Here is a 72,089-nt window from a genome sequence, read left to right as displayed (position 1 = left end):
GAAACTCCTTTCATTCCTTTGACTCATTTTCTGTCTTCTCCTGCTCTTTGTCCTTTGTGCTTATTTTGAAGTGGTAAAAAGCTGCTTTGGGATCAAGATGTCAATAATTAATACTTTCAAAAACTTGCCATCCATTCCATCCAAAAATATTATTCATTTGCCCCTAAGAGGCAAAATGCAGTCATTGATTTTTTTCTTGTAATCACCGTTGTGTGACTGCCGTGTGTGCATGAGAAATGAACACAGCTCATTAGGAAACTCATAGCCTTCCAGCAGACCTAGCAGCCGGCCTGCCGCTGCTTTATTAATAGACACTCTGATTAAAAGATGGAAGATGTGTATGCGTTTGTCTTCGGCTTCACTGTTTACTGCGGCACAGATTAGCCTCAGTGAATCTGTGTGCACATAATTCTCTTCACCTTTTGGGAATCTGTTCAGTGTAAATCACATGTGAGCGATTTTATCCAAAGTGACTTTTTCTGCGTGTCCTGTCTGCGCTGATCTACGATCTGTGCCGTGCCACTATCGTTTCCTGTCAGTGCATCTGTCTCTCCAGTGTGTTTTACTGGACCTAATGACTAGCTCAAGGAGGGTTAGATGTGAGTGTGTTTCCACACTTCTCTGAGTGTTACCCCCAGGGCTGCCAAACACATATTCAGTATCAAATCTGCACAAAGACGCGGCCATTTGGATGAGACGACTCCCACGACTCTGTGATTGTAGAGGCATGCTGCAGGTTTGGATCAACTTCAAAGTTTTTAGAGGAGTTTGTAGTGAAATATTACACAGAAGGTTGGGTATTTTGCCACACTGCAGCTCTGATTGTACACTGATGACCTCAGAGTGAGACTCTGTAGAAACGCGTTTTTTTTTCCAGCTCCTGAACATTTTCTGCTTTAACATGAACTGAAAATGTAACATGCAATATTGGCGATTTAAAAAATGTATAATGTGGTTTAAAGTTTTCCTAGAGTTTTTCTGTATCTCAGATGATCAGAAATATGCATACATCCTGCTGAGGGTCTGCATGGATCTTCTTATGATCCCCCTGGTGTCACACAGCACTACTTGTTCTGAAGCAGACGTTGAAGTGATCTTACTTTAAGTGCAGCAGTTAGAAAACCTAAACTTCTTTCTGGTTTAAAAAGTTTAGCTTAGCGTCTGGTTTTGGTCATTTTTATTTTGGACCATGACTTATCTTCTCTAATTTGGCTCCTGCTGTCTTTGATTTAGCTGGATTAGCCTTTTATCCCATTCAATAACGAATTGACTTGTTTGTTTCAGTGAAGGTCCAGAAATCAGATCATCCCCACACCTGGGACCCGTGTATAAACTACTGCCACCCTCAAAACTCCACCCTCTGCAACACAAGTTCCACCCTCAACAAGTCCTGGACCGCATCCAACAACAACACAATCAACAGCCTGGACTACTGCAAGTGTAAGAACTGAATCCTCTAAGGATGTCAGCTGGGTAAAAGCTTTCAAAGTAACACTCTGTTTTGCTTTTCCTATTTTTCCTGCAATAATGTGATTTTCTATATGAGCAGCTGAACGAAAAATGAAACGCATACTTTTTATTTGTTGCAGCTCTTGTATGTGCCAGTTTCTCCACCAGCTCTACCACCACATCAGGCCCCAGCAGCCAGAGCTCAAACACGCTGCCCAGGCCTGCAGTTCCCATGAGTCCTCGCAACTCGCTGCTCAAACGACGGCAGAGGAAGAAAGAGCACAAAAGTTCCTGTGGGTTCCACCTGTCGGACAGATGATCACATTTTACAAACAGTCCATCTAAAACATGTGAATGTGTTTGATTAGTGTCCCTGGCATCGAGTTCGGTTGGTCCTGGCGGTCAGGTGGTCCATGTAGAGACCAGTGAGGTCGTCCTGACAGGTGATCCTCTCAACGGCTTTGGAGTGCAGCTGCAGGGAGGAATATTTGCAACTGAAACTCTCTCTGCGCCTCCACTCATTCGATTCATCGAGCCGGACAGCTCAGCCGAGAGGTGAGCTCACACACCTATCGACACGTTTGAACTCTGATCTGTAGACGTGTGGCTTTGTAGCTGCTGCTTAAAATCTCTGAGAAAGATTCAATACTTGTTTACTTTTCTTTTGCTGAATTGATTTTTTTTGCTGATATTCAAAAAACCTGTTGATTTGTGTGATACTAAAATAAATCCGTCAGATTCTAGCCTTAGTGGAAAGACAAGGCCAGTCCTGGATTAGTCACTTATCCATAGTGATACATTTAGAATAAAAAGCTAAATACATTATTAAAAGAGCTATATGGCTTATTTTTTAGTAAGTTTCACTTCAGAGCAATAGCTGTTTTTTTTGTTTGTTTTTTTGATTGAAGAAAAATAAATAATACGAATAATTAGAAAGTCATTAACCAGGATGATCTGATTCAACTCTTCTTCCTTTTCTTCTTCTGCTGCTTTCGATGGAAAACAACCTAGTTTTCAACAAAAACTATCAGAAAAGTTTACGAATGAAAATACAGAAACCAGACAACTACAATTAATGTAGAAAGGTTGGTAAGAAGTTCAAAATTACTGGAAACTTTAAATAACCAAAGTCTTAATAAACACCGTGTCAAAGTGCTGACTCTCATATGAAGGCTGAGCGTTACAGCTGATCAGAAAATTGGGTCTTCAGAATAGATTTATAATTCCATTTTGTTGCTTAAGTAGAAGTCAAAGTAAAGACTGACTGCAAGCAGGAGCCTGTTTCACTTTAAAGAGCTGTAACAGAATGTAGAGCTGGAGTAACGTATTTTACTGCTGCTCTGCCGCTGCAGTAATGCCTCTCACTGCGGCTGGCTGTGCATATGTATTGATTTTAATGCTGCATTAGCAGCGCTACTCGCTGTGGCTCTGAGATATTGGTGTTTCAGTGGGAGGATGTGTGAGAATGATGCTCAGTGTTAGCAGCTCCACCTGACTGTGTTCAGTGTAGGCGTGTGAGCATGTGCTTAAGTTTCATGGAGCTTTTCCAAATATCGATGTATGTGTAATTTTGTGCATGTTTTGTTGGCACATTGGACCTTCCTGTCGCTCAGTTCTACACAACTCCGTTTAATTTAGGTGGTTAAAACCTAATTATCCATTGTGTCTTTGTTGTGTGGTTGTTTACTGGCCAATATTTCCATCCTATGAATTGCTTCTTTGAGTGCTGGGTGTGTTTCCACACCCTGAGGCCACATTCCCTATTCCATTAGTGCCCACGCTAAAAACACTAATTAGTTTGCTTCCTCTTGCTCATGCCGGAGGAATCGATGAGTGTATTTATTTTAATTCCACATCACAGCTGCCTGCCTCAAAGGACTCTTAAACTGGGGACAAACTTCACACTTTTCACAGTCTTGACAGATTTCAAAAGAGCTTGAAGTTGAAACTAGCAGACTGGTTTCAGTAGGTTTTAGTTTCACAGACTTCAGGGATCACAGACTGCATGATTTATCAAACCAACTAAAGTAGGTGGCAGTAAAAAAATCAGAAAGGGTATGTCTGTGCTCCTCTCCCATAAAATAAAAAAGATGCATATTAGTATTTTTGTATTACCAGACAATAATATAATGTTTGGTCTGGATAGCACAAATAAACATTTAGATACATTTATACGTGTATAAAAATATTTTTTTTCAGACAAGTCATCCTTATGTTTGATATCTGACTTGTTCAGTAGCAAAGCAGATCCTCAGCATGATGCTGCCACTACCATGCTTCACAGTTAAAGTAACTTTTGTTCTTAGGTTTGAAAGTTTCAACTTGACTTTTCCAGACGTTGTTACCTGTAATTCTGCCATTCAAATTGTCCACTGATCAGAAAAACAGTTACCTTCTTAGTTTACAGAACATACAAAACTTAGAGTCTTAAATAGTGAAGGATTTTGTCCTACTGATGTAAAGAAAGTTTGACTGCTAAGGTAAATGGAGCACATGGATTAAGAAGCAACTGATTTATTGCAGTAAGATCAATAAATCAACGATCATGGCGATCTTAATCCTAAAGATCTTAAAGAGGATCTGGAATCACACGGTTTCATCACACAGTGGTTAACCTGCATGGATCATGTTTACGAAGTGTTTTGGTTTCTGTCTCTATAGTGATGCTATGCAGACCAAGGAACAATGAGATGATCGGAGCATTTCAGGCCTCACAGGGCTTTAAGAGGAACATTCTCACTGACTAACTTTAAATATGTTTTATGTGTTCATGTATCCTGACACCACCTTGATAACTGTTGTAGGTGTGGCCTGCTGCAGGTTGGAGACCGTCTTTTGTCAATCAACGGAATCCCCACAGAAGACGGGACACTCGAGGAAGCCAATCAACTTCTCCGAGACGCTGCATTGACCAATAAGGTTGCGCTGGAAATCGAGTTTGATGTAGCAGGTTTGTGGAGCGAACGAGTTATCTCCAACTTCCTGCGACTCTTTTAATTCCAACACATTAGGCAACACATCAGGGTCTTCATTTAGCATCCTGAGGGTCATGTATTTTGGGGGGTTTGAAGACTTAATTACACTTTAATTGTTTTGTTTTATTCTATTTACACACACTGTGAATACTTCTGCTCTGTCTGGGTAATCTGCAGGGCATGAACCCGTCAAAAGGCTTTTAACTCCACTGCAATGCTCTTAGTTCATTTAGAGAATTGTCTCAGCTCGGGTTTCTGTGTGAAGAAAAGTTACATCAGATGGAAAAATATTGAACCAACCAACACGGGTTAAAGTTTAATTAGTTTCTGTTTTGGAATTGATGAAGTTTTGATGGGGAATGTTTATGAAGCAGCTGAGTGTGATGAATTTTTAAGAGTGTGCATCTTTAGATAGTGGATGGATTGTTGCCTTATGCTTAATGTGACTGCTCTTCATCAGTACTGAGAGTACTTCAAGGCTCTCTGTACTTCTGAGATGTGTGCACTGACTCATAAGATCCAGTCTGGCCATCAGCTTCCTGCACAATTCCTCCCAATTCTCATCTCCCATCAGTCCTTCTCCTGGGGTTTCTCCCACTGAGCTGGATTTCTCCGGTTGAATTTCAACTGGGCCAATCGGTGAACAGATGGGGGAGTTAACATTAACATTGGACTGGTACATTAAATACTTTAAATGTTAGCAACTGTGTAAAACTTAAGGATATATTGACACTTGAACCTTTTGGTTCGCTATAACCAAACCAGAGTTTGGTCCCGACCTTTCATGTAGATCTGAATTCACTCATACTGGAATTCAGTCCAACCAACTGGACCGAGATCAGCTTTGTAAGGCGGTCTCAGTTCGCTTCCAAATGAACTCTGGTTCAGTTTACTTCTGATTGAGGCTGTAGACCAGCCTCAATCTGGACCAGCGATAGGTTTATGGACTTCATGAGCCTCCATTGCTGGGCAATATGGTCTAAATGAGACCTTCTGTGTTTAAAATGACATTCTAGTTGCAATAACAGCAGAAATGTGCACAACAGAAATGCACCATGCAGGACTTCTGAAGCTTGTTTCTTCTGGGTTTGTGCATAAATCACTTATTTGTTTGTGAAGAGGGATGTTATTTACCCTCATTTCAGCTTCACTGAAGGATGAAAATTTTAAGTGTTTTAGGAAATTTAAATGAGGAGCTGATCTCAGTTTTTAAAACTAAGCTTTAAAGTACTAACAGAGCTCAGGGTTATGTGTCTGTGTACAGTTTAACTTGTGAATTAATGTTATTCCTTCAAGCATAAGGATTTGAAGTCGATAATTGCCTGCAGAAATGCAGTTCGGTGCAGGAAGGAGCAGATAAACCAAATATAATTACAAATGTTAAGCTGGATAAATGTACTTATCTGTTGCTTTTCTATTATTTCGTCATGTCTGCGGGTTCTGAACACTGTGCATGTTTTTGTTTCAGAGTCGGTGGTGCCTAGCAGTGGCACGTTCCATGTCAAGTTACCAAAGAAAAGAGGAGTGGAGCTGGGGCTCACCATCAGTGGTAGGAAAACACAAATCCTTCCCGATATGATCTGGTTTTTGTTTCGCAGCACCGCTGGCAGAATGTTTGAATCTCACTGGACGTCCCATCCAAACACACGACCCAACATACACAGCATGTTCTTCCTGCTCAGCCCAGAACCAATCAGCTGAAACATGAACAGCTTTTATAAAACAGCATAGAAACCTTTTAACAGCGTCATCCAACAGCAGCAAGTTTCTGTTGTATTGGACTCATACATAAAGGAGTTTACTTTGTTTATTTTCGAAGGGTTTTCTGCTGCACCTCTACATATCCTACTTTTATCAGTGACTGTGAAGTCAGTTTCAGCTGAAGACATGACATCAGTTCCTGCTGCCAACCCTCAGCCTTCCCTGACACTGGAGGCTGTCGAAGCAGATGTTTAATGCATCTCTTGACATGTTAATGGTAACACTCCTTACAGTGAAGTCGCAGTCCTGTCCTCAGTGGGAATGGCCGACACTGAATGTTTATTCTTCCTTTCAGTTGCATTTAATGTCTATTTGAGGCTTTATTACAACACACAGCTTTAGTTCACTCACAGTTCACCAATAATCTTGACACATTTCTTAACGTCACATCACACTTTGAGAAGAAAAGACCATCATCTTCATCAAAAGGATTAACGAAAAGCCAGTCTGGAGTTATTTTTTATCATTATTTTTCTCTGTCATTAAGAATCAGTGGAAAAATCTCTTTCTAAAGGGAAATGCCTTCATGTGATGCACAATTTTCAAAGCTGTTTACTGATGAAAAGGAAAACTTCTTGTTCTTCCCAGCGTGCATTTTCTGTTGATACGATGTCTAAACAAAATCTAAGCAGTTCATAAACATCTAGGCTTAACTAGGCAGATATTTGGTTTAAAAGTAAACGGTTATTTTACGACTAAGACCTTTATTAGAAGCTCAAAAAGCCGAGATGGAGAGTGGCTCCGCCCTGTCGAGGGCTGCTGATGTATTTCTGGTTGGAAATTATGATTCTTGCTGCACGACTGACCTTTTTTCCTATAGCAGCGCCTGGTCTGTGATGATACTGAAGAAGTGTGTTGTGGTCAGGGCCACATCCTGTGTAGCTCAACTGTTTAACACTTTAGAATAAAATGCATCTTTCAGTCCATCAGTAGAAGTAAATCTGAATAGTTTAGTATAATTGTCATTAGTCTATATTTGGTATTGTTACTGAATATTTTCCTCATGTTAATAATTTAACAACTGTTTAGATCAGTTTATGTTACTAAATCAAATGTCCAAGCCTAAACCACTTTGAGACCAGGCAGTTATGCTTTTGCTCTAAATTTAGATTAAACGTATAGATCTAAACAACAGCTATGAATACCAGGGCTCCTGTCTAAATGAGATCTATTACGGCTGAAACAGAACCAGGTCATGGCTCACTGGGCTGTCTCTGCAAATTCAGCCTACAATGTTGTCAGCTGCTTAAGTTAAAAGACTGAGAGGAAAAATGTTCATTCATGGTTAAGAAACAAAAACACCAATGGAGCTGAGTTATTGAGGATAAAACAGTTCTGCTCAAACTCTGCATACGTCCTGACATAGTTCTGTGCATAAATGTTTATAACCTTTAAGTCTTTCCACATATTTCAGTTCCAAACCTTAAGTGCTGCCCTGCATTGAACCTTCTTGACCAGAATCACAGTTTTAATAAATATTTTTATGTCATTTTACAAGAAGCATCATGAACTTAAGCAGCCTCTGATCTCATGATGCTTTTAGACACAGTGCAGACAAATTACCTTGATGCCTGAGATTAAACCATGTTATTGTTTTAAATCATAGTAAAGTCATTTTGACCAGTAGATGGATGTATGTAGAGGATGGTACTGATATCCTGTTTAAATGTTGGCTGCTTCGCTCTGTGTTTTCGTATCAAAAAGGTAATAAATGGTTAATGACTGATGTTATGTAACATTTATTTAAAGCTTTATTCCATTAGCCTCAGACAGAGAGCGGCGTAATGGTGCCATCTTCTGAGCCCGACTCTCCTCAGGTCATTGTCGTTGTAACCAAGATGTTTTTTTTTAAGAATAACAGTAAACTTATTTTCCATAAAATATAATGTATTAATTTCTGCCATTCATGGAATTATAACATGTATTTTATTGTTAGTGGTTATTTTTATGCAGCACTCTGTTGAACTATATAATCACCCAGCTGATTATTTTGGTGACGGCACCGTTTGGCTTTACTGTTCTCTGTTTCTGATCTTTAATGTGATCTGGTCTCCTTTCAAAGCCAGCAAGAAGCCTGGAGAGCCGCTCATCATTTCTGACATCAAGAAAGGCAGCATGGCTCACAGGTATTCCATATAATTTATTCATAGGACTCGCCCTCACAACACATTTTTTATTATGCCAGCCCTGTGATAGAGCGCTGCACAGCTCTGTCACAAGGCTGGCCTGATGTTTTCCTCTTCCTCGCATCACTTTCTGCTTCCTGTCACCTGTCATCCTCGCTCTTATTCAGAACTGGGACTCTGGAGCCTGGCGACAAGCTTTTGGCGATTGACAACATCAGGCTGGAGAATTGTTCCAAGGAAGACGCAGAGCATATTCTCCAGCAGTGTGAGGAGCTGGTCAAACTAAAGATACGCAAAGATGAGGACAACTCAGGTAATTCTGTAATTACAAGGCTTGAGAGTGAGAATTAGACTGAAAACATGTTTAATGGTTCAAACCTTTTTATTTATGTATTCATTCATTTTATTATTATTATTATTATTATTATTATTATTATTATTATTATTATTATTATTATTGCTATTATTGGTTTTAGATTCCTCAAAAGATTTTTTTTACAGAGCTGCAAAACATTGTTTAACCACAAGGTGGTGCTGTCCTCTGCGGTTTAAAAGTTGCAACAGTGAAATGCTTTTTGCCTACCGTACAAGAACAATAACAAATGGAAACATAAATTTAATAAAAAACAGAAAAAATTGTGACATTGTGACAGTAACCAGCTGGAATCACTTGATTTCATGAAGCCGTCAGAGTCACTGTCAGTAAATTGGTCACTTTTAGAAAAGATTTGACTCTCAGGGTCATAATCACAACCTCAGCTAAAAACACACGGTCTAATAAAACCAAAATGCATAAACGTTGTATGATTTAGTGTACTTTGCTGCTCCACTGGAGCTAAGAAATTTAAAATACAGAAATGAAAAAAGGAAAGTAAAATGTTTTTGGTTTGTTTCACAACCTCAAGTCACCGAGCTGAGCTTGAACTCTCCAACATACCAACATACTAAAGAGTCTAATGTATAAATAGAGCTAAATAAAAAAGCTGAAGAGAAACTAATTTTTTCAGTCTCAATAAAGTAAAACCATTTTGTTAATTTTATCTTTCCTTAACTCTGTATTCCTGTTGAAATCTTTCTAAAAGAAATAATAGTTTTTAGCCTGTTTTCTAATATTACACTCTTTTTACTCATAATGCATTTGTAGGTGTAGGTATGTCTAATCATATTTTTATATCAAATCATTGTGTAGTCAAAATCACCATGCAGTGAAACAAACATGGTTTTAACAAAGGGAGGCAGCAGTGTGCATTCTTCTCTCCAAACAACAACTGAGGCGTCATGGAGCTGCTCTCGTGTGTGTGCACACATGCAGGGATAAACTCGCACAACCGATGTGTTCTTTCGATCGGATGAAACGCAGAATTTTCTCTAGTTCCCATGGAAACTGTATCTTCCTCACCAGTGCAGTCTTGAGAAGAGTTTTGACCTACTTCTGTAACGACGTCTGTGTCTCTGTGTGTGTTTGTGTTTCAAAGTGAGCTGGGAACGTGACACTGTATCCACTGATGCACCAGAGCTCTTGTGTTGGTGTGTTTGCATATCAGATGAGCATCACACACCAGACGGTATTGACTTCTCCTTAGACCTGAAACGTTAGAGTGTGTCTGTTTGTTGCAGATGAGCAGGAGACGTCAGGCAGCATCATCTACACTGTGGAGCTGAAGCGCTATGGAGGCCCTCTGGGTATAACCATCTCAGGCACAGAGGAGCCTTTTGACCCCATCACTATATCCGGCCTGACCAAGCGAGGCCTTGCAGAGAGGTACTACATTCACTGCAACACTTTGATCAGAAATCTAGGCTGCTGCTTTGTATTTTAAAACTTTTCCATCCATATTTAGTTTCTACTTACATATATCTATGTGCAAAAGAAAATAGAAAACCGTCCATCCCAATGATAAACCAAAGCTTTCTAAACATGAATTTGTGTTTGATGAGCAGTTTAGAGTCAATCCTTATTCAGAGACACTTTGAGCTTCCATTGCTCTCCGGTCGGCCACTCCCAGCTGATGGTCCGGGAAGCTCAGCTGAGTCATCATATGGGTGTTCTCTACTTCATCTTCCCAGGGTCAGGCGAACCACGCATGGATGACAAAGCACTGAGAACATCAACCTGTGTGTTAAACGACAAAACTGATATACTCTCAGTGTTCAAAGATCCTCAGAAATAAATTTTTGCTCACATGAAGTTGATAACAGATGATGTTTGGAGCTATGACAGGTTTCCAGCGCAGTGTCACATGACACATGGAGATGACAGATGCAAAATATGAGCCAGGTTATCAGCCAGTGTCCATAGCAACAAGCCTGAGCAGATGATGACATAAGCTTTTATTGAGTCCTAAGCATGTATTGGTGAATGTATGCAGGCCACCTGACAACAGTTTCATATTTCATGTTAAGATGGCAGCTCACGTGTAACGCCACTGGAAGACACACTGCTTATTTCACACACACACGCACGCACGCACACACGCACGCATGCACGCACACACACACACTCTCACTGTGACCCATTTCTTAGAGATTGTGATGTAATTGTTCTGCATCCTGGACTGAACTGTTGTGCTAAAAGCTCAATATAATTAAACTTAGTTCAGCCTGACAGAAGAAAATGCAGGAGAGAAACTGAGATCAGTATCTGTGGCGTGTGCAGAGAAATCCTCATTCACTCCTATTGTTTTCTGTTTATGTGCATTTATGTAGTTCAACAAGCACATGCAGATAATCATGACTATCTACTGCCTCCTTAACTACACATTGCATGCCTCTGCCTTTATGGACTCTAATATCAATGTGCTACCTGCTATTTGAGACAACAGCAGTAGATGAATGTTATCTGTCAAAGTAGGTCAAATGATATTTTTTTCATTTCATGTGTTGTTATATATGGATGATGGCAGTAGATAGACTGACCCACACTTTAGATTTCTTTAAATGTTAATTCCTTAAATAAATATTTATCTTTCCTGGTCCTGATAGAAGTTTGGAGTAAGGATGACAACTTGGCAACATGTTCACAGTGAAATTAAAGAATTGTTCATTTTGACCTAATTTTGAGCTGAAGAAGTTCATTCAGACTGTTCAAAAATGTTTTTTCTCCTGAACTTACTGTAAACCTGATCGCTGTGAGAATAAGTGTGTGTGTGTGTGTGTGTGTGTGTGTGTGTGTGTGTGTGTGTGTGTGTCCAGGACGGGCGCTATTCATGTGGGTGACCGGATATTGGCCATCAACAGCGTCAGTCTGAAAGGGAAGCCGCTGAGCGAAGCCATCCATCTGCTTCAGATGGCCGGAGAGACGGTGACCCTCAAAATTAAGAAGCAGCTCGACAGTGAGTATCCAAAGCTTCAAGTCTAAACTGACTGCAGGGTGTCAGCGGTCCTTAAACAGTAGACCACAAAAGTTTCTTCATATTTTTATGGAATTTATGTGAAGAAAATGCAAAGAGTCTTTATACTGTAAGCACTTTCTTATGAAATGAAAATGTATTGACCTGTTCAGTCCAGCTATATAATCTAATCAAACTCAGTGGATCATGTGATGTCAGTTCCCAGGAAGCCAGTTGCATGTCGTTGACTTTGCAACAATCTATCATCCTTACCAAGTCAGTGTGAAGGAAGCACTTCTGAGGCTGTGTGTCGGTCTAACAGCAGACCAACATAATGCATGAGTCACCTGGAGAAAGGACACAAGTAAGGGAGCTGGTAGGGTCAAAATTAAGAGAGGTGGAAGAAAACCGCTCAAAAAAAGAAAGAGAGAGATTCTGGGATGTTAAAGCACACGTAACAACAGCAGACATCTGCAAACCATCTTGACTCCATGTAGCTTTAGAAAACCAGGGTTACAGATGCCAGTCTGTTTTTTCATCAATTTCTCAGCAAGACTTTTCATGTCCAAATAAAACTGAATTGTTTTTATGTTAAAGATTTAGAGGAGAGGAAAGCAGCAGACGCTGAGGACGCGACAGAGAATGAGGTCAGTGACCCAGAGGAGGATGATCTGACAGACAGCCAACAGACCAATAAGCTGTCAGAACTTTACTCCACCACTATCCCGAGTGTGGACTCGGCCATGGAGTCCTGGGACGGTTCTGGACTGGACGCAGGATACGGCAGCCAAGGTAAGCTAGCCAAGATACGCTCATGCAGTTTGTTCTTTACGTAACGAGGAACATTTCCTTTCTATCAAAATGGCTTCTTAAACCTTTTCTCCCACAGGTACATACGCACAACAAGGAGCGGGCATCGCCCTCCACCCACATGAGTGGCGCAGCTCCAAACAGCAACGTAGCACAACGCCCCCTCCTGGAAGAAGGAAGAACTACCCGTTTAGTGATGGAGGCTTCAGTGAGGATGAGTGGGACAAACCACCAGGGTACGACTGAACTCAACCTTCAGGCGTGGTTTGATTACCCTGAAAGATGTTGGAAAGACTTAATGACCACTAAGACAAAGAAGAAGGAAAACTAGGAAAGCAAAGGAGAGTTTCAAAAGAAATATGGTTTAGAAAAACAAAGATTTGACTCATGGCTGACAGTAATCGCACAAGAAAACGCTGAAAATGAAACAAGGGGAGTAGATAACAGAACAACTGAAGCTGTTTAAAAGCAGAAACAACGATGAGATTAGAGGAGGAAGAAATGAGGACAGACATGATGGAATAGATTTACATATGCTTAGAAATGATCACATTTTTGATCACTAACTGCACTTGTTTTCTGGCTGTGCCACTATCAGCTCCAGCAGTTAGTGAAGCACATGGTCCTGTATGGCGATTGAATAACAGAGTGAGTGAGAGAATCTGTGTATCTGAAGCATCTGTGTGTTTGTGTGTGTGCGTGCGGAGCGATGAGTCAGGAGGTTAAGCCTTATGAGGGTAGTCGTTTCTACAGGAGTTATATAACTCAACTCAGAGTGGAGAGAAAAAGAATCAAAACTGAATTAATGTCTGGAATTCACTTACATTACATACATTTTTATAATGAGAATAAAAAACCTTGATCAGTTCTGGGCAGGATTTTCCTCATGTTGTTGGGATTCCTAAATCTGCTCTTCTTCCCTCCTACACAGGTAAAATCAATGTTATAATATAAATATCCTTATATTTTGGTTCAGTTGTTTATAAATCTGAAGCCACGTCTCCAAATCAAAGCTTTCAGTAATATTTAGTGAATTGTGAGGAAGCAGTATGTTTCTGTCATGTCTATTTTATAAAAAATAATGTCAGGCACAAACAGCATTACCTTCTGCAGGCTTTTGATGTTTTATCATTATTGCATGTAATGCAGACCGTTTGAAAGTCATCAAACTGATTTTAACCTTATTGTCTGAGATCAAAGATGCAGCACACAGCTGCTGTTTGTTCAAACTTAAGCATCACAGAATAAAGTGGTTTAAGCAATAAATAAGTAAACAAGGTTTCAAACAAAGACAATTCATAACCGTGAATACAACCTATCACCACTGCATCTCTATTCTGACTACGGTTGGTGCTTTATAGACTGGAATGTATTTATTTATGAACATGTTGGACTGATTGATGGAATGAAATGATTCTTGTTTTTTCTTTGTCAGATTTGTTGGCCAACCACCAGATGGTATCCTGCTGGATCCGGATGACAGTTTTTGGTGTCAGGCTCTGGAAGACCTGGAGACTTGTGGTCAGTCTGAACTTCTCAGAGAGATCGAGGTTTGTTGGCATCCTTGGATAGATCTCACAACTTAGTGAACAGCTGCAAAGACTTTATAAAATCCTGAAAAATCCACTAACCTGTAATTTGATTTTAACTCATCAATAAGTAGCTTAGATGCACAAAATTAAGCAGATGAGAAAATTTGTTGAATTTTTAGGAGCTGACAGGACGATAGCTTGTTTTTTTTATATCAAAGATATCAAATGTATTAATAAAATATTAATTTGTGTGCATGAATTGATACATTTGGTTGTGCAGGCTTCCATCATGACAGGTACAGCCATCAGTCTGGGAGTAGAAGGTGCCAACAAACCTCCAGCTGAGCCCATCCTGAGCCACAGGATGAGCCCCCTGCGAAGAAACTCCCTCCTCCTTCAGGCAAACCTGCTTCACCAGAACGCACACCTGCACCAGGGGCTCCATTTACACGAGGACGTCCATCTGCATGATGAGGCCCACATCCACCAAGGTGGGGCAAGACTAAGAGCCCGTCTGTTGTTAGTCTGTAACATGTAAGCAGACGGTTTGCAGACTTTTTTTTCTCTACACCATCTTATTTTATTTCATTCAGACTCCCACTTGCATGACGAGGCCCATTTTAACCACGAGGCCCACCTGCACCATGGAGCCCACATCCACCAGGAGAACCAGTCCCCCCTCCTGCACCACGATCCGAAGCTCAAGGCTTCATTAAGAGTGTCAGAGAGGACGTGGGAGTCTCGTCGGATCAAAGAGGAAATGCAGGGAATTTTGTCCCCAACACCTCTGGAGCTGCACAAAGTGAGATCATGTCTCTAAACTTCAAACCAGTTTCTGCATTTTTAAAAGTAATGCAGCTTGACTCACATGTTTAACTGATAGCAGTCTTAGTCAATAAAGATAATACAAATGGGTATCATAAGTAAAAGAAAAAAGTAATATTCTCTGACATGAGAATGTGACAGTATGTGGCAGTGAAGTCTGAGCTCAGGTAACTGTGAATGTTTCTCTCACAGGCGTTCACATAGAAACTGCAGAAAATCAGACAAATAAAATATGACAGGCTTGTGTTCTCCTTAACAGGTAACGGTGATAAAGGACCCGGAGAGCGATGACTTTGGGTTTAGCGTGTCCGACGGCTTCCTGGAGAAAGGAGTTTATGTCAACATGATCAGGCCCGATGGGCCAGCCGACAGAGCCGGACTGAAGCCCTTCGACAGGATCCTGCAGGTATGAAAAGAGAAAAACAGTTTAATAAAAGTGCTGGACAGTATAGGAAGTGATATATTTACCCATCCATCCCCTGGCAGTTTACAAACACTTAGCGTCCAGTTTGTGGCATCAGTTTAATTATGTGCAATGCAACATGGCGTAATATTTCAGTTTTTAGTTTATAAAAGTATCGAGCTAATTTAGAAGAAGAAATTTAATTTTAGTTAATGTTTGTAGTGGATGACTGACAAGCATAGAGGGATCTAGAATTGAATTAAAGTAGTTTCAAATACCTGAATTACTGAAGATCACTTAGTTTTTAAGCTGTCAAAAGAAGCAACTTCTCAGCAAGTTGCAGGTCACAATTCTTTCACGTTGCTATTAGTTTGGATGCTTTAATTGAAGAAACAAGACTGCAAATTTAAAATGAGACCTTGGCTTACAGGGGAAACCACTGTCTCTGTATTTGCCTCCAGGTCAACCATGTCAGAACGAGAGACTTTGATTGCTGCTTGGCGGTGCCGCTCATCACCGAGGCTGGAGACAGACTGGAGCTGGTCATCAGCAGGAACCCGCTGGCCGGCGACACGCCGGAAGACAACAACAACACGTTAGACCATCCCCTAAGTCTGTAACCAACAATGCAAACAAACACACACGCTCTTTTCAACTGCGCATTAACACTACAAGTCATGAATTGTGAACATATTTACTGTGACTGGCTTGGGAATAAACACAGGCGAGCAATAATTCTGAATATACAGAGACTGAAAACACTGAAGTACAAACAAAAAGCCCTGCATGCACACATTCCATTTACAGAGTTGTACTGCTGTTATACAGTATATTCTTTATACAAAAATATTAAAAGATAAAATAAAAATGTGACTACAATATAAAAAAATCACAACACCAAAATTTCATTAAAACATGTAAATTCCAGAAATTCTGATTCTTTTTATTTTGTTGTTTACAAGTGAATGAAAATCAACTAAATGGGTCAGGTGGTGCTTTTTTCTGTTTTTACAAAAATGCATGGGTCATGTTCTAGATTTTATATAATTTGGAGAAGAAAAACAAAAAGTGATGTTTTAAGGAGCAAATTAAGGCTGAACATAGAAGATAATAGATGTTATCTAACTTTAGCAAATGGCTCATCCAGCTGTGGTCATGTGAGACGTTCATAATGTGTTTAAACACAGTTTAAACACAATAAAAGCTTCTTTTAGCCAATAAAAGCTTCTTTTAGCTCTTTTATGGACTTTTCAATTTTATTCCATTGCATAAAATGAATCACTAAACAAATCAATAAAAATCTGAAATTCTTCAAATTAGAACAATAATGACATTACTACTGCCATTTTTTCATAACTGTTAAAACAACTAAAAGTATTGAATCTGCTCTTTAATAAGTTATTTTAAATGGAAGTTATTTTCTCAGTACTGCAAATAGACAGATGTCAAAGAAAAAACATGTCAGTATCAACATATGAGCTTAAGAACATAATATTGTGGCCCTCTCTCCATTTTCATGCCTAATGCTGAGAAATTGGCCATTTAGTGGCCAAAAACCATCGAAACCCTGTGAAATCCACCTTTTCTTAACCAAACGGTCAGAGATTTTTGAGTTTAAATCAGAAAAAACAACACATTTTCTCTAAACATTTAAAATGCCATCTTAAAATTGCAGTGAAATAAACGTAATTGTGTTTTATGTTAGTCCAGCTGGACTCTGTTGGATATGTCTGAGTCACGACCTCCACAGAGAAACATCAGGAACACTTTTTTAATTAAAAAAACTGCATTAATTTAAAACTTTTATCATTTATAACCTTCTAAATAAATCTTTAGTGATATTACACAAATCAAACTCTTTTAATAAATGCTGAGCTGCGTTTTGCTTGTCTTACCTTGATGTTTTGTCAAGCTGAGATGCGCAAAAATGATTTTGTCAGCTTCCTGCCACAAATAGATTCACAGTGATTTGCAAGAATGTGAGAAATGAAAATGATTTGTACATATTAGAAGATATAGATATGGAGAAACAGGTGCTAACATTTTGTAAAATAAGGATTCTTTTAAAGCTTAAAAATGTTATTTAAACCAGATTCAAAGGCAAAAGAGGAAATAAGAAAACCTCATTCTGGACATTTGTGTTCACTGTTCAGATTAAGTTAATGCTGAAATATGTTTTAAAAACTCCCAGTTTTTATGTTGATATTGGCTATCTGTGAAATGTTCCATGACTAATGTGGTGTTTTGCACAGCTGTGCATGCAGCTGCAACGCTGTGACAGATTATTTAATGCCTGTCAGATTGTAACATCCAAGAAAAAACTGTTTTCAAATGACCATTTTATTAATTATGGGAAAAAACTACCAAACCAACTTGGCTCTTTGTGAAGAAGTAATAAACCTGATTTTTGCCAACATTGGCAGCAACAGCTGTCATTAAAAGTTTGAGACAAATAGCAAAGAGTCTTAAATTCCTACGGATTATTTTTTACTGACTCTTCTTTGCATCATTGTTTTAACTCAACCTTCCCAGCATGAACAGCCTGTTTGAGGCCATCGCTCATCATCTCAGATGGATGGCTGCTTAACCCCAGTGAGCCTCAGTCTAAGGTCACACTGAGAGCCACACATTCCCCTCCAGGACTTCAGAGAACATGAATGATGGTCATTCACGGTTCCAGTAATGACAGGTTCTCCTGCTGCTGAAGAAGCACAGAAGCCCCATCAATCACAGAACAACATCCAGCTGAATTTTTCTGCAATATTGTTAGTTTTACACCAGATGTAATGAGACCTTGGATGTCTGACCTTAACTGATGCACATGAGGCCTGCACAACTTTAGATGTTCATCTGGGTCCTTCACTTTAATTACAGGTCATTTATTGTTTAGTAAAGAAGGAGATATGTTTTTCACATACCTCTAGGTTTGCATGGATAGTTTTTTCCCCTTAATACATTCAATAATTATTTGAAACCTTCTTTTGTAAATTCTCAGGCTGTTTTTGGCCGATACTAAACCATCTAAGTTTCACAAAACCAAAAAAAGAAGCAGTCTGTACAGGGAAGAAGACTTTACTACTGTACAACTCAGCAGTAAGCGACATCAGGGTGTGAGAAAGACATGAAAGATGAATACCAGGACACTTGTGAGTGTGAGAGAACAGAATAGGCTTTGTCCAGCGAAGAACTGGAAATGTTTGACAGGAACAATTACATCCTCTGTTCCTTTTGGCTGTCTGTCTGTCTGTCTCACTCTTTCCTCAGCTGTTATGTAACACAGCACGGCTCCAGCTGCTCCCCTTGAGAAAACCACGTGTGTAAGAAAGGTGGAGTGTGTGTGATGCAGAAGTCATATTTTTTCTGAGAGTAAATGTAAAGGTGTGGTGTGTTTCCAGTTTTATAATTTCTCTTTTTACAGAGTGGACATGACAGAAATAGGTGTTGTTCATCTTACTGCTCAGCTGTGATGTTTTTCACTTTCTGCTCTGAAACTCACATCAGACTCAAAACAGCAGAAACTCAACGCACATAAGAAAAATCTCTGCCAACTCTCCACAATTAAAAGCACACTGTTGAATTTCATACTCTGTATTTTCATGGACAACTGAACAAACATGTCTGAGTGCATTTTATATTGTGAAGTGGCCAAAAAAGATCTTTAAAAGCTGGAAATTACAAAAATAAAAGTAAAATAAGGTGAAATATGAGAATGCAAGTAAAGCCTCCAAAAGGGTTTGGTAGTTCTTTAAATATATATAAATATACATATATAAGTATGTATGTAAGTAGTGTATGTGTGTGTGATCATTCATGCTCCATTTGCGTTTCCGGGTTAGTTTAAAGCCCAATCCAGAACCGTGGGTTTCATGTCAAAAATCAAGTTAACGACTCTTCTTCTGTCATCATGTTTATTTCCACTTTTAGAGTTGATTCTTGAGTATTAAAGTACAAAAATAAAGTTGTTAGTTTATAATAATTAGCTTAAATTTACTGTGTCTTTGGGGGGAATCACAGTTTTAACTGTCCTTGTGACAATAAATACAATCTGTACCTTTCTGTTCCGGGTAGTTGTCATTTCCTTCTGAACCCAGCGGACGAGTTCTTACATCACCTGACATTTATGATGTCATACGCTGCACTAGGGTTTCATCTCAGCTTTCCTGTGCCTTTCTAATGCAGTATTTTATATTTCTATGGCTTTTCTCAGCATGAAATCTAAAATGGATGTAGCCTCCTCCAGTAATGTGCAGATTCAGATTCCTTGACCACTGATGGGAGCCAGGTTGTGGCCACCAGATATTTTCCATGTAATCATTTTATCTGTAGATTTATTGGTTCTTTTATCAGCTCCTCCTTTCATTATGCCAGCTTCCCTGAAGCTGTGTGTCTGTCGCCCACATGACTTTTGGTCAAGCCCGTCTGGTGATATTGAGTGTTTTCCAGAAAGTTTATCACATTAACAGTGTGAGGTTGGGCAAAGTTCAGTAAATCTGAACAAAACGGATAGATATGGGGGGCTAATTATTAAAATTCATGACTGGATGTGTGAAACCTGGGTTATTGCTAATCATTGCTTTGTTTTGCTAACAAATGCTAATATTGGGGGTTTAAAATTTCTTCTGCTTGAGAAGGTATGGAAAATTAAGCACTTACTAATCTGTTTTTGCCATTCGAATAAATTACTTCAGACGCTGGAATCACTCGGCTCTGTAATGGTGTCTTTTGGAAAGCATTTGCTCTTGCTAACTGCTATTCCTGTAGCAAAGCTTCAATTGTCCTTCATTTTGAGGTTGAGGTCATCTAATAGCTGTTCATTGCCAGAATCTAAAAATAATTTTGGTGTCATAACACACAGTCAGCTGTTCTGTGGCTGTTTTTCACCTCAACTAAAAGATCACCATATTGACTGGATGGAAATATATTTTAAGAAACCAGCAAAATATTCATGCATCCAGTCTGCAGCAAACACTGTACAATAAAAACACAAAAATCTGGCAGTTTTAACTGTGTTATGTCATTGTTTACGATCTAAGTTACCATCTATCCCCATGATGACGTTCTGGATAGCTACTCTAAAGTAGCTATCCGTTATTTTTATTATTATTATTATTATTCTTTTTTAAATTGAATTCTAAAAAACTTAAAAATTGCAGTTATTTTCTGCTTGTAATGTTCTGACATGTTTACCTGACAATCCTTAATACGATTCTGGATTGGGCCGTTAATGGTTCTATTGATATTGTGTTATTTTGTTTGTTTTTAATTATGTAAAGTTCTATGTAAAATACTATTTTTCTATAATACTATTACTCTTCAAAAACATGAAAAGAAAAACAAAATGTATAACTTTGTTTTTGGTCATTTTTATTTTTTCATTTTGCTCATTTTCTATGAAACCAAGAGTGTACTGCTATACTTCTTTTTGAGAAGAAAAACAATTAAAAGCAAGAAAAATAAAATGTCTGCTTTTATGCGTGTGTGTGTGTGTATGTGTAGGTGTGTGTGTGTGTGTGTGTGTGTGTGTGTGTGTGTGGTACTGCACATTCTGCCTCAGTTGACTCAGTTATCCCGAGGGCAAACGGTTACATAACCAGTCAGACATACACACAACACATCAAACACATGTAATTATACAAAAAGCCCGTGGTACCGGATGTGCTTCAGAACCGAGGTCACATGGCTGCATATGGATGAATGAATGTACAATCAGGACAAAATGAATATGCAATACTTTTTCTTTAACTTCAAAATAAGCAAACTATGGCACTGCCTGCAAGACTGAAGCTGTTTCCTACCAATCAGAAGACAGAGAAACGTTGATTTGGTTTAAAAACCATATCAACGTTTAGAAAAATCATTCAACCCACAGATGAGCGAACACAGAGCTGGAAGTATTATTCATGATTTTTAAGCTGAAAAATGTTGAACATCTACTTAAAGAGTTTGGATTCAACAGAATAAGAGATTTTGGAGAAATACAAGAAATTCGAGACTGTGGTTCATTTCCCCAATAATAGTTGTCTGAAAGATTTTACAAGACCATAAAGAAGCTGGATAACTTAGAAGGAACTCAGTGGAAAGCTACTGAAAAATGAAGCTTTGCTATCAAAGCTGAAGCAGCTGTTTTATATGCAGTCCTGTCCATTAAACACCAGAACATTATGAGTCCAGTTCAGTATTTTAATGAGATAATATTCCATTTGCTTAACTTTTAAAAGCTGGTCAATCTGGGATAAAACTCTTCTACAGTAGATCTCCATGCTGGGTGGCTTCCTTCAACAATCTGATTCTTTAGTAAAGAAAACTGAGACATTATCCACCCACTGCTATTCTCCATCTTTACATAAATCAGAGCTATTACAAGAAGAGAAGGCTCACTGCTACCAATTAAAACGCTTGATCAAACTGACAAACCAATGCTAACCAGATTTTATATTTTAATATAAAAAAGGACCCTGAAAATAAACAGAGGAGTGGCAATAAAATGGAAACTGGCTTTTTTCTTCAATAAAATAGATTCACACACACACCCACACACACTACAAGCTGCATTGGATTTTCTGCACATTATCACATTACTTCCTGCGTCTTTCTATTTTTGACCGTCATGGAAGAGACTGAAATAACTCAAAACATTACTCTAGAAATAAAAACACGACACAAACATTATTTTGCTTTGTGTGTTTGCCAAAAAACTCTTTTGAAGTAGAATAAAAACAGAGAGAGATTCTCAGGAGACAAATCTATTCCTGGACCTGGCAGCCAATGAAAGCGTTTCACATTCAGTTCCACAACAACAAGGAGTCATTGTTGGTCAGGGAGTCACGGATCCACCAAACAATGAAGACATAACAGTCTATGACTTGGAGGTAAAATAGATTTGTTGGTGAAAAAAACGATTTTTACATTTTTGATAATTGCTTAAACGCCTTCATGGAAATACTCAGCTGACTATCAGAATAAAACTCTCATGCACTGCAAAAACACAAAATCTTAACAAGTGTTTTTTGGTCCAGTTTCTAGTGCAAATATCTTAGCAAGATATTTAAGTCGATAATTTCCTAATAATTATAAAAAGTATTTATTCCATTGGCAGATAACATGGAAAAATGTCTTGTAATTAAAATAATCTGCCAAAGGAACAAGGACTATTAAGGAATTACTGACTAAAAACAAGATCCTATATCTTACTGAAAAGTTATCTGTTAGTTTTGTCTCACTTCAAATATACTAAGATATTTGCACTGCAAACTAGACAGAAACACTTGGTAAGATTCTGTATCTTTGCAGTGTGTTGCTGTTGCTATTGAGGGACAATGACAGTCTGGGAAAATTAGTCATGTGAAGTGTCCGTGCTCTGTTATTCACAGGCATGTCTCATCCTCCCCCGGCTGGGAACCAATGTTTGGGTCAAAATATCCCATCAACCAGAGCTATTCAGAACCGATGTTGTTTCATGTTGGAGCCCAGGATGGCTTGTTTTTTCCGTTCACATTTGCTCCGTTTTAGAATTAACTGGAATATTCTTGGTTTAAACTTGTTGCCCCATCACAGGCTGGGTTTATTAGATTTTAAAGGTTGCCAGACTACAGCCGACAGGAAGCCTGTAATTATGGATAAAGTCAGGATTTATAAGGTGAGAAGGAAATTACTTCCTTAGCCAACTTCTCAAAACAATTCCCATGACATTATTTACTGTAAAAACTTGGATGGAACAAAAAAGGCTTAGCTGTTAAAAAAATTAAAGGCTCAATTCGTTTCCGCAAGAGAAATGGAGCTTACTTCACCATCTTCATTTAATGTGTAGTAAACTTTCTTCAAATATCTTTAAACCTTGAGTAATATCTCAGAAAAAAAAGTTTTAGCTATCAGTATGTTGTCTGAGGCAGAGATAACTTATGAGCTCTGTGCTAGTTTTCCGCCCCGACCCGGTTCAGGTGGCAGGAAGCAGAAGGACTCCGGCCAACAGAACATGACTGTTGGACCCAACGTCATGTCTGTCATGTTTACCACCCCACGCATTTAAAGGCTGCAGGGGCGTTTCAGTGACAGGTGCACAAAGGAGCATCATCGAAGATCCTTCCTCTGGTGAAAGACAGGATATTTCATCTCCACAGCAGTTATAGAATAGAAAAATATTCTTTAACTTTTAGGCCAACTCCATGCCTAAAGCTTGTGTTCACTATGAAGTGCAGGGTTGTTTTTTTGGCTAATAAAGCTTCAGTTTCATCTCCTCCGTCTAGATCACCTGCTTCCACACGTTTACTGTCCCAAAGACGGACCTGCAGTTTCCACATCATTTATATTTTAAGACAACTGGTGGAACATCTTTGGTTTAATGCTTTGTTTCGTTAGCAGCTGTCACTACGCCTGCTCGTTTGTCCGAGATCGCCATGGAAATGGCCCAAAATGTTTAAGTACAGCTTTAAATTTAATACTGTGGAAAACTTTAACCTGGAAGTATCCGTGTGTGGAAGTGGAACAAAGACAGATGACAACTTCACCTTCATTTTCTGAAGACAAATTTTTTATTAAGAAACAAAAAAAAAGTTTTACAGTTTTGTAAAACCTGCTCAAACATTTTTTTAGCTTACAGGTTGGCGATAGAAACAAAAAATAAAACCATTCAAATTCTTAAAAAAAAAAGTTTTTTCTTTACCAAGAATAACAAAAACATTTTCCCGTGTACATTCTCACAGAGGAAGGGCTGGTGTGTGGCGCATTGCGGGAAAGACCAGGGATTTATAAATGAGACCACGATCAGCCGGTCTGTTGACAGGAATGACGTTCAGAGACTGAAATCTGAAAAGGTTTCACTATTTTCAGTCATTGGGCTCCTTCTCAGATGGAAACAGACTCAGTTTATGAGCCGATTAATCCCTGCAGAACCCAAACGTTGCCTCTCAGTGACAGAGTTCATGTTCTGAATTCTGACGATATGTTGGACTCGCGTACAAAATGTAATCTGAAATGATTCTCTTCAGAAAAGCGCAAGAGCTTCCCAGAGATATTTTAAATTTAAAACATTCTTTAATTATTTTTTACAGAATTTGTAGATTAACATTTAAGAAAAAAAGAGCACCCACTTTTGATATGGTATATAGTTTGGATGGATTTACATTTGTTACATGTTGGCAGCCTTTAAAAAGCACCACAAGTTATTCCACCTCAGAAACCTCAGCTGACTGCTAAACACTTTGATGCTGCAGACATCAATGATGTCAAAAATTCAAGAAAAAAACTTTGGTTGTGGCATTTTGGTGAGCTGCCAATTTTTGTTATTATTAATGGATGATAGTGGGATTTGTGGCAGTGTTGCTGTCTCAAAAATAATACAATTACAAATCAGTTACAGTATTTTCAGTGTATTTCAAACATTTGATTCTTTAAAACAGTGGTTTTAATGGTTTTGTTTCCACTTTCTAATTTGACCCTGAAATTTTCAGTTTTGGTTTCATGAAAAGTCAAAAGCAAAAATAAACATTAACACTTTTGACAAAGTATTGCACGTAATGAATGTGAGCCGATTTTGGAGCCATAGTTTGTACAATGTCACTCCAGTTTTAGGTTTTGAATATTTTTGGAATACAAAAGGCAAAAGTGACATATGATCACAAACAAGTCAAGAGAAACTGATGAAATCAAAGAAGGATCGGCAAAAGAAAACATTTAAACAAAGTTTCTTTCTTTATGCTAAAAAATAAATCTTCAGAAAACTTTAAATTCACCTGCAGGTGACTTTCACATTTTAACATTCGGCGGTAAAAACATGTGCATCACTAATGCTTTAGTTCTGTTGCAAACTCATTATTTCTGAGAGAAAAAATAAAATCAGTAAGCTTAGCTCAACGGAAAGTTTACTCGGGTTAACTGACAGCAGGAGGGTAAAAGGCTGATGGGCTGGTACAAACTGTGAACTTACACCGAGAGGCAGAACAAACCTATAAATGACTGCATTAGTTAATAATCTGGTCAATAAATCCCTGACAACAGAAGGACCTTAGCACCTGGAAAAAGCTTTAAAGTTGAAGTCGTTACTGATGACTTTATGTTTTTCCAATTAAGCAGCCAAGAGCTGTCTCTAAAAATATGTAAAAAAGAAAATGCACATTAAAAAAGTTGAATTGTTTCCATATGCATTAGATTTTAAATCTAAAAGAAGTTATTCAGCGGACAAATTGAAGATTTTAAGATAATCTGCAAATGAATAAAGTTTTTTGTTTTTCATTGTTGTGCAATGATCCTTCAGAGGAACCTTGAACCAGATCTGTACAAACGTTAATGAATACACTGAAGCTTTGTATGTGCATTTAAATGGAAGCTGAGCTGTAGAAAGACGTTATATAGGAAAGGCTGTATGAAAATAGATGTCAGCTGTGGATTTGGTTCAGCAAATCCCTCTAATGGTACAAACTACAGTAAAAAGAAGAGGAAAAACGCCAGGCTCTGGCTGCTATGCCACCTCTACTGGGAAGTTTTTGGTCAAATACAGGCAACTCCTGGGTACTGCACAACTTCCCGCCTCAATGGTTTTCACCTCCAAGTACCCTGAAAAATTGAGCATTTTATTTTTGGCCTCATCATTTCAAGTGCAAAAAAACATCTCTCACATCATTTCAGTGTATCTTTACCTTTGATTGTGTATAAAATAGGCAGTTAAGAAGTTACTTTTGATTCTCTATGTGCCAATCTGAGCGAATGTCCTTTAAAGCACAAGACAAGTTTTGTTTGCTACGACTGCAGCTCTTTGTTCCCAACTGATAGTAAAATGTTTTTGAAGCAAATTAAAGCAGACAAGAGCTTTAAAGGGTAAGTCCTGAGCAGATGGTCGCTGGTGAGACACACGGAAACCCCTTTGTCACATTAAACTGAATCCAACAACTACCTCTTACCTAGTCTGTCGTTAACAGCTCACATTATCAGCATTATGGCCCCATGTTGCTATTAAAAAAATCACATGTAGTTTTTATACCACAACTGTTAAAAATCAGCCAGAATTGAGGCCTAGTTTTCGTATCGCAGGGCACCTTTAACATAATTTCAACAAATTGATGCTTAATTCACTAATTTTAAAAAGGAGAAAAACTTGGTAAAATCACATTTTGTGCCTCTACACTCGATCCTTTTGATGTTCTTTATGATTAAACATGTTTAGGAACTCGGATCAAGTTAACTTTTAGTTTGAGCAGTTAAAAAACTTTCTTATTTTCCATGAATAAAATTCCTTTTGGGCGTTTTTAGTTTGTGTCTGTCGGTGTTGATCAGGTTTCCCAAAATGATGCTTTTTGGGTTCCTTCAGTGCCAGTTTCCCTACACAAAGTTCTGCCGACTGGAAAGCCCTGCAGCGTTATTCTCTGTTGTGTCACAGGATTTTGTTGCTCTCCTGCTTTGGAGTGCTAAGAAACACAACTGACTGGGTCACCTGATCTGAACTGGAGATGAATCTTAGCTTTTGTCCTGCCCCAATAAATGTGTCCAGATTTGCCCTGAACCGTACAGAGGAAGAAAAGCTTCCCAGCCCTGAACCGCAGGAGGAGCCGCTGCCAGGTCTCCATTTCAGTCTGAACATCCAAGTGGTCACGAAGCAGCTGGCCCATAACAAGAAACACTTTGGAGAAAAATCATTAAATTGAAATTTGTTTGTGTAACTAAAACAACTGGATAAAGTGGCCCAAGATATACATGATGAAGTAGAAAGGCTGCCACTGTAAATATGTGATCCGTATAACAGCTTAGTATTTTCACCAATTGAAAGAAGTGTTTGTCCTTCTATGTAAAACTACAGCAATTCAATAGTGAATACCCATAATAATAATAATAATAATAATAATAATAATAATAATAATAAAAGAATCTAAACACTGACAGAGGAAAAAACTAACAACAATAATAATAATGTAACTTCCTCTGCAGAAAAAAAAATTCAATCCAAAACTTTAAGCCGAGTGCCTACTGCAGTAACTTACATATTGTAAACTGGTCTAGGACACAGAAAGATAAAGAGATAGATATAGATAGACTGATAGCTACTACTGTACAGTACGCCACAGACGACACACTCAAGGGTTTGAACTCCACACTTCAAATCCGGTTGGATGCTTCTCTGACTTTGTAGGAAGAAATTAACATGAAAATAAGGGAATGTTTCAGTTTCAGCCAAAAACAAGATTTCTGTGTGATCAGAATTTCCCTGTTTTTGTCTTCATTTGCTGTGAAGTGCATTTTTATCAAACTGCACCATAATTTATAGAATATTTTAGCATCAGCAGTGACTTGAATGTGTTTCCTTTCCATAAATCTAAGACATAACTTTGTTCTTTTTTGGGAACAAACTCTGATTATCTGTGGACATCAGTGAAGAAACAAGCGACCAGCTTATGATCAGTGGTCGCTGCTAATGTACCTCACATGGGAACTATAAAGGAAAACAATGCACTTAACAGTTTGGAATTGTAATAATCATTTTCCTCAACTGCAAACAGATTTTGAAGCATTCCTAAAAGATTTCAAATGTGAGGTTCTTGTCTTTTTTTCCTTAAAACCCTCATCAGTCCACCAGAAAGACACAGACAGACAGACAGATAGCTAGCTAGCTTTAGAAGCGTTTCAGAGGACAGGAGAGGAGAAGAGGGCGTTCTCATGGAGAGCCTCCTCCTCACCCCTTTACATCATGGTTTCTACGATGGTGTGGGTGGGGGCCTTCATCATTAGCCCCTTGTTTCCATTGGGGTCCAGTGGGCAGGTGAGCTCGTTGGGGACACGGTGGTCCGCGGGGCGGGAGCTGGCCCCTCCACGCACCGGGGCCGCCACGGCCTTGATCCTCTGCAGGCCAGAAGGGACACAAGACATGAACAGATGTCAAAGAACAGAAAGATAAAGCAAAGAGAGGGAAAGAGGCAAATAGAGCAAGAATGAAAAGATAAAATACGAAACCAGTTGGAAAGAGAAAAGATGTAGAGAGGAAAAAAAAACTATAAGAAAAGAGCTTTAATCTACATTTAGGAAGAATTAGGTGATTTATTTGACTTTCCTGATACCTGTCCTTGTTTTTATGAACTGAGTTTGTGTTCAATCATAAATATAAACAAATCTGTGCAAAACAGATGTATAAATAGAAATAAAATAGCTCAAATTACTAAGAAATAAAAGTTATTTTAGGAGACAGAAAATGATTCTTGAAGCAAATTTAGCTCTGAACAGTTTGATTCTCCCTTGAGAATTTATCCCTGATCCTCCAAACTGAGATCAGTGACCGTTCCCCGAGGCCGACGTTTATTCAGGGAAATCTGAGTAAATCTACAGAGTATCTTCTGCTCGCTGCGCGTTTCACCCACCTCGATGAGGGGCCCGTCAGACCGAATGATCTTGATGACGACCACCATGGGGATGCAGATCATGGAGGTCAAGGCCAGAGTCCAGCCTATTCCAATGGCCCAGTCAGGATACTGGTACAGCTTGTTGTACATCAATGGCTTGTATTTGACCAAAGAGAAGATAAAGCAGCCCTGTGGTGGAAAAGGGACACATTTAAATCCACATTTTTATGGTTTTATATTCAGATATTTGTTCAAAATAACCATCATAAAGTTCTGGGCAGGTTCATTAGAAAGTCCTTACCATGCACAGTAAAGGAGTGACAACAGTCCAGCTCCATTTCATCCAAGGATTTGGTCTGTAGCCAATCATGTCCTCAATTGCATCATAAAAATTATCAGCGCCTGCAAAAACATCAGTGTAAAGATCCTTCTGGTGAGGTTCGCAGCAGTAAAAGACAAAGCAGCTTTATTTTTCTTTTTATGCCTGTAAATTAATATTTCTGATCAGGGAACTGAATAATGAGCTTCAGTATTGTTGGGATTAATTATACTCACCATAAACCCAGGCAACAGCTATACATTCAAAGAATGCCACCCACAGAAGGCACACACCGCTCGCTGCATAGTAGTCAAACAGCTGGAAAACATACATGCCACCCTGCAGAGAGACGTCGTTTTAGTTTCAACATTTTAAAGCAAAATAAAAACACATGATCTGTTCTGGCTCCAACTCCACACAAATAGTTTTGGAGGAAGTCGTTCCAGGAAAGTTTAACATGTAAACAAGAAAGCAGCTTAAATCTGAGCAGATGACGTGTTTGAACAGGAGTGACGGTACACCACCTCCTGCCTGTCGACAATATGAAAAATGATCCCCAATCCTGGGAATCCTAAAGCTGAATCAGGCCACAGCAGCCCGAAAATGAAGTTGTCATGGGAACAACAGAAAGGGAAACTGAGGGAATGAGTCGGTACAGTGAAGGTCTGCGTGAAAAGAGGGAAGGACTGGAGGTATTGTTCTGAAACGGAGCCGACATGAATGAGGAACAGATGAGAGAAGGTGGAGAGGATCTTCAACAATCCCCTTATCTAAAGTCAAAGTATTGGTTTCTGTACCATTACACCTCAAACTGAATCTAGGAAATAGAAAAATAGACACCAGTGGTGACCTGAAACCATGGCAACATCAATAATAAAGGCACTAAAACATTTCAATAAGATCAGATTCATCTCAAGTGGTTCAAACCGGTGATTGATTTTGATTAAAACTTAGTGATTAAACAAAAACATTTAATCAGAACATTGATCTGGTGAAGAGCAAACCGCAACCATTAAACAGATCAAATGTGTCTTATCGTCTCAGATCAGCAGGAAACAAACTGAAAGGTTCTGATTAAAATGCTCGGCGACAAGATGAGTAAAATTAAATATGCTGGAGTGATTTTCAGTTTTGATTAAAAATTCTGATACACAAAAATCTGCATCTAAAATGCATACTTGTACATTTCCTGTCAGTATTTATACAGATTTAGAATGTGTATGCATAACTCATACAGGAAGTTAGTTAGATGGTTGAATATAAAAAAGAAAACTAGAGCATGCAAACAGGAAGAAACAATTATGACAAAACGACTGGGTTTGAAAAAAAGTACAGAAGGACTTAAAGAGTCCAGGGGATAAATGAGAAAACAGGAGATATAAAAAGAGAATGAGGAGGAAGCAAGGGGATTTGGAAAATCTAAATTGGGTCTGTAACTATTAATACCATCAGATGGAAAGGAAGTTCTCATGACTTGACACTAAAAGTCATGAGAACTCCCCCTCCCTCTGCCATCGTCTCTCAGGGGTTCACACTGACTGCAGTCCAAACGCTCTGGTTCCAACTACATGAACCCTGAAAAGAGGTCAGGAGCTGCTGTGTTCATGTCAAACTAAACAACCATTTTAATGCTCAACGTTTGGCTGAGGTGCCTTTTACATTCAGCACCTTTTTCCACCTCCTCATATTGTTTCGTTACCTTGGTCACCATGGTAAGTCCAAACAGGTAGCTGATGCAGCAGATGATGGCGATGAAGACCTCTCTGCAGTAACCCTTCCTTAGGAAGGACGGATACAGATCCACCAGTGATGTGATCTGCCCTTCCACCTCCACAAACTGCAAGACAAAAAACGGATGGAAAGTCAGATTCACCTTCCACTGACCTCCAGGATTTCAAACCAAGCTCACTTTTCTTTCCTGAGTTACGTTACTTTAAGTGCCATCTACTGTTGTAAGCTGGATTTAAAAATGCACACGTTACTTGGTATGCATTGGTTTTGATGCATGTGATTTATCGTTTTATAGAGAAGACACTGTAAAGTAAAATAAATGATGACAATCCACCTTACTGAAAGGTTGATTTTGAAAGATTTAAAAAAAAGGTACTGCTGCCATCTGAACAAATGCACCACTCCCCACCAAAAACAACCAATCAAAGCCAGGAGGAGGAGCCTAGTGCTGTCAATCATGCTTATGTACTCTCTGCTCAATGTGTCTAATCGACATTTCAGAAAATCCGTTATATCTTGTGGTTAACGAGTTTTAGTGTAGCAGAGAGCAAGGAGGAGGGGTTGAGTACAAGAGTGATTGACAGCACTAAGACCCTCCTCCTGTCTCTGACTGAGTGGTGCATTTCTGCAGTTAGTACTGGGAACACTGGGAGAAAACAGAGGTCTTGTAGACTGTGTTACTTTATAGAAAAATCCTGTTTGTTTATCTGCTGACCTGACTGTCGAGGCCAAGCAGCAGCAGCATAATGAAGAAGAGGATTGCCCAGAGTGTAGGAAAAGGCATCATGGTAACAGCCTTGGGGTAGGCAATGAATGCCAGGCCTGGACCTGCAGAAGAGCAGGAAGAGGAGACAGAAGGGGGTGGGGAGGAGCGACATTAGAATCATATGATAATCTCATCTGATCTGCATCCCTGTGGGGGAGAAAAATGCCCCCAAACAACCGACGCAGAGCAGGAAGTGAAGAGTTAATCAATGCCTGACTACAGCACACAGATCAAGTTCACATGTAAAGTATATTTGGATAAAGATTCATTAAAAATAATTATCTAAAGCACATCTTTACTTACCTCTCGCTTGCAGAGCGTTAAGACACACTAACTGTACACACTCAACACATGACAATTTCATTTCACTTACAAGCACATAATTAATAGCACCTTATATTACAATAAAACACACAAGTATAGTTAAAAGCAAATAAAGCACATTTATATACATTTGTGTTTATAACAGTATCTCTGTGGAAGTAAGTCAGTTAGAAGAGAGATGTTGCAGGATGTATGTTACATCATTTAAGAAGGAAGGACCACTGTAAACATTGCTCTGATTGAAGTTGAATAAGCCCCAAATGCTTCAAAAAGGCAAATCAAGCACATGAAGGTGTGTCCGATACATTCTGTTTACCATGCACACGTTCCTCAAGCCGTTTTGAATCCCCAACTGAAATACGGTTGGCCATTTCAACGGGGAATGCAAAAGGACTATTGCAAAACAGCAGCAGATGTAAAACTTGTGGTCAGATAAAAAGCGAATGCTTTTTTTAATGATTTGTTTTTAAGAGGTCGAATTTAAATGATGCTACATTGGGAACTGTAAAACAAAAGTCAAGGAACAAGGAAGCAGCCATAACAGCAAACAGCATTGCAGCTGATAGTATAGTGTATCAATAGGTTCCATTTTTGTAGCAAATTATGACAAGGCATCCAACCAAACACCACGTTGACTCACAAAGGTTAAACCAACTCCCAGCCCCAGAGGGAAAACAAACCTTCAGAAAATTTACCAAATCAAAAGTAACTGAGTTCATGATGATTATACTGTTATCGTGAGTTTACTGTGCACAGCACCAAATATAAAGAAGTCTTTCTTCTCTTTTTATCCCATTGTTAAGTCATTTGAGGCTGTGTGCCAAGCCGTTGCACAGTTAAAGTCACACTACGGAGCAAGAGCATCCCTTCTCTTATTTAGCTTTAAACGTATGTTCAGCCCAAACTGCTGCAGTTTAGGCAAACTTACAGATTTCTTTCTGAAAACTTCTTTGCTTTCCTTTCCAAAGATAAAATTCTGTAAAAATGTTTTAGTCGTCCATTTTATCTTGCTCCTTACAAGAATCCTGTCAAATTCTCAGTTTAACAGCTAGCATCATGTTAGCTTGCAGCGCTTTGCTTCCTCCAGCTTCTCTGACCAACTCCTCACAGACCATCAGCCCACTCGCCAAATATCACAGATATTGGACGATTCTGCAAACCCCACTGTCAGCTGGACTTTACAGAATTGTGCAATGTTTGCATCGACTGGGCTGCCAGCATATACTGTTAACGTAGAAAGCAATGCTAAGCTACATGGACTTGTTATGAAATTTGCTGATCTTGGGGCTTTAGATAAGGTGTTGCTTCACAAAACCTGTTGATAAAGAAAATTACTTTCTCTAAAATAATAAACCTTTACATCAATCAAACAGCATGCCGCCAAGTCTTATTCAAATAACTGGAGTGAAAAGCAATTCAGCAAAAAGAGCAGAACCAGTCTAAACAAGTTCTTAGAAAACACTCTTCCATCTCCATTGGCGTTTAACAACTTTGACGTTGGGTATGTTTACAGGATAAGTCATTAATCATCATGGCTCTGCTCTTGTTTTTAAAAGTAGGGATAAATGAAATCCTTGTGTGATTCTGTCAGAAAGTGAAAGCAAACATCCACAGTAACCTGGGCTCCTTTAATGGTCAGGCTTAGTGTTAGGCCGCATACGGTGAAAAAACATGACAGAAATCCATGGAAATCTCATTGTACTTAAGGTTGCAGAAAAAGAGTCATAGATGTAACCTCTAACAACAAATGCCTCTCAGCTGGATGAAAGCTAAGGCACCATCAGGTTGTTGGCTGTAAATGAGGAACATCTCAGAACCAAAACTCAAATCTTTAAACCGTCACACTGACATAAGATGTGCCGTAAAGTATCGGCAGCAGCTTTTCCTCAACTCTTCCCTAAAAAACGTCTTCCTTAAAGACATAAAGCACAGCTCCCTCTGCCTTGCGCCAGCTTGCCTTACTTAAATGAGCGCGTACAAACCGACCAAATAGGTTCTTATCTCCTAGATCTGCTTTTGTCAAGAAGTGTTTGATTGCGGAAGCTTCCATATTCCGATGCCGTCATTTGTGTTTTAATCAGGGAATCCATGATGTTTCTAAATTGTCACTCAAGTTCGAAAATGAACGTAGAGGCTAATTCTCTTTTGGGTTTCGTTGCTGTTTTTCTTTTGAAATGACTGTTATTTAATTTATTAACCAGGAAGCAGCGCCCACCATCACTGCCGCCTTTACAGAACCCTCGTACCTGACTCTGCCACCTCAGCAATGTCCACCCCTTGCTCTTGTGCCATGAAGCCCAGGACGGAAAATATTGCGAAGCCAGACACAAAACTGGTACCACTGTTGAGGGCTCCCAGCAGCAAACAGTCCCTATGTCACACATATGTCATGAGGAGGATTTGTTAATGAACACACAAGGATCCCTTCACCCCCCACACCCAGTCTCTCCCCTACCACACCACACCCCGCCCGGCCCCTGAAAACTGACGCCTCACCTGTAGCAGTTGTATTTGTACTTGTTGTAGCTCCCCAAGGACGTCATGGCGCCCAGACAGATGGCATAGGAGAAGAAGATCTGAGTGCCGGCATCAATCCACACCTGCCAAGTAGGGAGAGAGCAACAGAGAGGCTGAGGCCTGCTGATGACGTCTGGGTAATGGAAAGCTAAACGTTTAGCGTGGTTTGAAACCTTTGCTAGTGTTCTGTGCTTAGCTTGTATCTGCCAAGATTATCAATTCCCTTTATAGCATAAGAACACAATGGAAAAAAACCTGGAACCATGGTACTGCACAACTGATGTCATTACGACTGCAGTATTCATATCATGAGGAAATACTTCGCCTGCAATAAATTCTGGGTCATTATTTAACTACCACACATCCAGGATCTGTATGACCGTCATCTGTTTGGTAACACTGGCTGTTCAATGCAGCAGAAAAGTTCAAGTTCTAGAAAAGGCAAAGAAGCGGTAAGGTGGTGAAGTCCTAAAGATTTATTTATTTATCACAAACTATTTTGTTATTGCAACATTTAGCACTCGCCCAGGTTATTGTGATTCTGCAATTGTGGAAATTCATGCAAAATCAACAGATCCCTGCATTTTTTTTACATTAATGCATAATAGTGAGTTTACCTTTTTTACCTGCACCAATAACACCTGTATGTATATGTACTTGTATTTATAAGTACATATACATACTTATATAAGTCATACTTATAGTTTTGCAGCACTTTCTGTGTATTCTGGCAGCCAAGCAACGTTTTGTTGCCAAATTCACTGTCGTATCTTTGTGCAATGACAATAAATTAAGTCCAAGTCTATTGTAAACTTTCCACAAAAATGGTCAAAAACATCTGGCCTGCTCACTCCTGGACTTCTAAAAGCAGGACTGCATTATTCTACACCGATCATAGAATCTTTAACATACAGTTAATGATTTGTGCTTTTTTTAGTCTTTTTTTAACTTCTTTGCTTGATTTAGAAAAAAATGTCCTGGTGTCTAAATTTCATTCCAGGAATTTCAATCACCAACGAAGTTCACGTCCAAACAAATCGTTTCACTAGAAGAAGGAAATATTTCTATAGCAGGAGCTGAGTGAAGAGGCTCTGGGAATCAGGCAGCACAGGGGGGAACCTACCTCTGGGTCCTTGAGGCGTTCGAGGTCAGGATACAGGTAGAACTTGATGCCTTCAGAAGCACCAGGCAGAGTTACACCGCGGATCAACAGGACGATGAGCATGACGAACGGGAACGTGGCCGTGATGTAGACCACCTGAGGTAGAACACACACACACACACACACACACACACACACACAACATGAATACTGCATTCATCTCCGAGTTCCAGTTTCAAATTGGTCATTTTTGACTCTTCCCTAAATTGTCTGCTCATATTCCTAATGAAGTCATTACAGGTACTGAAATAAAAACACTTATTGTATTTTTTCTGAAAGAGGCTTTTTACGCTCATTTTAAAAATGTACTTCCTGAATTCCTCCTGAATGAAAAGTTAAAGTTTTATAATGTTTCTTAAATTCAAACATATTCATAATCTGGAGTTTTTGAAACATTTGTTGTTTCGCAGTCTTACACGGTTCCTTCTCTGATTAATAGTTTGCAGTGTAATCTGGGGAAACTACTGAAAGTTTCCAACAGTAACAAAACAAGGTTCCTTAAATTCTTGGTGGCCTGCTGTTGTCTGGGTGAAAGTTGCTGACTTGTTTTCTTGCAGAAGGGACTTTTGGATGTTTGATAAGGAAACACAAAGAATTAAAAACAACCACAGAGCTGTTCTTTATACATGACATTTTTTCACATCCCTCGTTTCATTTGAAAAAGGGTTTTGTAAATGAGTGAACTTAGTAATTTCCCTTTGTTGTAAATAGAGACTTCAGGCCCACAGAGTCATTTTCTGCCTGGGGAAAGTTTTGACCCAACTTTGTTTTATAAGAGTTGTTTTCACAAACTTAAACAACTAGGAACAATATATTGGACCAATTAATCAAGAGTGATTGGTCCAATAAAGCGGAGTCCTTCATTTACTGCCTCTCCTCTTGTCTTGTGAAAACTTGTGTTTATGGCAGCAATATAAAGCAGAGCCTCGTTTTCTCAGAAGCTGCATCATGAATTGCTGTGCATCCATTAACAGCTTCAGTAAATGTGGGAAAAGTTATCGTGGCTTAAGTTACCAAGTCCTGGCTTCGGTTTGCAAAGAGAGTCAGACCCAATTTGTTCCCTAATGTTCCCATGTCAGACCAGGAAGAAAAGGAAATACCAATTTCACACCACGTCTTTGTTTCAGTATCAACAGTTTGACAAACAGAATCTCAGTTAAATTAAATGAATGAATATTATTTATTTCACACTGATTTACCTTTCCGGTGGATTTCACGCCCTTCCAGATACAAAAGAAGCAGATGACCCAGACAAGGAGTAAACACAGGGCCAAGTCCCATTTAACGGGGCCGATCTCCTCGATGCCGCTGCTGATGCCCAGCACATTGTGTCTGCAAAATGATAATCCATACTTAACCGTACGCTAGAGATCACACCAATAATGAGCGATTCACATGAGGAACACAACGGACATGAAAGCTGTGTGTGGGTATAGAAGTGAGCAGGTGTGAGGGATTTTATGTAACTTACTCCCAAAACTCTGTGACGGGGGAGGTAAAGTTGGAGGCGTTGGCGGCAACCCAGATGGTTTTGTTCTTGCGGTAGGTGTCCTCAATGCATTGATCTGTATTCCAGGGCTGATTGCACTTGGCCCAGGGCAACTCTGGCTGGAAACACTGAAAGGTAATTTAAAAAAACAGAAGGTCTGTTAGAGCATGTATTTAGACAGATTAGATTCCTGTGCAACTTTTAGGATAAAAAGGGAATTTAACAGTTTTATATCCCCACCTGGAACAAGTAGTACAGACCCCAGGCGAGGATGACGATGTAATAGATATTCAGGAGGGATACAATCACAATGGAAGCGTAGCCAATACCTGCAAAAGACAAAGGATAAAATTTAAAACAAAACAATAGTGAAGAATCTGTTGGTTACAGACATGATGGAGGCAGCTGGATGGGAAATCATCTCAGAGCTAAGGATGAAACCTAGATCCTGTCAGTTGGGGAAATATTTTGTGCAACAATAAGGTGTTCAATATTGGACTGTAGCCATTTAAACTAAAAAATAAAAACAAATCTCCTCATCCACACAGGAACATTCAAAAAGTAAATCAACTGCCTCTCCAAAAAACATTTAAATTCAGGAGAACGTCTGTAACAATAAACCTGGTTTCCTTCAACTCGTAGGCAAATGCTTAATGGAGGCCAGAACTCCCATTCTGACAATGCACATTCAGTTCTGAATCCATGCTAATCCTTTTTTAATACTGAAAAGTGTTTGTCGAACTCATCTGCACAAGATAATCCTGTACTCTATTCAGAGGACATACTGTGACCAAGCAGAAATGTCCAATCCCATTTTGACCCATGTAGATGCTGACAACAGACTAATAAGTGATTTGGGGGGCAGCTGCTGCGAAGGCCTGACCCTCTTCAGGTCTGATAACATCCGAAGGTGAGAGAAGAGTCACAAACACGAGGGCTGATGTGCCAGATGAGATGTCTTCTCATAAAATCATTTGCAAGTGGAGAAGAAAGGAAAGCTGTCCAGACAGAGCATTATGTTAAATCATGACGAGCAACAACTCCAGTGTCTGAGATTAAATCGCAGCTTCATAATTATCTTCAGAAAACGCTTTAAAAGATAATGTGCTGTCAAAACTCAGATTGCAAACTTGGCAGGTAAACAAGTTTGCCTGGGTTTCATCAAAGCAGTTTTGATAAAAAGTTTTTTAAATGATGATATGAACTTTGAACTGGGGACCAGAACCTGGCCTGGAGGAACCCCACAGGTAGCAATGCAAAAATAGAGCAGCGTGAAAGTTCTCATTTGAAAAACTGGAAATGCAACTGAGAAACTGTTTAAGTCTCAAAAGGCAACATTATCCAAACATCTTAGGAATTAGGGCTGAAGTTATTTTCTTCAGAGGTTTGGTGAAAGGTCAGAGGCCTTTCAAAACACCAATTTCTTTCTCAAATATTGTGTAAGGCATCTTTTAGCCGATTCCAGGTCCAACCAGAAACATTGATGTTTTTAATCTTGAGTGACATAAAATCTTTATTTCCAAGAACAGTCAGATACGTTTCATTGCGTCACTAGTGGCCTTGACACAAGATGGGTGTAAACACATGATCGTGTTTTGTTTTGAAATATTCTCTGATAACTTCAGGAGGAAACGTAATCCTCCTGGAGTCAGAGCAGGTGCAGGAACTCGGATCCCATTGGATTAGAATTTGGAGTAGAGTTCACACAATGACCGCAGTCACAGTAAGTCCTCATAAGGACATTAAAACAAGCTTTGTATGTGCTGAGGCGCAGCCGACAGCGGCCACTCATCCAAATTAATGTCCTTCAACGTCACCGACCATCTGTGAGCAAAATGGTGTGTGTGTGTGTGTGTGTGTGAGAGAGAGAGAGAATAGAGAAGCTTGAATTATGAAACAACATTCTCACCCTCGTCTGCCATTTGTGTGTCTTTATATGTATATGAATGTGAGAAGTACTTTGCCAACAAATCATGTCCTTTTAATCACTTGGCCAATTAGTAGCTGTAACATCCTCGCATCTCTAAACACACACACACACACACACTCAGATCACATGGGACAGTGCTGATCAAACAAACAGATGTGTTCTCCTCCATGATGTCATTTCTTCAGCTCTTGGAGGGATGACCTTGCCTGACCTCACTCAGTTTATCCACATATGCAGTCGACTCATTTTTTTAACTGCTGAAGGTTTTGCTGAGTAAATAATCTGAAATTTGTCACAACAGGTAAAGAAGCTACAGATGTGATCATTATTAGCATGCTTCCTGTCAGTGTTGGGAGTCTGGAGGATGTGGACAGAAGGAGGAACTTACAACGTTATCTGATGATGAGTTATTATTTGAGCAGCTGCTGAGAATCTGATGGCCTCATTTCTCATCAGTTATCTGGTCAAATGGTTTTTTTGTCCCCGTTTTATCTGACTTTTTAGAATGAATGCAATCAAAAAGCAGAGGAGCAGCTGCTTGTTTTGTACAAAATGTTTTAGTTTTTGCAAGAGTTTAATAATTAACGGCAGCGCGGCTCCCATCTAGAGTCTCTCTGTACTTTTGAGTTTTCATAGTCTTCCTTCTTCATCCTGCAGGTTCTGTAGGTTTGTTTAGTTCTAGCTCATTTTCAGACAGTTTTGTTGTTGTTTGATGAGCTGGTTCACCTTGACCCATCAATATTTGTAGACATAGAAAGGCTCTTTGTTAGCAGTGGTCCGTCTCTAAAACACAACTTATTTTCATGTGGATGTGTGTTAAGTTTTTGCTTATTATCCTGTATTGTGGCTGATATGTTAGTCCTGGAGCGTCTGTCTTTGTTTGGTTCTTTCCTCCTCAGACATGCTGCCGCCCCTCGTCCGGTTCTGCTGGTCATATCTTCCATAAAAGGGGACTTCTTATTCTGCCACTGCTCCAGAAATGCATGCAGGGCAGCAGATTGACTTGAGGAGAAAGTTTTCTTATGAGACAACCTGGGTTTTCTAAGTTATTAACTATACCTACTCACGACTGAGAACCCAGAACTGCTTTTAACCAGGTTTGCTTTAAATCATGTGTTTTTATTATAAATGACCCGGACATGACTTATGGCTTAACCTGCGTTTTCTTACCCAAACCTATAAAATGTTAATCTTTTTGTTTCTGTTCTGTCTTAATATTTTTCAGCTCATCAATAACTGATATCAGGATGTTATTTATGCAGGTCGGCTCAGCCTGCTGCTGTCTGGTATGGATGTTGGCTAAAAAACAAAAAACAACATCTACATTGGCTTGAGTTACACATTATAAACAAATTTATACTTCCACAAAATGTCAATTTTTATTATTTTGATTCATTTTTTACCATCCTCTACACGTTTTATGTTCATCTCAAATTTATTCTTGAATTTTAATTGTTTTTTCTGAATCGGATTCATTTCGTGTTGCTCCGTCTGGCTGCCTTTGTGTTGCTCCTTCTCCCGTCTTTATCAATCCATCTGTCGGCGGCTCAGATCCCACCACCACCCTGCTCTTTTCTTCCAAGCTCTCTCTGATGTGTTGCTGTGCTGTTACCATAGAGATGTGTAATTCAGGACACTGTGTACACCGCCTTGTGTCTGAGTGTGTGTGTTTGAGACAACCACACGATAATGTGTTAGAATGTGAAGATAAAATGGCAATTGCATATGTGAGAGTGAAGTAAAATACGTTAATTTTATTTGGCTGGTAGTGAGAGGAGCTGGCCGGGAAAGCAAGGGCCAAGAAGGAAGAAAATACTATTAAACACGGGCACTGAAAATGGAGGAGAGGGGGATAAAGGCAGATCAAATAATATCACAAGACTTCTCAGGGCCATTAGTTGAGCTTTCTGGGAAGATGAAAAAGAAAGACAAGGTGAGATGTGGAGAAGGTTAAAGCACCGAACAGGCCCAGTGTGTAGGTGTACCAGCGCAGCCCTGGTTGTTGCCTGGTGACGGCTGCTGGGCAAAGTCTCAGCGCTCTTATTGGAGGAGAATCTGGTGTGACTCAGCCATTCCTCTGTCAAAAACAGCAGAGGTGTGGAAAAAAACCTGAATCTTAAATAAGAGAGACAGGCCTGGTCTCTCTTATTGGGTGATGGGGGAATTGCTTCAAGAAAAATCTGATAATAAAAGGGCGGGGCAGGTGGAGCAGCGGACAAATGTCCACTGCTCCACCTGCAAACAAAACAAAAGAAATAACTAAAATTAAAAACAAATCAAAGAATCTAAACTGCATTTCTTTAATTAAACATAAAAAGGGAATTGCTTTTCATCCTTTGTGGTGCAGTGATCATTAAATTCATGAGTCACCGCTGCTGAGGAGAAAGACGATGGCTCACATGTGTCTGGTAGATTTTGGATTGAAGATGTTTAACCGGGTAAACATGAGGATCAGTTGCCGCTAAAGTCCAAAACTGTGCATATTTTACGTGTGAATGAAGTTACATAAACAAGCTATTAAATATCCAGCGGTGTTTAAATGTCAGCCTCATAACATAACTGTTCTATAATAAAGTAGATTTTGGTTTTCACTGCACACACCGTCCTGCTTTCCATGGTCATATAAAGTGACTATTGGAGGGATTTTCCACAGGTTTTCCCATAATGCATCCCTTCTCAAGCATGCGATCACATCTTGGTAAATCTTCTGAAATCTTCCTTTGACATTCTCTTCAAATCAATTATGGTGTTGTGATCCTGCTGTTAGCAAATGCTTCAAATTTATTTGATATCTCACTTTTATTGCTTTTCTTATTAGGAACGGTTCTGATTCTTCTTTGTGCTTTTAAATTCTGACTGATGCCGACACAAACCACAGGCTGAAGGTCTGCTCGTCGATATACGAGTCAAACGATGGTGGCCTATGACTACTACATCAGGGGCATGGCAGAGGTCGACTGCCTCCCTCCACAAATCACATGGAAATGGCAACAAAAGCAACTCAATCCCATTTCAAAGTGCTAGAATCAAAGGCACTTCTGTTATTTTCTGATTGAATGATGATGAAGTTTCAGGCACATCAGAAGCACATGGTCATGTGGTACAGCAGGTCTGAATGATTTCTGGAGAGGTCATGTGGAGACATTCAGGAAAGAGTTAATAGGTTTTTATGGCACTGCAGTCTGGCAGATGGATGCTAATGCTAACTTGTGTTTAAAAGCTTCAAAGAAGGGAAGACATGACTGGGAAACTAGGAAGCCTTAAAATGTGCCCAACATGTAAAAGTTTCAATCTGACATCAGTGGGGGAAATTATAAGTAGTTCTCGTTTGTCAAAATAAAAAAAAATGCCTTCTACACAGGAAGGGTTTGAGGCGTTCAAACTTCCTGGTGTACAGGTTTTGTTTTCATTCAAATTTACCATTTTAGCAACTGAATTTTAATAACAAGCTACATACCAGTAAAAATGGGACAAAGCTTCTCCCAGCAGGTGATGCCGCCCTCAGAGGTGAACTGACCCAGGGCAACCTCCAGGAAGAAGACTGGCAGACCTCCGCCAAACAGGAAAATGAAGTAGGGGATGAGAAACGCACCTAGAAATGGGAGACGAAACAAAACCCATACAGATAAAGTAAAAGAAAAGTAGTAAACAAAATGATTTTTCAAACCATTTGATGCTTACCTCCACCATTCTTATAGCAGAGGTAAGGGAAACGCCACACGTTCCCTAAACCTACAAATCCGCCGGCCACAGACAGGACAAAGTCCAACTTGCTGGCCCACTTCTCCCTCTGGGGGTGTTTGCCCTCCGCCTCGTCTTCAGGCCGAGTGCCAGGGCTCTTACCAGGAGACGGCTTCAACGTGTCCTTATGGAAATCCTTCAGACACTGAAGTTTCTCTTTTTGTGCCATTCTGTGGATAGAAAACGCAGAAATGTAGCATAACTTCATATTAAACTCATTTAAAAAGTGGTGGAGAAAACATTATTCAGGAAATGTTGCTTAAATATTTATCAAAGTAACACTGCATAAACACTAGATGCCCAATGTGCCACAAACGGCGATGGACTGCAAAGTCAATCCACCTGATAAATGACCAGCAGAGAAGCTCAAATCTAAGAAGTGAAAATCTTTTTGCAGAAGAAACATGAACTGTTGTACGCTTCACCTATATTAGATGTTCAAGGGAAGAATTTTCCAACTAAAATAATAGTTTAAATAAATAAGACTTTAAAGTAAAAAACTTTGCTGCTGGACTTCGTCTGTTTTGGAAACACACCATGTGAAGCAGGTGCAGACCAGCTTGTAACAGTGTCATTAACTAACCACAAATCCACATTCTATCACTGACACCCTTCTTAATGTAAATTTAATAAGGCTTCATTTGTAACATATACTGACTGTCATTTCTGTTTGTTTAAACATGCCTGGGCCACAAGTGGAACAAGAACCAGAAATGATCTTCTGCTGATTGTACTTCAGTGTAAGGCTAAAAGTTAAACAGTAACCAAAGATATTTTTAGCAATGAACAGAAACCTAAACTTTAATGAACCACTTTACTTCCTCCTTCTCTCCTTCCTCATCTGCTCTGACAAAAATGTAGAAACAGAAGAACAATGTGATCATGATCAGCAACTAGAGCTGTAAATTTCCACCCAATGGCGACAGCGAAGGAGAAAAAGAAAGTCAGGAAAGAGACACATGCTTAGCAGTCAGCACATGCCTCCAACTGTGGAAAATGTCACATCCTTATCTTTATTCATCGGCCCAACTGCTGCTGCACTCTCACCTTTACTATCCGTTTCTCTCATTCATTCTCGAGATCTGACTTAACGATAAGACCACATTTCAGAGAAAACCAACAACTTTGTACTGTTTGTATGTAAAATGCTCATTTGTACATGATGTATGAAACTGGTGAATATTTTTGAACAGATTAAACCCTACAAACAAAGCAAAGCAAACTTATTTTGTCACAGTTGAATGTCGCCCCTCGATCGGCCCACATGCGCACAAGCACGTGCTAAACACTTCCTGCTTTATGAAATACTAAACTCCGTTATGTTTGAGGTAAAATACTGGTAACAAACTGATTTATGCAATTCAAAAAGCCCAACACAACACAAGCTTTTGGACAAAGCACATTCTGCAATATTTAACACATCTCTATGAAAACATCACATTTCCATTAATACTACCTCAAAGCTAGTACTAAAGGGGCATTTCACATCATTTTAAAGGATTCTGAACTGTAACTGACCTGTCGTTTAAAGTTTAACAAATTAAAACTAAACTGGGTGATTATATGATTAACAGCAGTTTACTAATTAATTATTGTTTTATTGATCTATGTTTTACAGTTTACAGGTCACCACATGCCCAGTTAACAACCGTTTGGCCATTTAGCAGCTTATCAGACAGAATCAGACAGATTCAAACCAGGTTTTTATGATCATTCTGTAAAATGACGGTTCAACGTTTCCTGTGCTGAAGATTCAATCAGCTCTTTTTCTACTTAGACTGTTCTTTCTCATGGCGCTCAGTTGAGAGCTCAGGTCATTCACCAGGACCAGGATATTAATTGGCCTCTGCTCTGTGTTTGGGGTTTTCTTAGAGCAAACTGGACCAAGAGTCTGGATTTGAGTAGGACCGTTTCAGAACCCGGCCACAAACACTTTTTTCTCAGCCAGATGACTTGCATAACTCACTCTCCTATTTTAAGGGCATGTACCTTTTCAGCGAACCGGCCACCGATTGCGTCCACTCATCCATCACCAGCTTCCCCTCCCCCACCCTGCTCCTCTCTGAATGCATTCATCTGCCTGTGTTGCTTCTCTTCCCATTTCTCATGTTGTTGTTTTCATGACATGTCACTTTTGTGCATTTTGTTTCATTGTTGCAAACAGACCATTCAGGATTTGAAACTAATTGGGCTTACAGGCTGTTATTTGAGTCACCCAAATCCAGTCTTCAGTGAGACAGATGTGCAAATTTGGAGCAAACTGAAAAAAAAAGTGACATCTTGGAGAAAATGAGCCAAACTAATTTACCAGATGCACACAAAAATGTCAAGGATTCTTCCACTGGATCGCTCTGAAATCAGCTCACTTTGCATCCCCACTTTCTGCAGCTTCAGTCTGCAGTCTGAAGCATCCACAAACTTAGCCTTGTTTCATAAAATATTCATTTTACAGCAGCTGAAAGTGTAACAGGACAAAAGGAGATTACAGAGATAATCTTGTGAATCAGACAGAAGGGGGTAATGGTAAAGGAATGCAAGAATTTATGGGGGAGGGGCATTTCTGCTTCAGCTAGGAAGCACAAAAGGTGACATGTTGAATGGAGAATGAGAAAATGATATCAATTTGACTGAAAAATGAGAGCAGGCTTTTGTCGAATGTAATTTGAATGCATCACGCTGTAAATGATTAAGCAAGTATTAAAACCAGTAACAGGAAGTAATGCCAGAACATCACTGAGTTTTAGTCAGCTCACATCGTGGCAGGTGGGGAAAGGTGGCATGAAAACACGACACATTGTTTAAAGATTGTGGCTGATGCACTTTGCATAAGTCATGCAAAGAAACTTTCAACAGAGGGAAATGATCTGGTCTGCATGCAGGCAAGATTAACTGGATGCAGTAATCTTCACAGTTTTAGAATATGGTTGTGCTGACTAAAATAAACTATGAACAGAAAACTGACATAGTGTGAAATTCTACAACAAAACTTTTTATCTACAATGTTTGAATTTGGTTTCTTAAAACTGAATCACTCTCAACCTGGTTTGCTTTGACTACACCACTGACTCGTTCAAAGAGTGGAGCAGTTCTAACTTTCTGTTCTCTGTTATTCATCATTTAAAAAACGCTTTTCCGGCAACCAACGTATGAATGATGAAATATTTTTGGTCTTTAGCTGCCAAGTCTTGTGGTGAATGTTGAAGTTGATGTGCTAAATGCTTCCCATAGCCTAGCTGAGGCCAATATTGTAAGAACAATATGAGATCATAGATAATAATAATTAGATAGCTTCTCATTTCATTTTCTAATAATGCACTAGAAAGAAGACGACACAGGATGGACATGGTGCATCTCGTTTTTGTTTTTTCCCGTTTGCTGTGATGTTTTCAACAGAGTGTCAAATTCAGCACAACACTTACCAAATTAAAGCATCCTGTGTCTGATTCTGTTTGGGGGAGGGAAATTAAAAGTGGATACTTGGTTCAAATAGGAGCCAAATACAAATATAGAATAATTAAGAGTCAAAATCATAAGCTGTGGAAATTTGCCAAAAAAACATATTCCAAATATTTGGGAATTTAGTTGTGCTGCTGATTTTGTTATGGCAACAAGATTAAAGACTCCTGAAATGAATATGTCATAAGACACTTAGAACTTAATGTAGCGGCATGGTAATAATAAAAAAAATATACATATTCACATAAAACATAAAAAATTCAATTTTGTCCATTTCACTCATAAATGTAAATGCAATTAAGATGGTCTAATCAAAGCCCAGACCAGGAGGTAAATGGTGGTGGTGAGCTATACTACAATAATATTTATTTAAATTCCAAACTATACATTTTTTATGAGAATAAATTACAATCAACTAATTTACCGATTAAGGACAAAAAATGAATTCATGCAAGTGTCAGCCACAAGGGGGAGCTGGTTTGTCGGACTCACCATGTCACCATTGTTTGCCCTCCATCACGCTCAGGTATGACAACATGAAAGTAACTGATATTACTTCTAATAACATTGTGCTGAGTGTTGATTATCATCTTTACTGCCAAGTAAAACAACATATTTCAAAGCCCAACACACGCAGATACAATCATACCAGATTAATGGGGCAGCTCTAATTTGAGAGCGGAGTGGGTCAGTGGTTCATGTCAGTTAATATGTACAGCAGCAGTGAAGAGGGAGCCTGATGTGAAGCGAAGGACGCAGGGGGATAAAAGGTTCAAGAACAGATGATGCAAATTAACTCGGTGGCGTTTCTCTTCATGGGGTCGGTGTGAATTCCCACAGTCGTTCTCAGCTGTCATTTAAAGAGACAAGATCACATTTATAGCTTAAGATTTCACTAACACACCCACTTTCCACAAACCTCAGGTTACACACTTACTGAATCATTTAACAGCAAACAAGTCCTTCGTTAATACAGAAGCTTTCAGCTCCGGTTTGGCAAACAGGAAGACGGAGGCTACAAAACCTCAATATGCTTCATCATGGTCGATTTAGAGCAGACTCATTAGATTCCAATCTTTAAACACATTTTTTTCTTGAAAGAATCAACAATGACTCCAGGATCCCTGTAGTGTCTTGAATCATGAGACATTAAAGAACATTATTTGTATCTCAGATTGGAATAAATTCATGATTCGTGACATTCTTCAGATGAGATTCAGGGTTAAAGCAAGGAGATTAAAAGTTAAATAAAAAAAAGAGAAAATCAGTGTGACGCTCAGAGCGATCTCATCCTGGGTGTCGCATAGCAGTGTGACAAATAATCCAAATTCAATGAATAAATTAAATCCTCCCATTAAGACGCTTGTGAGTCGATTACAACAAACTTGATGCCATTTTATCAACCAAGTTCTGAAACAAGATGCCGTCAAAAGACTGAAGATTAACAAACCAACTTAAACAACCCGAGTCTCATCTTCTGTCCCAAAGTGTCGGTCGTTTTATCACAGTTTCCCATCAGTGTGCTGATTTAGCGGCTTTCTGTCATTCTGGGAAACAGAACTCAAGGGAAAGTCCTTCGCAGTTTTGAAATACCAGAAGCTGATAAACGAATACGGGCGACAAACATCATTTAGCATTAGTTTAACTTTGGAGCAGTCAAAATGTCCAAACTGATCCTAAAATGGAAACCAACTGGATGGGTTCTGACACCAACACGCAGACAGAGCCTGTCAGTGAGGCGCCTCTGTTTCCCCTCCATCACGTTCAAGCATCAGGAAACAAACTGAAAATAAACCAGAGTCCACTTTTTTTTAAGACGTTTCAAACATTGGAGGCAGAAGACTCAAATACTCAGTTTAATATGAGAAATAAACGAGACGCTGTGCGCAGAGAATGGAGTCTGTAGCGTTTAAATTAAAAACTATGTGACAAAAAGAGGAAATTAAAGAAAGCAGGAAGCGAGACAAAAGGTGGAGAGGGAGGCAGCGCTCGGTGCTCAGCGCGGCGGAGGAGCATCTCCGCCTCCTGAGCGCAGTGAGCGCCTCACTTCTCCTTTTCACAACGGAACTAAAACAGCAGGGTTCGGATGTAAAGAGAGTCAAGGTTAGAAAGGGGGAAAAACGCTTTTTATGAAATTGTGAAGAAGGAAATGTTGCGGCTGACAATTAACTTTATTTTCCCCGACATAAAAATATAGGCAAATTTCCAAACAAAAGTGTAAAATCAAAGTTTGCAGCGTTGAATGCAGACATGAGAGGAAATGCAAATCCACCGGTAAAACCTTCCTAAGCGCACGAAGCAATACCAGAGAGAGAGAGAGAGAGACAGAGAGAGAGAGAGAGAGAGAGAGAGCTCTCCACGCTTGACAAAGAAACATCCCCGCATCCACGCAGCTCCCGCACAAACACAACTAAACTGTGAAACAACACAGCACTGAGTTTATCTGCTACTGCTGCAGATAAACTTTTCCTGTTTTTCCATCTTCTTAGTTTGCAAATAAACATTTTTTCATTCATACACAAAAGAGTTGGAAATACGTTTAAATTTAACACCCAACAAAAGAAAAAATCCCTGAAAAACGCAGAAAAGCATCATGGACATCCATCTCAGTTTAATTCTAAATGAGTGTAACATGAATAAAGGTTTTTTTTTTCTTTACCTGCTACGATGATGTGATGTTTTCTGTTATTTTGTCCTTTTAATGTCCTTTGCGCTCGGTCCCTTGTCAGGTTAGTCTTGTCCGTGTCCTCCCGTGTCCGTGAGAGCGACTGAAGTGTGGACGCGTCGGAAGCTTATATTTTAGCCTATTTATAAGCTTCTCTTTCTGACCTTTGTCTCTTAAAACCGGGGGACCAGAGACATCAGCAGCAGTGGAAAATCACCGGCCTGCCTCCTCTGAGCAACAGGAAAGCGGTGATGGTGATGCGTTCACGGACAGCGTCCGCCTCAGACATTTTCCAAAGTGCGCACTTACCAGAATGAGGGAAGCCACAGTGAACTGCGCTGAATTTCAACGTGTAATATTCCCTTTAAAAAATCATGGTTGAATAAACACAATCAAAACTTTTAAATAAAATGAAAGAAAGTTTTTTTGAGAAATGGACAACATGATGTAATTCCTGCGTTGTCCTGGTTTACAATGAAACCTGTTGCGTCTCTTCTCTTCATCATGTAACGTCAAACCGTGGTCTGTTTGTTATGGTTAATCGTATAATAAAACTTTACCAGATGGTATTAAAAAAATCTTTGTTCACAAATTTTGAACCCACATTGCCAATATTGCATTTTACGAGCGGTACCTCAACGCAACATGAACGATGTTTAAAGGAACAGACCCGCATCCCCTAACAACAAATACCAGGTATAAATACAATTTATTTATTTAACATGATTTCACATTAAGCTGTTTCATGAAATGCATAGAATATAAATATCATTTTTGTGTTTGTTAATTGTCAGCATAGAAAAGTAAAAATCCAAAATAAATCACCATTCTGACAGTGTGCTCATTTTTTCAGTGTTCATCACTGAATTCAAGATTTCATCCATCCATCCATTCATTATCTACAAGATATCAGTGTTTCTTCTTTATTTATCTTGTTTTGGCAGCTAATAGAGGCAGTAGGTTGGCCCATTTTCATGCTCCAGAAGTGCAAAGTGTCAAAAAATATATATTATTATACTGGGGCAGGCTACAAAAAAATATGAGAAGACAGATTGGAAAAAAAAAATGGTTTGGGAATCTGAAGCTGCAGCAGAGAGGGGAGACACTGACCCTGCAAGCAATGGGACTGAAGAGTTTGGAGTAAACTGCTGGCTACTTTGAGAAAGAGATCCATTGTCAGATTTAGAAAAATACAAATACAAAGTTTACTTTAGGAGGAAAAAACTCAGATTTTTAACTAATGTGTTGTTACAGTTTCTCAAGAGTTTGGCACAATTCCCCTACCAAGTCAAAGCTGGATGGTAAGGATTGAGGTTTCTGTTTTAAAGATATTTGGAATTACACATTCCTTTCTACAGTTTTGCAGTTCAAATTAATCAACCAGGTGGTTGATTAAGCTACTTTTTTAAGGTGAAGAAATGTTTTTCTTGTGAATCATTTCTCCAAACGGGGAGTTTCACTTTCCAACACCAGTTCCCAGTTTGTACAAATGATAACTGAAAGAACTGGCAGTGTAGGAGTTTTGTCCACATACCAATGGGGGTTTTGAATAACAAATGTGTGTGTACCCATGCCTTGAGTTTTATCATTAAAGGGACAGGAAGTGTGTTGGCAGTTAACCTCTGTCCTTAAATCTCCTCCAACACTGTGCTTATCTGCAGCCCTTGACTGGAACGTCACTGTCACTGTTTTCAACCCCTATCTTACAATTTTGTTTATTCTGGCTGCACAGAATCACTAAGACTAACTTTCTAGACATGTCTGGTGTTTTTGAGAGGTGCTAAAAGAGAAAGTAATGCAAACTGATTTTTAAAAATATATGTTTATTCTGAGGAGCAGAATATGTTTATTCTGCTGAAAGATACAGACTAAAAGTCTTCTATGGAAAATGCTCCAAAATATATCTGATCAGACAAAACATTTTATACAGTAATAAAAAGAACAATGAAAAACTAATATTATGGTGACTTTTTAAGATCATACTGTTGATATGAAAGTTCATGCCACAATAATGCACATTAAATTCTGCTGTGAATTTTTGAGTTTTTACCTGTGTGGGTTTTTGAGAGCAGAGTAACATTATAACAGCCCAAACTTTCCCTCAGTTCTTCATTAGACAGATGTAACGTTTCTAATGAGCAAAACAAGATTCATTTTTCTTCTTATCTGGAATTAAATCACTTTCTTTCCATCTGTTATTATCCATTCTTTTAAAGGGGATTCCTGATGTTTTACACATGACTGAAACACCCATCCCTTTTTTATGAAGTGTTAAGTTATTCAAACATAAACATTACACATAGTATACTTGTTGACTGCCCAAACAGTTTACAAGAGCACAAATTCAAGATATACTAAACTTTATTTATACTTAAAAGAATTGAGATGATTGTGAATTTTTTTATTTTTTTTTATTTTAGTGCCGACTGTTTTGCCCTTATGATGGCATCAGGAGTGTGTTATGCTGGAACAGCAGCTGAAAGGAAGCAGTTAGATAAGCTTCTGTCCTCAGATGCCCCCTAGCACAGAGGGAACGTCTCCGACCCAGGGCTGGTGGTGGGACACAGAAGAAGTCTTCTACCCCATGCATGACGCTGTTGCTGAATTGAAAAGTTCCTGCAGCGGCAGACTGCTGTATCCTGAGTGCACAAAGGAACATTGTCACATGTCCTTCCTCCCAGCAGCTGTCAGACTCTAACCATCACCGCTCCCAACAGATCCAAGTTTTTACATCCCGGCTGTTATTTGCACAATTTTTTTAGTTGTTGTTTTTTTTGTAGTCTGTTCCTTTTCAGAAAGACTTATACTTGTATTTCTTTTACATTTTTAAATTATCCAACTCAGTTATTCTCTCTTTCTCTCTCCTTTTCCTTTCAGGTTTGCCACAGTGAGTCATCTGTCTCCATTTCATCTTATCCTCTGCATCCTCTGCTCTAACTTTGTTTTCTCTTTTGCCACATCCATAAAGGCCTTTATTGGGATTCCTACTGACCTGCTGCCCAGTGGCTCTGGCCTCCACATCCTTCTACTGTCAATGTCTCTCCTGTGAACAAGTCCAAACCATCTCAGTTTGGTCTCTCTGACTTTATCTCCAAAACATCTGACATGAGCTGTTCCTCTGATGTTTTCATTCCTGATCCTTTCCATCCTCAACATCTCATCTCTGTATCCTCCAGCTCTGCCTGCTGTCTCTTCCTCATTGGCTCTGTCTCTACATCATGGCTTCTCTCACCACCATCTTGAACACATTTCCTTTCATTCTTTCTGTTATGCTTTATCATACAACACACCTGACACGATTCTCCATCCATTAACTGGCTTTCATGTTTCTTCAATTCTGTCCCACTCTCTCTGTTGCTCTGGACCATTGACCCTTAGTACTAGAGTCCTGCACCTTCTTTCCTTCTACTCCCTGAAATTCCCCCGTTTTACTTGTGACACTCTCAGTTACACATCTTGCTGCAGCTAATCTTCACACATACTTTGAGCTCTCTAGCTTTCCCTCTCTACGCCTCCAGAGAGGTGTAGAGAGGGATCTGCACCCTGCAGATCACAATGTCGTCTACAAACATCACCATCCACAGAGACTCCACATTAGCCTCATTTGTTAGCCTGCATCACCAAAGCAAACAAGAAAGGACTTAAAGTTGATCCTTGGTGCAGTCCCAGTGACTCCTGTCACTCTCACAGCACACCTCACTGCTGTCTCACAGCTCTCAAACATGTCCTGTACTGCTGTAACTCACTTATCTGCCAGTCCAGCCTTTCTCATGTAAAACCAGAACTCCTTGCTTTCTCTAAGCCTACAAAGATGAGATGCAGCTCCCTCTGGCCTTGACTGTAGTTCTCCGTCAGCATCCTTAAATATTGCTTAGTATGAAATCGCACTGCTGCTAACAAAGCCTAGCATCCACCTTTCTTTCCACACATTTATTTCTTGACTCATTAGTTTCATTCTGTTGTAGTCACCAAAGTTCAACACTTTTGTCCTTCAAACTTCTCCTTCCTCAGGCATCTTTTCTCAGCCTTGTAGAACAACCTAACTCTACTGCCACCTAGACTCTTCCAACCTCTATGGTGGCGTCATCAGGACCAACTGCTATTCCCTCTTCATCCTCTCTGAAGCTATCCTCCCTCCATCCTGACTAATCTTAACTACTTCCTGATCCACAACAGTCACCTCTTCTACTCTACATTCTCATTTTCCTCATTCATCAGCTTTTCAAAGTACTTTCTTCATCTTCTCATCACACACTTGGCATATCTCATTGCATGTCCATCCCCATCCTTAATCAGCCTACCCTGTGGCCCATCCTTCCCATGTCTATGTCTCTGCATCACCAACCTGTACAAATCAGTTTCTCCCTCCTTGCTGTCGTTGTACATCATTTGTTTGACCTTTGCCACTCGTACCTTCGCCGTACGCAGCATGTCCCTGGACTGCTGTGTGTCTCCACAGTCCTGTCAGTGTCTCACTTCTTTTCAGCTAATGTTTTTCTCTTTATTATTATTATGTTATTCTCATTTCACTTCAAAGTCTTCTTATGCATTTTGATACTTTGGATGAGACACCAAATATGCTCATCACATTATCTGCAGCTGTGCAGTCATCTGGGAGCCTCTCCTCAACTCTTCCCTGAAACACCACAACACTTCAGTTTTCATCCTACAGATCAATATGCTGCCTCACTGCACTTACTACTAATCTCCTTCAGATTACAACCTCTACATCAAATGTAATCCACCTGTGTGCTTCTACCTCCACTCTTACAAGTCACTCTGTGTTCACACTTCTTCTGGAAGAAAGTATTTTCAACAGCCATTTCCATCCATTTTGCAAAGTCTGCCACCATCTGTCCCTCTTCCTTCCTATCCTGGATACCAAACCTGCACACCTCGTCTCTGTTCCCTTCACCAACACATCAGCTAAAGTCTGCAGCAGTCACCGATCTCTGAACTCTAGGATTACTGACTGCTAACTCACATCCTCCCTGTGGGGCACAACCACAAACTACACTGATCATCATACCTTCAGTTTATTTTGAGCTGGAGACTCGTCACTTCTACAACAATCTATTTCCTTTTATTTAGCTCCATTTTGTTGTAATGTCAATATCTGAACATGCAACTTTAGGCAGAGCATGTACTTTATTTGTTTTTATTGCCATCTTTTTACCAGACCATGACTTGGCATGTTCTGAGCACACCAAAATGTTTTATCAGTTAAGAGCAAACGTTCGGTGCCCATGTGTTGGCGTAGTTAAGCAGGAGTTTCACCGTTTCACTAGCAAGTCAAAGCTGGATGGTTAAGATAGAGATTTAGGTTTTGGTTTCACTTGCTCTGAAAAATTACAGAAATTTTACCAAAAACTGAAATAAAATGCAAGTATTTCTATAACAAAGTGTCAACAAGTGTTGCTTATTCCATGTTGATGTTTTTGGACCGTTCCCTGTCAAACAGGAATTCACCCAGATTTCATTCGACGTGGAACGATGAACTCAATGACCCCAAACACACACAAACACACACATTTCTACAATGACACATCAGAGAAGTTTAACGAACTCTAAATAATTCATACCTCACAAAATGTTCAGGTAGATCAAAACATTAAGAGTAATTGTTTTCAGTTTTGAAGTCGTATTTTAGGAGCTTCTGGTGAATCTGTGTTGCTTGCATTAGACCACAGACTAACCCAGCTCTGCCCTCTTACTTATGGCTGAGTATTTACCCCAGCAGGCCTCATTTAGACGTATTTTTATGTCTTTGTCACATTTTGTTCCTCTGGCTTCAACTAAATGTTGTGATTATCTACTACAATATTTTGACTTCTTATTTTGTTTGGGTGTCATACTCACAGTATACTTGCTTTTCCTGCAGTCATCTGATTTATTTCCAGCTCTCAGTGGAAAATTAGGATAATCTGGTTCTACATAAATGAAATTGATGTTTTGATGCCACAGTATTAGAGAAGACAAGTTGTTCTCACTTGGAGTTGTTTTCAGGACTGTAAATACTTTAAGTTCTCTTCTTATTTGTGGATTTCAGCCTGACCTTGAACAGCAGACGCTCACCCAGCTCACAGGTTTTCTGACTGACATTCAGAAACCACCAGAACCTCCAGAGTTCTGTTCTCTGCTCACTCCTCTTCTCTCTGCACACAGACTGTAAGCAGGACCGGTCCAAACTACAGCAAACAGTTTAGGTCAACAGAGAGGAGAGGATCTTCAGGGCTGACCTTCCCTCCATCCTGGACTGGTACAGGGCCAGGGTGAGAGCTAACATCTCTGCAGACCCCACACATCCTGGACACACACGGTTTAGGCTTTTCCTTTCAGACCAGCCACCACACAGACAGGTTCTTCGCCCAGACTGTCTCCCCGATAGTGTCCAGATCCACCATGAATATTTGCTTTCTTTCAGCCTCGTCTTCCTCTTCTGTATGTATAGATAATTTTTTAAATTACACACATGTATATATATTTGTATTTAAAATGTTTTTGGGTTTTTTTACTAACTTGTTATATTCACCTGGCCATCAGTTTTCTGTGGTCCCACTGCTCACCCATCCTAAGCAGTATTTTCACAGTAAGAATAGTGTAATTTTATGGTGAAACTTCACAAGATCTTTTTAATCATGGGTCCCTAAATTGCTCCAAATTTCTATTCCAGATGTTTTGAAGCTTGTCTGTGTTGTTTGGTGTACTGGAAGCTGGCTGGTTTGTGGTATTGGCACAGTAACCTCTATTTTTTTGGTGACTTGACCATACAGCCAGTTTTTCTTTAAGTGCCTTGTTTTGTGAATCCTGAAACAGCCACCCAGTTTTTTTCCAGAGACCTGAACATCAGCTGAAGTCATTTGTAGGGTTTTCTTTGGAAGCCAAACAATTTTCTTATTCTTTTATGTATTTTTATTTTTATTTTTTTTGGTTAGTGACAGTCTACCTGACTGTGTCTTGGTTTCAATGCAGTTTCTCCTTTTTAATCTCCTAATTATGGTTTGGACACTGCTTTTTGGCATTCTTGCCTTTTATGTCTTTTTATATGCTTTTCCATTTTAAAAATGTTCAATTACTTTCTACCACAAATTCTTCAATAATCATTTTGCCTTCCAAATGTCTCTGAATCCAGTAATGTCAGTGCAGAACTGAGTAAAACATAAAGAGGTCTTTCAGGAAACCAGAAACTCACTGACATTTTACACACACACACACACACACACACACACACACACACACACACACACACGCACGCACACACACACACACACACACACACACACACACACAGAAATAACAAACAGATCAAAGGTGAGGATGGATGTTTTGTAGTTATTTAAAATCTTTGTTTTTATGTAATCAACAAATATATCTCCATTTTATGTAAAGTTTTGATTTGTGTTACTTTCTGCTGTCACTGTGATTTATAAAGGTAATAAATGACTCAATGAGTAAAGAGAAAGTTTCATTTTATCATTCAAAATTTCTGAAAAATGACCAAAAGGTCCACGACGCTGCCAGGCTTTGTACAAGTTGTTTGTTAGTGAGTCCAAAATGGAAGAGGGAAGTGACAAAGTAGCAATGTGTGGGTATGAATTGACTTATCCATTTTACATTACTGTGTTGTTGGAAGTTGATTATCTATGTTGCTCCAATCCTGATTCTAGGTTTATAGTTTCCATAACTAATGACTTTCTTTTAAAGAAACTCTGTTGCTGTGGGTTTGGAGGATATTCATGTGTTTGTAGTCATGTCATATTTTCAGTGGTTAGCTGAACCTGCTCTGTTTGCATCTGATCTTAACTCCATTTTGTGAGGACATATCAGTCTTAGGAAGTGATAACTGAAGGCATCACTTCCAAACCTGCTGTTTATGTCTGCTGAGCTTCACATTACTGAGGTGCTGTGATGCAAATTGTGGCTTATCGCTGTACCATCACTAATCTGGATGCAAACCTCCCTGCTGCTGCGGAGGCTCAGTCTTTCACTTCCTTTGACTTAAGGCAAATCAGGATGAAATGAGGTTGGAAAATCACATTGGAGAAACTTGAAACAACCATGAGACTGCAGTCAACTTTCACTGGCATGCAAAGCCAATCTACCACATACATATTTGTATTGAAATTTACAATTAGAACATATTTTAATAGAACTAGAAGCATGAATTGATACCATGCACTATTATTATCGTTTAATAAAAGAGGTTTTAGTTGAAGTTTGTACATTTTCTCAGTGGACAGCTGAGAAAAAATCTAAACTGGATTTTTTTCACATCATTCATCAGTCATGTCAGCGTAAAAATGTGTAATTTAAGAATCTGAAAGGTTGTGGTTTTAAATGCACAGTTTAAGGACGTTTGAACATTTAAACTTCCCCACAGAAAAGGACAGTAGATACGAGTAATGACAATATGTAAGTAAAATGTTAGCTTGCATTTTTTAAAGAACTGGACAGTTTTGGTCAGATTTAATTTGGATTTGAAAGAAAAAGTATAAGCAGTAAGTTGAGACGATAAACTACTTCTTAAAAGGAGACGCAGCAAAGATTGGATCAGTGTAAAAACGAACAGCCTGAGTCAAATCTCAAATGTTGCCTGAAGTGATAAAATATGAGCTTACGCAGCTGACCTGTTGACATCCTGAAAGTGGCTCTGCTGGCAGCCCAGTATGTGACACAGCTCGATTTGCATGTAAAGTGAATAACTAAAGACTGATGGTCCAGGAAGAATTTTAATTCTAGGTATAAATGGATGTTGTAAGTGATGTCTACTTCTGTCTGAATCAGTCCAGATGAATGTCAATGGTTGGTGTACAAGGCGCTCTGGAGAAACAATGTTCTATGAAGAAAGGTTTGGAAAAGCCATTGATAAGCTGTTACACCAGAACAAAGCTCATGACATCTGGACAGATGAAGAGGTTTGTCATGACGCTCTGTTGTTTGGGAAAACTAAACGCAGCACAAACACCTGATACAAAGTTATGGGAGCTGAATGTCCCAGAAACGTTGATCTTGCTGCATCAAGCCTGGATTCCTCTGGACAGCAACACATCCTCAAATGAGACATTTCATGTCTTATTATGTTCTGAGTTATTTGGGAAAACATGATCACACAACACGGAGCCAAATTTGTCTAGAAATAAAACCAGAAACTGAATGTTGCAATGGAGAACAAAATCCAGCCCTCTTGCTCTCGATCGAATTCTTGGTGCCAATATGCAGTAGATACTTCACAAAGTCCTACTAATCTCAGAACTTTATTACATTACAGCTCTTAATATACTTTTAAAATGTATTACACATTTGAACCAACATCAAAATACCACATAACATTGACAGTATGTGAATAAAACTCAGTTTTGGGGTTGGATTGTCACTAAATCCACATGACTGCTGCCTTTTTCTGGCTGCTCAGTTTTCCTGCTGGGAAACCAAAAGGTCTGTCCTAAACAAAAGGTCGGTTCTGCCACAACTTCAACATGAAACATGATTTGAGAAACACTTTCTGGTCACAATTACACATTTTAGAAACTAAATGATACTAAGAATAAAAGCCAAACAAAAATGCATGTGACTGCAGTATCTGTGTTAAAATGTGCATCAATTCGACTGAAAAGAAAAAGCATTCTGTTGTGTTAAATAATTCTCACTTTTATTTAGCCATTCTGTTTGTTCAGCAAACATTCACTGCAGCCAAGGTAAAGATCACAGTCCAGACTATTGAACTATAAAGGGTGTTTGCAATGTGTTTCTGTGGCAGCTGCTGGTGTTATTAGAGGTCAGATGAGACAAAAGAGGTGTGAGGTTGGTTTACTGCCAAAAGTCAAAATAAGTGGAGAATTAAGGCAGGACCCACATTGAACTTATCCATCCTTCTTTCCATGTGAAAGCTGAGTTTTTGGCAAGTGAAATTATGACTTTAATCTTTTTGTGTGTTTGTTGTATTCACATTAATAATGGTGTAGCAGCCTGTTTTCTACAGGTTCAGTAGATCTTCCTGCTGAACAACAAGAATTTACCACTTTTACATTTTATTGATGTAAAGAAAATAAAGTGACAATTAGAAATGTCACTGAATGATGTTTTAACTGTCCACTTTTTCTTCTCTCTTCTTAAAACTGTAAAACCTTTTATTTGGTAAGTTTACATGAGCGAGACGTTCTATACCTGGTGATGATATCAGATGGTCAGTGGACAAAAAGTGGGCAAATGTTTTCTTGTTTTTAGTCTATCAGGGCTGAGACATAAACACACAGGACTGAGAGCAATGCTTGCATACCGTTCGCCTCAGGGTGAATTAAAATGTCAAGTTAACCTAACATTTTTCGGACAGCAGCAAGAAAGATTACTCAAATAAAACCTGGATAAAGAAGATAAAAACCGGAATGGTGAAGTAATACTTCTGGAATTTGGATCACAAACCTGTTGTGAATTAACCTCAGCCAGCCCATGCACAGTAAACAGCAAAACCTTTCATGGTTTCTACTGGAAGAATATCCAAAAAAACAGAAACTGAGAGAAATCCAGGCAAGTGGACGTTATTTAGTGTGGTAGAAAACAGAAACCATTTATGTTTGTGTCATTTGTAAAAGAAATTTGATTTTAGATCAAAATCTTCAAGTCAAATTGAATGCAATGGTGTACGTCCAGACTTCAGTTCATTCTGAGGTGTTATCAGACCAAAATGCAGACTGCATGGATGCTGGTGGTGAGAAGTTTAAAGAAGAAAACTTATGCAAAAGGAAAAACCACAGCAGGAAAACTGGAGATAATAGTAATAATGAATAACAAAAATTACCAAAGAGAATGGAGGCGACAAAGGAACCAGAAGAGCTAATTCCAGGTGAGTGGGTGCAGCTGGGGATGAACAAGGAAATGATTAACAGCTGGAGAGGGAAGCAGAATGGAAGTGAAAAACAAACAAAGCAAGAAGAATGAAAAGGGAAAAGAGAACTGAGCCTAATAAAACAGCAAACAGAACCCAGGAATATAAAAAATAACTGGACATAGAATAAACTAACACAGTGAAACATAACCAAAGGAATCACTGGATTCTGACACCATTTTTTTTTTTTTTTTCAAAGTGGATGCAATGAATGTCAAACTTTTAGCAAAAGACCCATAAAAATCAAGTTCAATTGAAAATAAAATGAGTAAAAAAGGCAGTCATTCATTTTTTGAAGCGTCATCATTTCCATACAGCCGACATGTTGGCCTGTGAAACCTGATGTGTGATGGGAGAGCTCAGTTTTAATCTCATGTTTCTGAGCAGGCAGAGAGGCAGGGAGCCTGGAGATTAGCGCCTGTCATCTGACCACAGCGCCGGCCAGAAAGGGATTAAACAGAAATAAATGCAGCACTTCTCTGTAAACAGCAGAATTACAGATAAGGTGGGCTGTTTCTCACCTCACTAATGCTCAGCACTAGTTCCTTCAATGACACTTTTTCAGATTGTTTTATTTTAAAAACCCAACACACACAAGTACATAAGACAACATGGTTTAAAATCTATTCATAGAGTCTAACTATTCATTTAAAGGCTCAAAGTCACATGAAGATTCTGAAATAACAGATACTGAAACAGGCTGTAATTACACTTTAATTAAAACATAACTGTACTTGGTAAAGCTGTTTGACTTTTTTTTAAAGATTACAGCTTTTATCTGTTGTGCAGCTAAAGCTGATCTTTTTCCCCGTTCCTCCGTTTCCCCGCTTTGTCCTTTGGAGCTGGGAGAATCAGACAGGTGCCATCAGGATTATTTAAAGAACAACAGCCAAGTTGTCTTTACACTAGTCTATTCCTCCATCCATTGTCTATACCCACAGGTCTGTGCAGAAGGTTCCCCGTCTCCAGCGGTCATTGGGTGTAAGGCAGGGTTCGGCCTGGACGGGTCACCAGAACATCACAGGTCTTTACACTTCTTCTTAACCAGTACAGTGTCATTGTGTGAAAGGTTCCAGAAACCCTGTGGTTGACCTTGTAAAATATAAGAAAGGAGAGATCTGCCATTTTCCCAGTTTAAATAAAGTATCGCTCAGGAACAAGGATACAAAAAACTGCCTTGATATTCTGCTCCTAAATAACAGTTTATTCTTTTTTTCCCCCTTTTCTAAGCAGAAGCACATAAACAGATAAGGAGCGTTATTACCCCTATGAGGCTTTTGCAGTTCTGTTTCCATGAATAATGTGGACAAATCTTTGACTATATTCTGCTTAAATATACAAATTCACAATTGTGTTAAGAAATGAAATTAAAATCTCACATGAAAAAGTTTGTTCATTACTAATCCTGGCAACGACAGATGTAAACAGTTACATGATATATGAAGGTAACGCTCATCACCTACCTGCCAATCAGAGGAGACGTCAGCGTCTTACTCACCCATTGGACAAACAAGCCCCGCCCACCTGGGAGCGGCTACGTATGCAGCGCTTTGGGGAAATTGTAGTCTGTGATTTTACATTAGTGCTATGGATTCAACATGTTGGAATCACAGACAAGTTTTTATGAACTGTGAAGCTGTGGGGGCTGGTGATGACGAACACTGTTTGAAAAAAAAAAAAAAAAACTTCATCCTCCTGCTACTTCCTGTCATCTTCTTCATGGTTTTAGCCAGTAGTAACATCCCGATGTTGGTCATGTGATGTGATGCAAAGAAAGTGTTTCCATTTCAGTTTTTCAAAAATAAATCTATTTTAATACGACTGAAAAACCACCTCATCCAACCAAAACATTTAATTGAAAAACACGTTTTGTTTTGTTGTTTTTTAACTTGGTGTGTTTCCAATGAGCAGTTTTATTTTCGTAATTTCAATTTCCACAATTTTATGGTTAATCTAAACACAGTTAGTAAAAACTATTTATATCTGGGGTGCACCTGGTTGTCTGTGAAGTCTAAGTGCTACATGCATGGACATGGAGAGTCATGAGAGGTAAAGATGCTGCAGTTCTGAAACAGAGAAGAAAAAAACATTCTTAAAAAAACAGAAATCAGTCCCTGACTGTGTGCAGTTGAAATATGTATCTCTCTATATCAGTCAGTTGGTTGAAGGATTCAGAATGTTGCTCATAAATTTCTGTTACTCTTGAGAGAAAGTCTTTTATACTTTTATTCCTCATTAAACCACATCTATTACATAAAGCAAATCTTTATCATGTGACGAATTAAAGCAACAGCTAAACTTGTCCTTACAAAGATGTGACATAAAACCGACTCATGAGGAAAAGTTAAAATGTTACTTTTGAATTTACTGTTCTGGCACAAAAATCTGCTGCAGCAGTGGTTTCCTGCAAAACAGGTTATTATTGGTCTTCAATAAAACTCTTTAAATGCCATTTTATTATGAATAATTAAAATCAGAACACAACCTGTGATGGTAATACTCTGCTTGGAAAGTTTGGGTTCTGCCATTCATGGGGAAGATACTTTGACATGTATCCCCCCAACTCAACTTTTCTAACTTAGCATGTATTCTGTTTCATGAAACCAGATTCCCTGGTGAATCTGGCCTCTTTAAGAAAGACAATGCACCTACCACAAAATAAAAATAGTTCATGAAAGGTTTGAGGAGCACATCAAGTCTCAGGTGATCACTAGACCAAACCTTGGCCCGGTGCAGTATATGTGGGCTTCAAGGTGAAGCTGCCAGCATGACGGTGCCAGATACCACGGCAGTCCTTCAGACGTTTGGTGGAGTCCAGGTCTTGGTAGGTCTGGCTGCTTTGACATTGAAGGGGAGTCAGCAAACTGTTCAGACGGCTGCTGTAAACTAACGTCTTATTCTACTAAAAGCACAATACTTCCTAAAAGTATTTAAAACAAAGCTAAACCAAAACTTTACCTCTCTTCCAGCACAACATGCAAGAAAATAAACACACACATAAGGGATGACCGTCTACACTGGGATGTTTGTGATTGTTGCCATGCAACTTTTGACAATGCTACCATGGCAACTTTCATTGCAGAAAGTTGGTCTGTATGTCAACATGAAATCTGCTTTGGGGGAAAATAAAAATGAAATGTTTTCCCTTTTTTTCCATGTTCAAATACATCATCACAACTCGGCAAGGTGTTTGTGTTTCCTCCTCCTGCTCCCATGGAGGAACTCCAGGTTGCTATGCACAGCTTGAAGGAGTGCTGGAAGAAGAAATTTAACATTCATAATTCTGTTATGTAGCAGAAGTTTTCTTCTGGGGTTTTGTGCCTATAATTACCAGTCATTACTAAACAAAAGTCGTTATTGTTATTGTGCGGCTGGTGGAGGATTTAATGGCAGGCCAATCGGCGTCTCCTTAACTGAGCATTATCCAGTCGGCTGAGCTCCTACTCTGCTATTCACTCATTAAATGTTTTAAATCACTTATTTTTTTCTCCTTAAGAACAGCCGTTAAGTTTCTCCTTTTCCAGGTTTAGTGGATAAACACATTCTCCTTCCTAAAGCCAAACATAGTTTTGCTTAACAGAAGAAATCCTGTCATTTTCTCACTTGTTCAAAGCTTGAAATCTTAGTTTCTCATTGTTTTTATGATTGACTTTTTGTTGCATTTTAATGTTTTGTTCTTTTTTAATGTTGTCCTTTATTTGACAGAAAATCAAAAATCAATATGCAGAACAAAGTACACACACTTTGGGTTTTTCCACATGTTTTACATCACAACAAACTCAAATATATTTTTATGGAATTTATATTATATGTCAATTCACTGACGTAAGGACAGTAAAGTAGAAGAAAAATAATTCAAATAAATTAAAACATTCTGAAAAGTTTGGCATCTATATGCATTTAATATTTTGTAACCTCACTGCAAAAAAGAACAGTTTTACTCATTTAAAAGTAATTCAACCTCAGTCCTACTTTGTGGAAATGTTTTGTAAAAAGAAATGTTTGTACAATAACCAGAGATCAGCACCTTAACCTCATCAGGAGAATCAACTGCAGACACAGATGGATGTTTATCTCAGCAGGACTGGTTTGGATATTTTAAAGTTTTATTTGATTTGTTTTAGAAGTAGGATCTCAGATCTGGGGAAAAAGTCAGGCTCAAGTTGAGAGTGTTCTTGCTAAAAGTCTGAAAACCAACTTGTTAATTCTGGTGGTGCTAACCAGTCGGTTTTCAGATGCATGGAGATAAAATGTAGTTATGCAGAAAACACAGAGGCCATCTCCCTGCTGCCTGCACCGAGCAGAAGGAGGCTACACGACTCCACATGCATAAAACAATATAAATCTGGTTCAGGACATAACTTATACTTTATTATCTGCACGTCCTCTGGTCTACTGCCTCCCTGGGCATCTGCCCATATGGCCCATATAAAACACTGCCACTGGGTCTAACTGCAATTAGCAAAACATTCACAAATCTGCCACTAGTACCAAGTGATACAAACCATAAAATATGCAAATAAAATTTTAATACTATGCTAAAGCCACTGTTCAAGGCTCTGCTGACTCTTTTCTTCTTCTGTGTTTGAACTCATGTCTGCTGCATGAACTGCAGAAAAAGTGACATCACTAAGAGGCGTAGCGTTTATCTTATGACTTGATCTGAGGTGATCTTATCTGAGGCTGTTTGTTCAATCTTATTGTGGTATATCTATAGCTACTTTCGCAATTTTGCAGCTGAAGAATTAGACTGTGCTCGAAATGTGAAAGACAACAATGAAGAATTCAGGGTTTCATTGGATCTGTATTATTTTGTGCTGTTTGGTGACCAGGGAGCTGAGTTACTGAGGTTTTATCTCTTGGAGGGGAGCTTTGCTTTTCTCTCTAGTTGTTTTCTGTCTTGCTGAAGCTTGCCGTGTTTTCCTCCAGAGTTCCTGGTTATTTTTCTCTATTGGTTGAAAATGAATTATTTTTGGACAGCAGTAAACAGTTCTACAGTTTTTAGTTGAGTTGTTTTGTACATTATGTGAATCACCATGACTAGACTGACTTTAGGTCTGTAGCAACATGCAGCTTTCACCGTGTTTGATATGTGCTGCAGATATACTGAATATGAAACCTGAGTCTAATTTTTCATATTCAAAATTCAAATTGACTGTCTAGTACAAATGATAGCCATGAAACTGTAGGTATGTAGATTTATTTCCAGGCCTTTTGAGCTGCTGACAGGCAGTGGAGATGTGAATCTAGAGGATTCCTGGCTGATGCTATCAGAGTTACAGTTTAGGTAAATCACTTTGCTTGGAAGGATTTGGGTTCTGGTTTTAGATGAAGGAATGAACACATCACCATGAAAAATTTGGACCATTAAATATTTACATTTTATTTTTGGAACCTTGTCATGCTTTAAATTTCTCCACAACTTTATCACTGACCTGCTTCCTATTGTCGCTGGTCTTCATAATGCTTTTTGTCCTCTAATAAAACATCAGATTCATGTGTTAACATGATCAGTCTGAATAAACCCTCTGGAGGCTCCTATGAGCTAATGAGACTTTAGATCGGTTTTTAATTTGGCGTATCGGAGTAAAGGAGACAAAAAGCAAATGCATTCAACAATTTTGCATTTATATTAATAAAAAACTGTAAAAACCATGTACCCTTTGTCAACTGTGTGATTATACATACGTAACCATATGCATGTTGAATTCACTGACAGTCCTGGTTGAACTGACCAGGCGCTTTAAGGATTTAACTCCAAAAGAAAAACTTTTAAAAATCCATCACATTTATCCCATCCCAGAGTCAGAGGTGACATTGTTTTTTTTTGTTTTTTTTTTAAATTTCTGGCTTTTACTACAAATCTTATACTAGTATTGTATAATAAAGTGAAGTAAATCATTCAATGCAATGTGTATGATATGTAGCAGCTGGATGTCTTTATTGTGTCACAATCCAACATTTATTTCAAGGTCTTTTGTAAACAGGCCACTTATTCTATTATTGTACTTATTACATTAGATGCTTCCGTCTGATGATAGTGTTACATTAAGGTCCTGGGACAATCATAAGATTATTATTAGTCTCAATTTTAAAATTGATTAAGTAGTATTTTGAAGAATAAATGATAGAATGGATCAAATTAGAACATTCAAATGTATTGTTTTCTCACTTGGCATTTAATTGTCTGCAGTTATGCAATAAAATGTTAGAATAGCTTCAATAAATTATTTATACATTATCCATTTCTAATCAAAAGCAGCAATTTATAAGTAAATAAAACATTGTAATTTTTTGAATTCTTCTGCAGTTTCTTTTCTCAGCAAAAAACTAGAAGAAAAGGAAAAACGTGGACAGGTTTTGATTTTGTCTGTTTTGATGATGTGAAACAGAACCAAAGTGAAATCCCCGGGTTGTTGCTGTGGATCTGGACAGAGCTGAGCAGCAAACGGCCTCCAGTGCGGCCGACTGGACTCTCCTGGGTGACCTTTCATTTCTGTTGTCTTTACAACATCACAATTTAATTCAGCAAGCACAGTGGAGGGATACAGAGAAAGAGATGAACATAACATAATCCAAAAAACACAGAGTGCTCCACGCTGACGGAGGAAAGGAGAAACAGAGTGAGGGATAAACACAAATGGAGGACAGTGTGTGCAGCGGCAGATAAACAGGAAGAGTGGAGCACTCTTCTTCTGGTTGCAGTATTGAACTCACGTCTTGTTCCGACGGGTATCGATGGACAGTACACTGGTAATGTTGTCCAATGTTTTACACAGCATTAATATAACTGAAGGCTTTTAGACAGAGTGCACTCTGCAGGTGAACAAAAGGAGGCTGATGGAGAACTGACCACTGAGTACAAAAGTACAGCAGCTTGAATTGCTGTTGTTGGTGGATTTTGTACAATCTTTACTAAAATACAAGATTCTTGTTGTGATTTTATCACATCAATGCAGGCCTAATGAAACTCTAGGATTGGCTGCACAGTACTGCAGTCGTCACGGTAACCTCGCAGTAGGACAGCCTTACAGGTTCACGTCTCAGTCACGGGTTTTTCTGCATTTGCATGTGTGGATCCTCTGAGTTTCCTCTCTTCTCCACAGAAACATGTTTGATTATAAACTAAATGCAGCCAACCTGAGTATCGTTGCTCCTTTTAAAACCACAGGATTTTATCCAACATAGACAAGTTACGTTATTGTTTACATCTAGAAATTTTGCATGAGTGGACAATGCTGGAGGTCCAAGGTATTAAGTTAGTGCAGTGTGCTACAGCAAAGGGAAACACAGCGTAAAAAACACATTGAAGAACAACTCCACCACTAGTATTCTTCTCTTTTTAGCTCTGTGTCGACCATGACTGTGAGGTCAGGCTCAACGAGCAGCAATCATTGCATAATAACTGCAGATGTCTAATTATTAATCTTGTTAATCTTAGCTTTTGTTCCGTCTGCCATTACATAATGCTGACTCTGCTTTGTTTATTAGTCCTTACTTAAAAAGTAACTGAGCAGGAAACAGGAAGAGAAACTTTATAAACCAAAGTAACAGAGGCAACACCAACACTCAGCCACTCTGACTGATTTTACTTTCTCTTTATTGATTTAAAATAGAATGGAGAGATGCTGAATATGAGTCAAATACTGGTTGGTATGGAAACAAGGCGTCTTCATGGCTTTAGAGATCCAGCAGGCCTTTCCTTACTTGAAAATGGTAAATGGAAATGAAAACTATTGAACTTTGTTTTCTACCTGCAAACACGATGTTAATTTGTTTTTGAAATAAAGAAACAGAGTGCTTTGGTCAGAATTGTACATACACCTATATGCATAAAAGCCAAATTAGCAGGTGCCATAAACTGCACCACTGTGCCGCCCGGATCCAGACATGGTCTGTAAATATATTTTAAATACATTTACTGAATGTTTTGTGAATAAATGCAAATCAAAAATGTTCTCACTCTAAGGGTGTGAAATGAATTTTGTCAAAAGTTTATGTCTACTCATCATGAGATGGATTATATTCATTCTGAGCTTTTAATTATTTATTTACACTTTGGCCAGCATGGATTGCAGTTATTATGATGGATTTTCTCTAATCCACACGGGATTATTGCAGGATAAAATATGTGCATATAATTACCGTAATCTTTGGTTAAAAACTCTCTTTAAGATTCACCTTGACTATGAAATTTTTACAAACATCAGCCAACCTGTAGCAGTTCAGGCTGAATACTTAACCACTGTCCTGTTTGAGTTCATTTGAATGCAGAGATTTCCTGGCTCTGCTCCAGGTGTTAGGCACGATCCACAAATATTTAACTGAGTTCAGAGTTTAGTGAAATTTATTTCAGAAGTCCAATGCTGGCCTGCTTTATCCAGTCCAAAACCAGTTTGACCTTTGTTCTGCTTTAACACCCAGTTCTGACTAGCTGTGGCCCGTGAAGTCAGGTTCTCTCATTATTATTCCACTACTTTGTGCAGCAAACAGCCAAACAGCCTCACAGCATGATGCCATCACCACCATGCCTAACAGCTGAGTGTCCTTAAGTCCAAAAGCTTCAACTCACCAAACAGCTCTGTCTTTATTTTATCTGACCATAACCGTTTTCTTCAGAACATATTCAGCTTGTTCATGTGAGCAGCTGGACATTTCAGGTGATGCTTTTGGAGCAGGAGATTCCTGCTGGGCTGGAAACCTCTCCATCTACCTGAGGATTACTGGAAGAAAAGATTATAAATCTCCTACACATCTCATGGTAAATCAACACTTTTTAACTCACTGTTACATCCCCAAGGCTGTCTAGAGGTATTGGGGGACAATAAATAAACCAGGGAAAATTAAGAGACAAAACCAGGAGCTAATAAGTTTTATTCTTCAAAATAACCTAAAGAAATCTTAAATCTGAAGGTGAGAACCTAGGAGAAAAGAAAGGGGAGCAACAAAATCCAGGGTTTCTAGCAAAAGACAATCCATCAAATCACCACAAAGCTGCAGCACACATGCTGCCCGGTTGGCCAAGAGGCACAGAAATCAGTTTCCCAGCTATCCTCATACTCTGCTAATCAAGAGGCAGAGTGAAACCAGCTGGGCCTGCTTAACCAACAGGAGCTCAGCCTGAAACGGGAAATCCTAATGCAGCCACCACTGCATGTATCACTCACATTAACCAATCTGTGTTTCTAAACTACAAGTCACATTTACACCTAAACCAAAATGGGTAAGCAACTTGGATTTTAGTGTTTTGCCAAATACACTTTGACAAGCGGCAGGGCAACAGAGACGCTTCCTGCTGCCCAGCTGGATCAGTCCAGAAGTCTCACTGTGAAACGGTCAGTCTGAATAAGTGGAACGCCACTGAAGCAGGAGTTGCAGCTCTTTACATGACCAGCATTCTCCCAGACGGTTTTTTGGAAGCATGTTTGGATTCCCAGGGATGGAAACACAGATTCACTGTGGATGGAGGAAAATTGAAATGTAACTTTTCAACTAAAAGGTGAGGGGGAGGATCTGGTGGGAGGTTTTCTCGACTTGGTGAAGATAAAGACTCACTGAGCATCACACACTGCCTGCACAGGCACAGCATGTAATGGATATCTGCATCATTAAATTAATTAAAATCTGTCATGCTTCGATCTTTATGCAGCATGACACAAAGGAGAAATACAAACCATTTCCTAGAGTTATTGGTCCACTAAACATTTTATTTACTTTGTTCTTTGAGGTTCAAAATGAAAACAAGGTGCTGATGAGTGAAGTACAACACCTGCTTACACAACACAGTGAGTCCGGAAAAGAAGAGCTTGTCCGTGAAGGCAGTATTTACTTTAAAAAAAATAATAATAATAACAGGACAATGACCCATGAAAAGCTGGGTCTGTTTATCTGGACAACACAAAGCCTTCTATTCATTTCTCTCAGAGGAAAATCATGAAGAAAAATGTGTGAACTTTCAGATGGTTTCTATCTAAAATATTTCAAATAAACACTAAGCTTCATCAGCTGAGAGGATCTTTGGTGATCCATGAAGTAAAAGCCTGATCAGCTGATCATTGTTAGACCTACAAACCACCATGACAGATTATTTATGACATGCTTCAGCTGAAACCAGGTATTTACATTTATACGGAATAAAAGTTTTACTTTTTCACAGGATCATCTTTTAAATTAGACAAAACTTTTTCATGCAAAATGCTTAATTTATTTTACAGAATTTATTTTACATATCTGTCTTTATTATTTGGTAAATTTAATTTTTAATGACTTGGGTCCATTTTTTGTCTTGGATAATCGAGAAAGTTAGCATAAATTTTGGCAGCTTCCTTCTAACTCAGCGGCTGGAAATGCGTCAGGACTGCAGGGAGTTTGTAGATGGTTTGGAGGTGGTCTGCAGATGGTCTGCAGGCGGTCTGCAGGCTGTCTGTAGGTGGTCTGAAGGTGGTCTGCAGACAGTCTGGAGGTGGTCTGAAGGTGGTCTGGTGGTGGTCTGGAGGTGGTCTGCAGGCGGTCTGAAGGTGGTCTGCAGACAGTCTGGAGGTGGTCTGAAGGTGCTCTGGAGATGGTCTGCAGGCAGTCTGAAGGTGGTCTGAGGGCGGTCTGCAGGAAGTCTGCAGACAGTCTGAAGGTGGTCTGGTGGTGGTCTGCAGATGGTCTGAGGGCGGTCTGCAGGAAGTCTGCAGGCAGTCTGGAGGCAGTCTTGATTGCTCACACTTCCAGCTCCACCTGAAAATTTTCCAGATGACTGAGATCAGGGCTTCAGAACGTTGTCTTCCTTAAGTTGGCTGGTAACTGATGTCGCTGTGTGATTAGAGTTATAGTCCATTTGGTTTCAACTGTATTTGTTGTTTGAGAATGATTTTCATAGATAACGGATATTTGGAAAATAGTTGTCTTATACTTTCAAATCCCAGAGAGCTTATTATTTTAATAAGCTCTTAATCAATGTGATGAAAGTGCAGATTAATATCCAACCTGGATAAGAACAGTTCAAACCGAAGCCATTGATATGAAGTAATGCTCTGTGCATGTGACCGCCAGCATGACTCTCCATAGCAGCTGCTGCAGCAGTTCACATATGGCTCGCTGGAATGTGTGAATGGAAAGTAAAAGAGCTGCACCAAAGACACAATGGCATTCTCAGCCAGATTTGTCTCCAGGATGATGCAGGAAACACGTAAAGCAAATGGAACATTGTGACACACGGGGAGCAGAAACATAATCAGAGCCCAGCCTTTGTCCTTGATTCTCCTCTACTCGGCTCGTCTTAACGCCTCCCATGAGCAGACATCTCAGGCATACCTCCGATTGGACGCTGACGGTCATAACAGTTCTACCCAAAAATAGCAGCACGGAGTGCAATAACAAAGGTTTGTAAATCACTGCCAATCTGTTTTGATGTCTGTTGTCTTTGACTTGTCCAAGGTCAGGTTGTGGTGTAAACACGTCGGCTGGGAAACCTGGACGCCTTTTTCTCCAGAGACACCAGCCAACCTGTTCTCTGGGATCCCAGGGACTCCCATCCTGAAGGAACACAACCTGTTCAGTCACTGCCTGACGAAAAATAAAACAATCCTGCTTTACATTCATTTCCATTTGCTAAATTCCACATTTATGCCATATTTTTTGTGCTTGTTATACCTTTCAGCAAATTCAAGTTTACTTTTACGAAGATCATCTGGGAACGCCAAAATGATAATGTTACTCTGTAAATTGTTTTTAGGCTCACCTGTAAAAGCAACACCTCACATAAACTGCTTCATTGTGTGACATGACAGGAAAGCCCAACATCAGACAAGATGTTTGGAATGTGGCTCTCATATATGATTCATAATAGGATGTAATTTGTAGATACCTCTGAAGAAACGTAAGTATAAACACTTTGGGAATGTCTAGTCATCATGTTGATCAGGGTAAAACTGAAGGTTCATCTGAACATCATCTCAACTAACCACCTAATTTGATTTATGCTCTACAATTAGAACTAAAACGACCAAAACACTGACAAAGGTAGAAATGTAAAGATGCGTGAACTTTGTTCAAATAAACATAAATCAAATCATTGAGTACTGGATTATTACAAACGTTACGTCAGCTCCATCAGAAGGTGACGTGTTTCTGTGAACCTTGACCTCTCATTGAGCCTCTGTTCCGTTTTACAGCTGCCGTAATCTGACTCCTCACACTCAACTTGTCTTCTAAGAAAACGTTAACTTCCTGGCTAAAATACTTCATCCTGCTGTCACAAAGCAAAATAAAAAAAGTTTTATAGCTTTACAAGAGGTGCTGTATTGTGTTATCAGCTTTATTGCAGCACATCCACATCAGACATTTGCATGAGTGGGTTTGTGCTGGTTTGTTTTACAATGTCATATTGCACAGCCTGTGTTGCAACCAGGACATTTTCAGGAAATTATCATCTGTTGCAAAATCAATGTCATATATAAACAAGGAGCAAAGTGACGTTAAGCTCATTTAAAACATATTAATATTTAAGATTTTACCAGATTTAGAGTAAAAACCTGCAATCCGAGAAGATAACACAAAGGACTGAGCCAATAAGCTCTAACCTCAATAAAGAA

The 72,089-nt window shown here is 39.1% G+C and overlaps 2 protein-coding genes across 7 annotated transcripts in view; one reads left to right on the top strand and one right to left on the bottom strand.

The window, feature by feature from the left end:
• Positions 1-19,249, top strand: part of LOC106947336 (glutamate receptor-interacting protein 2-like) — a 106,388-nt gene extending 87,139 nt beyond the window's left edge. For all 6 annotated transcript variants that reach the window (XM_015032253.1, XM_015032252.1, XM_015032255.1 and 3 more), the window contains exons 10-25: positions 1,285-1,440; positions 1,590-1,742; positions 1,818-2,004; positions 4,254-4,399; positions 5,893-5,973; positions 8,248-8,311; positions 8,479-8,624; positions 9,929-10,073; positions 11,504-11,643; positions 12,238-12,432; positions 12,530-12,686; positions 13,886-14,000; positions 14,263-14,473; positions 14,576-14,784; positions 15,067-15,213; positions 15,672-19,249. In XM_015032253.1, the coding sequence (XP_014887739.1) occupies positions 1,285-1,440; positions 1,590-1,742; positions 1,818-2,004; positions 4,254-4,399; positions 5,893-5,973; positions 8,248-8,311; positions 8,479-8,624; positions 9,929-10,073; positions 11,504-11,643; positions 12,238-12,432; positions 12,530-12,686; positions 13,886-14,000; positions 14,263-14,473; positions 14,576-14,784; positions 15,067-15,213; positions 15,672-15,830 (2,411 nt within the window). In that variant the 3' untranslated portion in view covers positions 15,831-19,249. The remainder of the gene's footprint in view (positions 1-1,284; positions 1,441-1,589; positions 1,743-1,817; positions 2,005-4,253; positions 4,400-5,892; positions 5,974-8,247; positions 8,312-8,478; positions 8,625-9,928; positions 10,074-11,503; positions 11,644-12,237; positions 12,433-12,529; positions 12,687-13,885; positions 14,001-14,262; positions 14,474-14,575; positions 14,785-15,066; positions 15,214-15,671) is intronic.
• An 8,215-nt stretch (positions 19,250-27,464) lies between these two features.
• LOC106947337 (sodium- and chloride-dependent taurine transporter-like) lies at positions 27,465-48,869 on the bottom strand. Its single transcript, XM_015032258.1, has 15 exons — positions 48,621-48,869; positions 42,446-42,675; positions 42,222-42,356; positions 37,075-37,163; positions 36,817-36,962; positions 36,545-36,677; positions 35,307-35,441; positions 34,163-34,266; positions 33,913-34,037; positions 31,292-31,404; positions 30,545-30,682; positions 29,082-29,184; positions 28,828-28,928; positions 28,545-28,715; positions 27,465-28,032 (listed from the first exon to the last, which is right to left on the bottom strand). The coding sequence occupies exons 2-15, from the start codon at positions 42,672-42,674 to the stop codon at positions 27,874-27,876; spliced, it is 1,881 nt and encodes a 626-aa protein (XP_014887744.1). The 5' UTR covers position 42,675; positions 48,621-48,869; the 3' UTR covers positions 27,465-27,873.
• Positions 48,870-72,089: the final 23,220 nt, after the last annotated feature.

The sequence above is a fragment of the Poecilia latipinna genome, unplaced genomic scaffold (assembly GCF_001443285.1).
Source record: "Poecilia latipinna isolate Pla-1442-1.1 unplaced genomic scaffold, P_latipinna-1.0 Scaffold235, whole genome shotgun sequence".
NCBI classification, from domain to species: Eukaryota; Metazoa; Chordata; class Actinopteri; order Cyprinodontiformes; family Poeciliidae; genus Poecilia; species Poecilia latipinna.
Note: the sequence above shows the minus strand (reverse complement) of the source record. Positions and strands in the feature narration are given on the sequence as shown.

Excerpts from the sequence above, each read along its gene's own strand:
- LOC106947337 (XM_015032258.1), bottom strand. The coding sequence starts at position 42,674 with ATGGCACAAAAAGAGAAACTTCAGTGTCTGAAGGATTTCCATAAGGAC. Across the intron at positions 28,929-29,081 it reads AGCTGTTGCCTGGGTTTATG|GCGCTGATAATTTTTATGAT; the intron begins GTGAGTATAATT and ends ATGTTTTTGCAG. Across the intron at positions 28,033-28,544 it reads CTGACGGGCCCCTCATCGAG|AGGATCAAGGCCGTGGCGGC; the intron begins GTGGGTGAAACG and ends TCTGGCCTGCAG.